Genomic DNA, 72,089 nt, shown 5'->3' on the forward strand with positions numbered 1-72,089 from the left:
AAAAGAGTTGAATTCTTCCATTTCTGACAACGTGTATGAACCTGGAGGACATTATGCTAAGTGAAATAATTCAGACACAGAAGAACAAATACTACATGATGTCACTTAAATGAGAAATCTAATGGAGCCAAACATGTAGAAGTAGAGAGTAGAATGGTGGTTGCCAGAGGATGGAGAGAGAGTGAAATGGGGAGGTATTAGTCGAAGGGTAAGATGAATAAGTCCTAGAGATCTACTACATAGAAGAGCATTTACAGTTAACAATACAGTATTATATACCAAGGATTCTTCTCATGTTAGCTGTTTCTGTCCTTTCCAGTTTAACCTGACAGTGCTGCTGACTAACAAGTAGTCTTAAAAATGCAAGCTTTTATCCAAAGTCTATGTCCTACTTTAAGAATCGATGATAGGTGCAGAAAAATTGAATGACAAAAGATGTTGTGTTCAAACTCACAAATCCCTGTAGTATTTATGAATTGTATGAATTCTACTTAAAAATTAAACACTGGGTTTTAAAAGTCATATTTTTCTATACACATCTTATCAGAATTGTCCCTGGAAATCTTCATCAAATCCATTGGGAATCCGTTGGTTTATGTGTGCATGTGTATATCTGTGTGTGTGTGTGTATTTTTTTCCTACTTTCACAAAGGCGAGAGTTTTGTTTATTGTTCCACCATCACAAAGCACTGAATCCTTTATTGTCTGGTACACAATAACAATTTTGTCTCTCTATTTAAGGTCTTCATTAACAGCTTTGTTGTGCCCATCAAGTGTCTGCCCGCTACCCACTCTCAAAGCCAATGCTGCGTGTTTTAAACTTCTGTTACTTCAGGATTAAACTGATAACATTTTTTTCTTACATGTAAATATTGCATGTAATATGACACATTCAGACTTAGTGGCAGCTTTTCATAGCAATTTATGATTTTTTTTTCACAACAATCTGTACATTGCCTGAACTCCACTGTGTCGTTCTCACTTGGAATCTCTCAAGATGATGGCATGATAATAGAAACAGATATAAGTTATGGACTCTTCTAAGAACTGTCCAACCTGGCTTTGTATTCGTAGCAGTTGCACCTCTCAACTTTAATGGAAAAATAAAGAGAAGGGTGGATTCTTGAGGGGAGTGGGAGAGCCATATAGTAGAAGAGCCTGTGAAATGATAGATACAGTTATAGCTCGGTTGGAAAGTACAGTTTGGCCAGGTGTGGTGGCTCATGCCTGTAATCCCAGCACTTTGGGAGGCCGAGGCAGGTGGATCACGAGGTCGGGAGTTCAAGACCAGCCTGACCAATATGGTAAAACCCTGTCTTTACTAAAAATACAAAAATTAGCCAGGCATGGTGGCATGTGCCTATAATCCCAGCTACTTGGGAGGTTGAGGCAGAAGAATCGTTTGAACCCAGGAGGCGATGGTTGCTGTGAGCCGAGATGGCACCACTGCACTCCAGCCTGGGTGACAGAGCAAGACTCCATTAAAAAAAGAAAAAGTGCAGTTTGTCACTCAACTTCCTCTCTCTTTCATCATAAATAATTCTTTAATTCATACCTCCCCTCTAGGGTTCAATACTATGCCTCCAACCATCTCTACCACTGCTCACCAATGAATATTTTTCTGGGTTCCCAAAGCTTGCATATTATTGATCTACTGTAAATTTTGTGAATTAATTTAGTATATCTAAAAGTTTCAATACACTTTGGCTTGAATAGAGAGAGACTTTTAGGGATGCTTGACATCCAGGACACACCATCAGGCATTGCTTACTTTCCAAGACAATATTCCTTGTTCTACACAAACAGCAATTTTCTCACATAATTTAAAAAAAACAGCTTTTCTGCTGCCTCTTGCTCTATTTTGAAACAATTCTTAATCCAATCCGACACTTTTCCAAAATCAAAGGTAGATTGGACACAGGTTGAAACTGTAAGACACAAAGAGAAAATACGTGCTCAGATATTTTTTTTTTTTTTTTTTTTTTTTTTGGTATTTATCCCGTCTTTTTTTTTTTTTTTTTTTTTTTTATACTTTAAGTTCTAGGGTACATGTGCATAACGTGCAGGTTTGTCACATATGTATACTTGTGCCATGTTGGTGTGCTGCACCCATCAACTTGTCAGCACCCATCAACTCGTCATTTACATCAGGTATAACTCCCAATGCAATCCCTCCCCCCTCCCCCCTCCCCATGATAGGCCCCGGTGTGTGATGTTCCCCTTCCCAAGTCCAAGTGATCTCATTGTTCAGTTCCCACCTATGAGTGAGAACATGCGGTGTTTGGTTTTCTGTTCTTGTGATAGTTTGCTAAGAATGATGGTTTCCAGCTGCATCCATGTCCCTACAAAGGACACAAACTCATCCTTTTTTATGGCTGCATAGTATTCCATGGTGTATAATAAATGGTCCGGGGAAAATTGGCTAGCCATAAGTAGAAAGCTGAAACTGGATCCTTTCCTTACTCCTTATACGAAAATTAATTCAAGATGGATTAGAGACTTAAATGTTAGACCTAATACCATAAAAACCCTAGAAGAAAACTTAGGTAGTACCATTCAGGACATAGGCATGGGCAAAGACTTCATGTCTAAAACACCAAAAGCAATGGCAGCAAAAGCCAAAATTGACAAATGGGATCTCATTAAACTAAAGAGCTTCAGATATTTTTTCTAATTAAATACTCCCAACAACCATTCATTTATCAGTTCACATTCCCATCTACTAGAAATAATTATAACCACGTTGGCATCTGGTGATGAAATATATTTCAACTAGACAGGCTTTACAAGAGGTCCTTAATGAAGTGCCAATATGGATTTGAAAGAACACCTGTTACCACAAAAGCACACTTACACATATAACCTATAGGAAATATAAAGCAACTATGCAATCAAGTTTATGTAACAACCAGATAACAAACATCATTTTAAGCACTTTATTTTTATAGGCTAGGATTAAAATGAATTTTTAAAGTTTCATTGCAGTATAATTCATATAAAAATTTGCACATATTTAATATATACATTTTTATGAATTTGGACATTTGCATATATCTGTGATACCATCATCACAATGAAGGTAGTAAACATGCCCCTCACTTCCAAAAATTCTTCGTGTTCTGTGTGTGTATGTGTGTGTGCGTGTGTCTGTTAGTTTATGTTATGTCCATACAATCCTGCTTTAAGGTAATTGTTTCTGTCTCCATTCAAACATGAGGAAAATTAGGTTCAGGTAATTTAAACATTTTTATTAATCTTTTTATAACATTCAGCTAATAATCGAATCAAAAGTCAAGCCTACAGCTTCCATACTATGGATACATTACAAGTATTGAGTTAAAGTAAAATGAACAAATAGACAAATGGATAAATACATAAACAGATCTCATATCTTCTTTGGATCTAGGGCAGGTGGGGTAGGAGAGCTGAAAATGTTCTCCACTAGTATATTCCATTTTTTGCTTAAAGCGCACTACTTTATATTGTTTGGAGAATTAACTCCTTTAGTGTATTCATCATGTATCTTTCTGCTAAAAGTCTATAGACGGAATCCTAAATTCACAAAGTATACAAAACAATTTTATTATAAATATATTTTAGTCTAGAATGAGAATTTGATCCAATATTTCTCAGTACTTCTGGTAAAGGCAGACAGGATTATATGAATAAGGATATCATCTCCCTGGAAATCTAAGGATATCCTCTACCTTTCAGCAGGAAAACAAAAAACCTGTAACCAAACTCAGCTTCCCACTCAACCAGGTGAGCTGCAAGGTCTCCGCATTTTGGAAAGCTGGTGTTTCCTATTATTATTCTAAACAGCTGGCATTTTATTTTCAAATACCTACCATAAATCTTAGACTGCTTAATATCTGATGCCAATATATTATTTCTCTTACAAAACTAATTTCATAGGGAATGGGGATTATTTCCCTAGAACACAGTCCATGATTCATCCAGCAGTGTCCTAGATCCTGTCATTTTCTTGATGATCCTGTCATTTTCTTCTTCCTTGAAGAAGCAGGAAAATATGGCTTCTCTTGCCAATTTTCTTCAGAAAACATTGTTTTCAGTTTTAGCTGCATTTTAAAAGATTCCCCATATACCTTCACAGTGCTCCAAAAGTTGCCTGTAGACAGTTCCTATTCACAACAGTGGGTTGTCATGACTTTGTCTAAGACCTTCCTCTTGCTTGGGAAGCATAGTCTGTCCATGAATGAAACGTGTGACAAATATTGGGAATGCAATATTTCAGGAGTTATGGAGTTTTGACTGAACAAGGGATAGAGATCAATGGATTAAACACCCCATATTTCTAGCCATTAATTGGAACAACTTGTAGGTGTGCTTTTTACAATTTTTTCAAGGACTGCTAGCATGCAAGAAGACTGATAATTAACAGCAATAACTTGTTTAGTTTTGTACATTTTATTGTTTTTTTTTTTCCCTTCACTGTCTTACTTGCTCCCTCTCCTACATGTTTTCTTTTTCCTTGGATCAGTTCCAAAACATACCACTTACACTAAAGTTCTTGGCTTGATTTGATTTTCTGAGAACTCTTATTAAGATGCCCTTTGCTATAAGCTCCCATTTGTAGATTGAGACTATCATAAGATACCTTTTGATATTAATTCTCTACTCTAAATAACAGTATAAGTGATTGAAAAGACTATCACAAAGAGGGAGACAAACCACTCCAGTAAGAGGAGAGACAAATTTACTAAGATTATTGATGCTCACGTGGTGGTAGTTGTGGTGGTGTATATGCTATCAAGCCCTAGAGGCCCTGGAAAGGGAAGTCTGACACGAAAAGGAGACTAAGGAATATGTAGTTGAATTTCAATGTCTTGACTTTTTTTCACTAATTTGTAAGTCCTTTCAAGCTGTGAGGATACTAGGAGAAAAGACACTGTTAACATGTCCTTCATCACAGTGTTTTATCAATCTAATATATTACACTTCAAAACTTTTCAAAGTATCTCCTAATGATATTTTAGCAAAAATATAAGTGCATCATGAGTTGTAACACTACATAAACAGAGAATGGGCACTTTTCAAGGACATTATGAACTATGCCATTAAATGACAACTCTGAAAAGTTGAATTGTTGCTTATACAACAAAAGAACTATATTTGTGCAGTTAAGTAAAACTAAATAATAGAAGATCGCTATATTGATACATAATCTCCTTCTGCAGGATGATTTGTGTATTTTGATCACTGATCAGAGATGAGCTTGCTTTTCATAACTTGGGTGCTCAAGGATGTCAGATTCACACACACCTGCACATATCTTCTCACATTTACAAGAGTCATAATGATACTAAGTGCTTTAAGACTGAATTAAAATTATGGCAAATAGCATTTCATTGGCTGAAGTAAAATTTATTATTCAAATATCACATATGCCATGATTTCCTTTATGAGGCCTTCTTTCATTCCTTCTAAAATCTAGATTAGTTGCTTCTCACATGTGAAACTAAATCCATTGTTTTTATCTTATGATAGCCTAGATAACATTAAATTATATTTACTTTTTTTTCTTTTGAGACGGAATCTAGCTCTGTTGCCCAGGTTGGTGTGCAGTGGCGCTATCTCGGCTCACTGTAACCTCCGCCTTTCTGGGTTCAAGTGATTCTCCTGCCTCAGGCTTCCGAGTAGCTGGGATTACAGGCATCCGCCACCACGCCCAGCTAATTTTTGTGTTTTTAGTAGAAACAGGGCTTCACCATGTTGGTGAGGCTGGTCTCAAACTCCTGACCTCGTGATCTGCCAGCCTCGGCATCCCAAAGTGCTGGGATTACAGGTATGAGCCACCACATCCAGTCTGCTCAATATTTTTAAGCATCAGTATACTGTGAACCTTTGAAATCATGAAATATATCCTTGTCATTGCTGTACATCCAAAGAGTAAACTGCAGCTTGGACAACGGATATGTTTATATGAAGGAAGAAAAAAAGTAAAGAAAAGGGAAGAAAAAAAAGCCAAAAATAAAAGATTAAGGGAGAAGGAATGGAGGGATGTTAGGAATTGTGTTTTTTTCTTTTCTTTCTTTTTTTTTTTTTTTTTTTGTTTTTTTTTTTTTTTTTTTTTTTGAGACAGAGTCTCGCTCTGTTGCCCAGGCTGGAGTGCAGTGACCGGATCTCAGCTCACTGCAAGCTGCGCCTCCCGGGTTTACGCCATTCTCCTGTCTCAGCCCCCCGAGTAGCTGGGACTACAGGCGCCCGCCACCTCGCCCGGCCAGTTTTCTGTTTGTTTGTTTGTTTTTGTATTTTTTAGTAGAGACGGGGTTTCACCGTGTTAGCCAGGATAGGATGATCTCAATGTCCTGACCTCGTGATCCGCATGTCTCGGCCTCCCAAAGGATTACAGGCTTGAGCCACCGCGCCCGGCCAGGAATTGTATTTTATTTATATATATATATCTCTCTCTCTCCAGATTTATCTCATGTTTTCACTGCTCTTGTTGAAGGAATATATGTTCTTTAGGGGAGATCATTGTAATGTAAATATCTCACCAAAATAGCCACACATAATACAAGGAATTTTCAGCTTAAACTTAAGTTTAAATAGGTAAATGCATGTTTTTCCTCTGACACATCACTTGCTGGATCATTTCTGGGTGTCTGGCTTTATAATGAGAATCTGAGCAACCCACATGTGAATCTCCATGGTCTTCATTCCATAGACAATGGGGTTAAGGGCAGGGGGCACAAGCAGATAGACGGTAGACAAGAGAATGTGGGCATAGACTGATACATGACCAAAACGATGGCTGAAGAAGGAAAAAAAAGCAAGGATATAAAACTCCAGAAAGACAATAATATGAGCTGTACAAGTGTTAAATGCTTTGAGTCGTGCCTCTTTTTGGGGAAGACGAAAAATAGTCTGAAAAATTAGAAAGTAGGAGATGAAGACAAAGATCACGTCAAAACCTAGAATTGCAAAAGCCACAAAGAGCCCAAATGATTTGTTAATATGGACATCTTCTTTAGCCAGCTTGACTACAGCCATGTGTTCACAGTAAGAATGGGCAATAACCACAGAGTGGAAAAGTTGCAGCCGTTTGAGTAGAATGGGTAGAATTCCAACAAGCATTGTTGTGCGGATTGCCACCATCAGCACCACCCGAAATAGAAAGGTGTGAGGATGGATGTGTGCCTCAATGGATCACAGATGGCCACATAGCGATCAAGGCCATCACCAACAGGATGCCAGATTCCATGCCCTGCAAGGCATGAATGAAGAAGAGTTGGGTGAGGCAGGCATCAAAAGCCATGGAATAAGAATCAAACCAGAAGATGGCCAACATCTTAGGAGCAATGGCTACACAGAGACCTAGGTCAGTGGCTGCCAATACTGCCAGAAAGATGTACAAGTGTTTGTGTAGACTACGTTCTATAGAGATAATGATTAGCAAAAAGCTGTTCCCCAGCAGGGCCACCAGGCACACGCCAAAGAAGGCAAACCCAATCCAAAATTGCACATGCTCTAGTCCAGGGATCCCAATCAGGGTCACTGTCTTTGGGTTCAAATATGACATGTTGGTGGATCCCATGAGTCTGGTAAATCTTTTACTCACCACTAATTCTGACACAGATTCAGAGAAAAATTACTAATGGGAAGGAGGAACACTTTCCTCACATTTCCTCTCAGAACACGAAAGACGTGGATGGAAATGTGATCATGTGACTGAATCTTTGGGTATAAATTTAGGTTTATTTCAGAATGGAGCTCTTGGCCTTTCCCAAAGCTAGTGTTTGTATTTGTGAATGAGGAATATGATTCAGTGTTGATCACCTAGAAATTGTAGAAATGGAAGCTATAATTCTAAGAGCATTGATTATGCTAGTCTTCAGTGTCTTCTCAAGTGGTCTCATAAACGGCAACATTAACTTTTTTGTCCATATTCATCTCCAAACTCCAGACACATCTTGGATTAGGTGGAATTCCTCTGTGACACTTGAAGTCATAACACAAATCCTCAATCCATATCCCTGTCTTAGTTGAAAGCTCAGAATCTTCCGATAGTGCTTGCTTTTCCCAGTCTTTTCCATTTTCTTTAGTTTAGGGAGTACAATTCTTCCCATCACATCTTAGGAATTGCCTCCACATGGGGAAGTGAGAGGCTTGTTCTTCCAATAAATATTGCTTGAATTACCTATGTGCAGGCCAATTATTCAGGTTCTTCAAAGTGATAAGTACATGCTATTCTTTTACAAGTAGTGGCTGGGCATATTTGACTCACGGAGTTAAACCTGGCCCGTGAGTTTTCAAAGTTGATGTGTAAGCAGAATGAGATGGAAGGAGATGTAAGAAGTCACAGATCTTAGAGGAGACAGAAAATTGAGAAGATAGATAAGAGGTCAATTGGATTAAAAGAAACCATAAGTTGGGATAGGAAACAGGCCACAAATCCTGGCCTGTTGTATAATCCCTATAACTTAAATTTTTTGATAATATTAATATGTCTCAGATGTAAAAGGATGGAGTTCTGTTGTTTATAATGGGGCCCAATCTATGTGCCTTTTTTACTTTATCAATACCTGTTGTCAGTGAAAATAATTTCTGACACCTTTGAATATATTGTTTACCTTCACGTGCACCCACCTTCTGATCTTCGAACAATGTGCCTGCTCTATTTCTTTGGTAACCCTCTACTTAAAGCTTAAAACAACCTTACATCCTCTCTCTTTTTTTCCTTTTCATTAACTTTTTACAAGCTTAAAATCACACAACAGTTTAATTTTATCTTCCTTATGATTGTGTCATAGCCAAATATATTGACTGAATGAGAAGCATCACTCTGAATCACATTTTTATACATTTTTTTCTTTGAAAGAAAAGTGAGGTGATTGCTTCTGTAAAATAATAGAAAAAAAATTTAATGGTTCATAGTTTATATGAATACATATGTGAACATAACTAGAAAGCCCCCAATGTAATAAAATATAAAATGTCTTAATAGTTAATGAAGAGAAGGAAATCTTGTTATACAATCTTCTGTAGCCACACATATCAGTAGGCTGTGTCCAAGGAAATAAAGAGATATAGATTAAAACAATTAGAAATTTTATAAAAAGAAATTTCCCTTGATGCCCATATAAAATGATGTCAGGTGAAGAGTGGTAGATTGCCTAAAAGTGATTGTGAATAAACATAAATATGTGTGGTTGAAGTGGAACAAGTTGTTAAAGGCAGAGCCTACAGGAGCTACAAAGATAATACATCCTATATAATTATGTTTACATTGCCTGGTGATGTAAGGATAGAGTAAACATTAGCTCCAGGTTCACTGTAATATGTGATAATGCATTCATCAAATTAATTTTATTCTATGTAGTATAGTATGTTAAATGATGCAATATAAATTTAGAAATATAAAATATCATCTAATGCAGGTTCTACTATTTATCTTACTATAAATGGAGGGGGGATAATATTACTTATCCCACTAAATTATTGGGAGAACTAAATAAGATTATCTATGAAATTCTCAGCACAAATTTCATGGAGAACATTTTTTTGAATAAAGAGTTGATAAAAGTAAGAAAGTGCCACTAGAAGATGAATTTCCTAAAGCTTAATGGCTTTTCTTAGTTAGATCTCTTAGACTGTATATTCATGTAAGTGGAACAAATGATCACTGTCACAATAGAAAACTGACGTCCCAATCATGTACAGACCTCGATGGAGTCAATACACTCTACTAATTTAAACTAATTTGGTCATTTCATCTGAGGAATAATCATATCCTCCTTTAAGGTTTTACTAAGTAGATGGGAAAGGTACGTACATGCACACCTTTTTTTAAGTAGATGGGAAAAGTACGTACATGCACACCATTTTTAAAAAAGAGTTTATGTTAAAAATTTCTTCTGTAACAGCAAAGGTATGCATTTTGTGCAATTTAGATTTCTATAATAATCAGATCAGAAAATGTTCATTCCTGGGCTTAGAAGGAAAGAGAAGGAGAAAGAAATAAGAGGATTTCTTAAATGGAAGTGGAGTGAAGTATAAGACAAAAGACAAAAACACAAGGTGTTAATGTCTCTGATACAGAGAAATTTGAATTTCAGGAGATGGAACATGAGCTGTGATCAATGTGGCAGTAGGACCAGACAACAAAGCTACCAAAAACAATAGGATGCTCCTATCTTTGAAGTTCTCTTGACATTTTGAAACTCCTCTGCTCAAACTACACAGAGACACACAGACCCATCCCTCCATGCATACTTTTCAAACCACAAATTATCTTTTTATTAAAAAATTTTAATAAGCCAATCAATGTGTATGTAACTACTTTGTATATAAAATTTGGAAGGGGATGCTGGAAACCTTATTCATACCCTGTTGTTGCTACTAATTAACCGGAGTGTGTCCATTACATTTCCTCCACATGCAATTAATAATATGGTACTAAATTACCTTTGCATCTCTTCCATCTTTAAATGACATGAATCTAGTTCATCTCTCATATTGTTTATAAAACAAACCAAGACACTGCCTGTGGGCAGGGGAGAAGAGAAAGAAGATGGCCATACCAAAGAAAGGTTTGTTGTTGAGAGGTACAGGATAAAGTTAATCTGACTCAATAATCCTCCCACTTCCTCTTAAAATTTGCTACAATGAGAAACTCTTAGCAATAAACAGGTCCCAAAGCAAGGAGAACAAACTCACCCAGATAAATAGACAGCTAGTTGAAACGTGAAGACAATGGATTAAACAGCTCTTTCCTACCAGATTTTGGATTTGGAAAGATATGAATGAATAACTAAGTGTCTTTCATCATCTGCCCTTAACTGTTTATCTTCCTGGATTTTCTTAAAATCTGAGCTGATCCCAGGATGATGATGCTGACCTTGCCCCTAGAGAGGTCATTACCTTTCTGAAACTCAACCTTACCTTGTGTCAGAAAGATATCTATTGCTTAAAAGCACATAGCAAGAAGCTGTTTCCAAGGAATAGGAACCAGGAAATATCAAATCATAGGATCATTTGAAGTGTGGGAAAAATATCTGAGAAATGGAGAATTTGTAAACTGGAAATGCAGAAGACAGTCATTTGGTCAACTTTCTGGCCTATGGCAAGGTTTATAATGTAAGGAAACAAAATAGTACCTTTTATGTTTGCAAATATAATGATACGACAGCTGCAACTCATATAGCTTACAACTACTACTATTACCATTAATACCACTATTATTACCACTAAAATTATTTGAAATCATCATAGCACTTTGCAAGGTTTTTAAAATCACATTTATTAATACGATTTAGTCCAATTTGCGAATGCATCATTCTCTACTTTGTTCCATTTTTGACACCACTTTGCACCCTCTCTTTGGCAATATTTGTGAAACTTTGAAGTGACCATTTATGCAACTCTACCATCAAAGTATTCTGCTCAAGATCTCTAGGTGATGAGTTTCAGAGAATTTCGGGTAATACTTCAAATATAATGTTAGTTTTATAACCCCAAATTTATTGTGATATATTCCTTTGCCATTGAATCGATTAATTGTGTGCAATATTGTTTTGATTTACTTAGCGTTTTCTTCTTTACTCTTAGATGCAGGACCTGGTGTGTCAGCTGAAACATGATGTTACATAATCTGTAATGAATTACACTTAAGGTTGTAACTAAGGATGAACCAATTCCTTAACCTCAACCATCAGGTAATGTTTTCATTTGTTAGTTCTAGGATTAAACTCATAGGACTGTGTAAGAAACTGATGACTGTGTGTCCCAGAACAATATATACCTTACACACTCAATATTCACTATAATTAAGAGATAGCTTTTTCTTCCTTACTTTTTATTGTTTTTTTTCCCCCTTCTAGATCTATGTCTAAGCAATTTCTCCACAAATAGGCTTCAAAATTGATCACATCTGTTTTCCTTTCTACTCATCTTTTAAAATCTATTCTGCAAATATCTGGCCTTCTTCATTTTGTCCCTTTGTGGTACACAGCCATTGTTAAGCATTTTTTTCTTCTTCTCTCTTTATCAATTACTTCACGATTAGGGATCCATCATTTTTCTTCTGTTGTGTAGCTTCAAGTATCCCTCTCTATCTGTCCCTTCCCTAAACAGATAAGTATGTTCAGTCTTGAAAAATGTCATCTATTGAAACCAAAAGAAATCTAGAGAACTATCTCACTCTTTTCACTACAGCAAAGGTTTTGAAAGAGTCTGTCTTTGATTTCCTCTTTTCCTTACTTCCCATTACCAGTCTTTTCATTCTAACATTACATTGTTTCTTTTTTCTCTATTAAATTTACTCTTCTTCACCTTATTAAGTTCACCTGTGTTTATAGTTAACAACCTATGTGGATAATATTTTTTGTCTACAGGGAAGTTAAATATTCAAAACTTGTTATACAATTAGCATCAAAACAGTACGATTTATTCTAGGAGTGCAAGGCTTGTTGAATTGAAATTCCATTAGTGTAATCCAACATATTAAGAAAATTAACCAAGGAAGCACTTACATAATCATATCAATAGATGCAAAAAAATGAAACAAATCAATGGCAGTCTTGATAAAAAATTTAAAAATACACATTTAATCATAAGAAAAATAAGAGTTAAATAGGCACTTCAAAATGTAAAGGGCGTATAGGAACACTTACAGTTAACATCATATTTAATGGCAAAAGACAATGTTTGTTCTCTACGATTAAGAACAGCATAAGGATGTTTATTCTTACCACTCCAATACTATGTCATAATTGAAAACCTAACATATGCAACGAGGATAGAAAAATGAATAAAATCCATTCAGATTGGAATGGGAGATCTAGTCATCTCTATTTGCAGATCATATGATTGCCTACATGGAAAATATCAAGGCATCTACAAACATTCTCCTGAAACTGACTGAGTTCATCAAGTTACTAGGATAAAAGGTCAATGTACAAAATAAATTATATTTTAATATATTATCAATAAAATGCAAATCAGATTTTAAAGTATATTTCCAATAGCTAAAATAGTAACATCTTAGATAATAACCTACAATCTATGTGTAGAATCTGTCTGTTCAAAAATACCACACACTAAAAAAGGACCTAAATACATGGAAATATTTACCAAGCACATGGATTTAAGACACTACACACACACACACACACACACACACACACACACAATGTGTATTATCTATGAATTGACCTATAGATTTAATACAATTTAATGTATCTATATATTCTACCTAAACTATATGTACAGTGTACATTATTTCCTTTTCACTGAATAGCATTTTTAGATAAGCAAAAATTCTTATTTTCTTTACAGTCCAATTTTTTTATCTTTTTCCCAACGTTTATGTTTTTGTATTTGATTCATGATTCATTTGCTTATTCCAAAGTCATAAATAAATCCTCCACATTTTCACTTATAGCTTTATCATTTTACCTTTCACGTGTAGATATAAACTAAATCTAGACTTGACTTTTATTTTCAGGGGTTTGAGATTAGAATCGTGGTTCATTTTGCTTCATATAAATATTTACTCAACATCGTATGTTCAAAAGAAAAAAAACTGTTCTTTACTGCATTGTGTTATAACTTTGCCCTATTTAGATAATTGTTCATACATGATCTATTTTATAGATTATACACTTTGCATTAGTCAGCTATTTTTATCTCTGCTTTAAGTCTATAGTAGGCCAGGCGTGGTGGCACATGCCTGCAATCCCAGAACTTTGGGAGGCCAAAGCAGGATGATCGCTTGGGCCCAGGAGTTCAAGACCAACCTGGGCAACATGGTGAAAATTCATCTCTACAAAAAATACAAAAATTAGCCAAGTGTGGTGGTGTGTACCTGTGGTTCCAGCTATTTGAGTAGGGAGGCTGAGGTGGGAGGATAACCTGTGCCTGAGAAATCAATGCATTGATGAGCTGTGATGTTGCCACTGAATTCCAGCCTGGGTGACAGAGTGAGATCTGTCTCAAAAAAAAGAAAAATCTATAGCATAATAATAATCATAATTTCAAATGTAAGACTGAGGTAACTTACTATATCTAGTAGTAGAAACATTTTGATTAGTCATCTGATGACCCAAAGTTATATTATAGTGTAGGTGTGTAGCTACATATAGTACAAATATTCTATACTGAGAATACAGAATGCCTGCTTAGATAAAAGCTTCATAAAAAATGGAAAATATTGTAATAATGTACTTGCTATTGCTAATTGATACAACTTACCTAGAGCTTTTATGGGCATACTCTGTGCAGCTTCCTGAACTTTGAGAAGTTCAGGGAAGATATTATGTACAGACAGGATATGAAAGAAACATTTGCTTGTATTTTGAAAGTCACTCTTCCTGAATTCTGGGCAATCTTACTCTCTTCTATATGCTTATACTCTTTGTTGTCTGAAACATTTTATTTCACGAAGATATTTGTAAGTGAAATAATAATCTACCACACTTGGAACATTTAGCAGAATAATGAATTGCTCTAGCCATGTTAATGGCTTAGTAGAGGATTAGATGAACAGGTTTGAGGTTAAAAAAAAAAATCTAAGATGACTAAAAGAGTAAAGCACTCACTCACTTTTTATTTTATTATAAAATAAAAGTTTTATTTAATAGATTAAGTGAAAGAAATAACCTAACCACTTACTTGAAGTAACTATCTGGGTGCAGTAGTAATGACAGCTTTATTGTCCGTGAGTCAGGAATATTGCCTTACGATCACAGAATGGTACTGTGCACCATGGAATAAAATAACTTCAGATATACAATGAAACAATTGACCTAGCTGGTGAAATGGGAAAGGTGCTTCAGGCATAATCTCCCTCACTATGACTTAATAATTACTCACATAAGGATAAAAGCCCAGAAAAAAGAAAAAAATCTAATGAAGGAAATTTTACTGATAGACTTATCATCTCTACCTATGGACCACGAAATGATCCTGTCAATAAACTCAGGTATATCTAGCCTGATGTGAATGAAAATGCCACTGGGGTATATGGTGGTCAGAGTTCAAACCAAGACAGGATATTTGAGTGGAGGTGGGAGAGTGTGTCTGCAAGCCTGTAGACCAACAGGCTTTGAGTCTCATTCATACTGGGACATGCCTGAGAGTCCCCTCCATGAGACAGGTAAATCAAACTGCTAAATACCAGCCAACCAGGCTAGGATAACTGCAGGAGAGGAAGCTGAGCAGTCAGTCCTGCAGACCATATATATTTATCAATGGTTCCAGAGTCTGGAGTTGATAAGATTTTTAATTCCACCAAAGCACCAGCTAACGTAGAATCACCTGGGAATTTCTGTGTGCCCACCTGAGTGCTTGAAATTTCTTTAGACCATCTAGACTTCAATCACAGCTGCAATAGTGATAGTATGAGTTCAACCTACATGATGTTCTAGGGGCGACAAGAATAATGTCAGTGGCATAAGCAGAAACAATACAGCATCGTCCATGAACCTGTACAAAATTCCCTTTGGCCCTGACTCCTGCATAACTACACTCTATATTAAAATCTAAACAACATGCTCTGCTATCATGCTATCATCTAGCAGAGAATCACTGGGGATGTAGTCACACAAAATTATTAAAATGAGAGACTTTTACTTGATGTTTTAAAAGTTCAAGCTAGAAGAATAGGAACTATATTTTATTATTTTGTGACTGGAATATGATTGTGCCCTAAGACTTGATAAAACCCCATTTGAATAATGATGTCAGTGCATTTATCGTTTTTATAAAAGTGGTAAAAGTTATGTTGTTTTATGGTTTAATGCACTATTCCTTTTGTAAATGATAGTCATTGTAAACTTGCTTGTGATACCTGACATCAAAAGGTATTCAGGGCCTAGATAAATTAATTGGCTAGATAATAAGGTGATTCATCAAGTTGTGAAGAAGACATTAATAACCTGTTAGATACAAATGCATATGATCAAGAACACTGCTTTTTACTATGTTTTTTAATTTAAGGTGTCAATCAACGTTTACAAGTGGAAGTAACGGAAATAAAAAGTACCCAAACCTTTTCCTGTTTCCAAGGGAAAAATCTGTAAAAGAATAGCTTTATAGATCTAGTTCCCTGAAGACTTATACAGATGGATCCATAGCCCCATAACTGCATTACCAGGCATTATTACTTATTGTAAGAATATAAAATCTGATTGGTAAATTACACCTGGACTACAAATTCTATGAAGGAATTATGTTTACCATGTGGTAATTGTGTCTTTTGGCCTCACTAGTTTGGTATCCACTAATTCACCTGTACCCTCCTTATGGGGCCCTAAGCCTATGCTCTTGAGATCTGCCAAGATACATTTTGGCTCTTGAGGGTTATAGAGCATGCAGAATCCACATGTACTATTTAATTCTCGCTCCTTTACATGTAAGATGTGACCAAGGAGGATTTAAAGCTCTCCTCAGCTTGACTAAACCTTACATAGGCTTTCCCTGATCTCCCTTTCCTTGGAGTATTACCTTAGAAAATGTATAATTGTATATGCTTTCTCAGCCACTTTAAGATGTAAACATTTTCTGGGCCCGGTGGCTCACGCCTATAATCCAAGCACTTCAGGAGGCCAAGGCAGGTGGATTGCCTGAGTTCAGGAGTTCACACCAGCCTGGGCAACATGGTGAAACCTTGTCTCTACTAAAAACAAAAAATTAGCTGGGCATGGTGGCACTTGCCTGTAGTCCCAGCTACTTGGGAGGCTGAGGCAGGAGAATTGCTTGAACCCAGGAGGCAGAGGTTGCAGTAAGCTGAGATCACGCCACTGTACTCCATCCTGGGCGACAGGGCGAGACTCCGTCTCAAAAATAAATAAGTGAATAAATAAATAAATAAATAAATATTTTGAAAACCTCTTAGATTTTATAATCCAGGACTGTCTTTCCCAAGGACCTGGAGGCCATCTCTTTGAAATCGAATCATCAAGGAAGATAATACCCCTATCTTTCAGGCTGTGTGCCAAGTAACGTAGGAGCCTGCATTTGGTGAGCACCTTGCTCTACGTTGTAAAACTACTAAAACTACTTCCTGGCTAGGCCTGGTTGTCTTACGCCTGTAATCCAGCACTTTGGGAGGCTGAGGCAGGTGGATTGCCTGAGCTCAGGAGTTTGAGACCACGCTGGGCAACATGGTGAAACCCTGTCTCTACTACAATACAAATAATTAGCTGGCTGTGGTGGCACACGCCTGTAGTCCCAGCTACTCAGGAGGCTGAGGCAGGAGAATTCCTTGAGTCCCAGAGGTGGAGGTTTCAGTGAGCAGTGATCATGCCACTGCACTCCAGCTTAGGGTACAGAATGAGACTCTGTCAAAAAAAAAAAATAAAAAATAAAAAAGAGAAAGAAAGAAAAGAAAAGAAAAGAAAACTACTTCTTGTAATGAAGATGGGAGAAAGCTTACTTTTTTGTGGGTTAAGGCAATTAGTAAACACAGATGGCCTAAAATTCTCCAATACCAGCTCTTAAGAACTCTTCCACCCTTTTTTAAGTGGAGCTGTGTATTCAGATTTGGTCTGTATTTTCTCTCCTATTGCTAGTAATAATATTGAAATAAAATATAAACTGTTTGCTCATCTTGCCCTGTGTCGTTTTTTTAAAATGACAGATGTCTCTTAAGGAAACAAAGAGAATAGTTTTCTTTGTGATCTGTGTAGGGTGCAGGCCGCTGCAAGTACTACCCTCACTGAAGATAAATGCCTGGCATGACCCTGTTGACATGTTATATTTCAGATGCGTGTACAAATAACTCTATTATTTGCCATACAGACTGCACTGGTTAATGATTGATTGTCTCCCAATTCTAAATTCACTCCTTTTGCCTTCTCTGCAAAAATGGACCTCAGCTCTTTAAGTTTTGTTGTTGTTTTTATAATCATGTGATACAATGCTAAATTTTCTCAATAGGTGGAAATGGTGAAACATTGCAGGAGGAGAAGGCCTTGCTTCCTGGATCTTACATGATCATTGCCCAGACTAGCAGTTTGGGTGCCTTCAGTTTCCAGCAGGTTCCTGCCGCTCTTGCAACTTCTTCAGTGTCCTACGTCTGCAGCTCACAAAGCACATAAGGCCCAGTGACCAGCAGCTTTCTTGGAAACCTACGTATGGCTTTTCCTGGTAGCCTAGAGGTCAGATTCCTGGAAAATTCCACTAGAAAAGCATCACAGCCATTTTTTCTGTTTCTCAATGACCATATCTATATTTTTTCTAATGAGGTGTGGATTTCAGACCAAGGAAGGAGAGTTTCATTCTTGGGTACTCTATTTCAACCCTATGGGTACTGACTACTTCTTATATCCAATATCCTATATCCTTTAGGGTTCTCTTCACTTCTTAGTGACCAGTCTTTCATTATTTCAATCCCCTGTTAAAGTTAATAATTGTTTAAATTAAAAGTTACTTGTCCAAAGTGTGGTTTCTCTTTTTTTTATTGGATTCAGGATACACAGATCAATTATATTGTGGGACAAGATGGTAGTCTTTATGTATGTGGATCTGTAATGGATGCTTTGAAATATTTACATAGTAATGCTAAAATGTATTAACAGATGAATTCAGTTTAGTTACTGCTACTTGGTTTTTGAAATGAATAAAACACTATGAACTTGCAAATTCCTAGTGTTTGAACTATCACTCCACTCTACATTTTATACAGTAATTATGACTGCCACTATATGATGTTACCTCTCTAAATTGACATTTGGGATATTTACGTTTTTTAGATGAAATGTTCAGTATACTTTGTGCATATTGTCTGTAGCTTTAGCCTATACTTCCCATGGTACTTGTGATGTCTAACTTTATGTGCCAGTTGACCATGCTAAGAAATGCTCAGTTAGCTGGTAAAACTTTATCTTAGTGTGTCTGTGAGTGTGTCTCTGGAAGAGATTAGCATTTGAATCAAGAACCTAAGTAAAGAAGATCACCTTCACCAATGTGAGTAGACATTATCTCATCTGTTGAGGACCTTAATGGAACAAAAAGTTGGAGAAATGCTAAATTCAGTCTTTGCTTGAGGTGAGAGATACATTTCTTCTTACCCTTAGACACTGACACTCCTGATTTTTGGGCTTTTGGACTCAGGCTTGGACTTATCATTGGCCCTCTGATTCTCAGGCTTTCAGACTCAGTCTGAATTATACATCACTAGCATTCCTGGTTTCCCACCTTGCAGACACCAGATCATGAGACCTCTCAGCCTCCATAATTGAGTGAACCAATTTCTATAAAAAAATCTCTCTATGTATATGTGTGTGTGTGTATTATACATAGTATATATACTCCCTATGTGTTTCTCTGTGTGTATATATATGTATAATAGATACTTTACATATATGTAAAATTGAAAGATATTATAAACAAATGGATCACTTTTCAGAATTAGGTCACTTTTCAGAATTTAAATGCATGTTGTGCTTAGAAACACACCAATAATTTTAATCATATAGCACAGAAAAATTCAGCATTAGATGATTTATGATGCCCAATAATAACTTTCTATAGCTGTTTTGGAATAGATGGTTCTACAGGAAATTTGAAAACCGTTAATATAGTTATAGGCATGTAGCTTTTGGTATTTATTCATCAAGTTTTTATTTGTTATGCCACTGGATAATCCTTGATAAGCAGCCATAAAGAGAAATTCATAATGGCATAAAGACTAGAACTATGAAATGAGGTGTGTAAAATGAGGTATGAAATGAGGCTTACTAGGAGTAAAGAAGTCTGGATTGATTGATCATGGGAAGACAAAGAATTATACTATAGTTCATGTGTACAGCTAAGCATTAATAAAAATATCATATTATGAATATACAGAGTGCCTTCTCAGTGAAATATGGTTAGAAAAAAATCATCACAACAACATTTCATAACATAATAGTTTGCATTCACTTCAGAGTTGATAAAATTAAGTTGGGAAATTTAGTGTGCTCCCTGCTGCCTAGCAACTTCTAGTTCAAATGCTCACAGAAAGTAGAACTTAAAATTGGAAAGGAAAGTAAAATGTCTGTTAAGGAGAAGCTCTTAGAATTCTGATCCACTTCAATCTTTTGCCTTCCTAACAAATGAAACACAAAAACATACAATTCAGAGAGGTCTTTGGAATCATAAGAAATATCCTGTGACACTATATGATAAGTCTTTATATCTAATGTCTACATCCCCCAATTTTGTTCTTCTTTACATTTGCCATGACTATAAAGGTGAGGCACTGAGATTCCAGACAAAATATGGAGTTGGTATGGTATTAAACATTTTATTTAAAATATGTGTAAAATTGTGACAATCTAGAGGAAAAGAACACAACTATCTGAACACATTGGAAATGAATCAGTGTAGGCAGTAATAAATGAGGGGCTCTGATTATTGAGAGAACGGAGGAAGAGAAGAGTAACTGCGTTTCTCCAGCTCCTCCCAAAGGGTGATTCTAATTATGAACATGGGGAAATAAAGTCACACAGGTAACAGTCTTCTGAATGGCAGTTCAACTAGATTATCCTGAGGTTCTACAACACATGTCAAGACAATACAAACAAGCAATCATGAAAAAGTAGTATTGCCACTATATAGTAGGTACAAACGGTGATGTTTCAAGATTTTTGACTTAGTTCTGGTGTAAATGGAAGCTATGACACACAGTGTTGATCTTTTGCATCTTCCATGACCTATTCACCAGTCTGCCTGCACACCATTAGATGTTCCTTATCTACTTCTAGAGGCCAGACAACCCCTAGAAATTCTTCTGAAAGAAGTCTTATTTCTGATGCCCTGTGTGCATCAGTAAATAATCTTATGAGAGTATTCAGTACTAGCCACACTTCTCCTGCTCCCAGAAAATGAGTTATTTATCCCTGGGTCATTTTCATTTGTTCTCAAATGGGGTTTGTTAGAGGAGAGCTTTAATTCAAATCATTCCTTCATCAAAATCTTGAATAATCCACCATTTTTCAGAGCACCAAGTGTGGCCTTTAGAGAAGAATTGAAAAGGACTGTTCATTTCCAGAGACAGTTAACGAAAGTTCTGTTCCTAAGTAAATTAAGGACCAGTTACATTTTCTGTTTTGGGTAGATTTGTAGAATCTAGATTTGATGTGGAAGAGGAAATGTAGAATATAGAGGCTGCAAATTCAATGCAAATAATATGAATGGAAAGACATGATAGATTAAATTAGAAGCCAAATACTAATTTGGTAGAGAGCTAATATCAGTCTTAAATTGAACACTTTTTATGTCGACCTAGATGTAGTTATAAAAATAAATTGATATCCAGCATGATAATGTGAACCTCCAGCCGTGAGCACACTCCAAACTCTCTCCATCTCTAGGAAAGTAAAGCATTCTCTACATGGTCATAAACATTTGATAGATCACTCTTGGGATCCACAATTCAGAAGAAAAATTTGTGCCACACGCTTTCAGATTATCTTGTTTTTTACACCATAGACAATAGGGTTGAGTGCAGGTGGCACAAGGAGGTAAATGGTAGACAACAGAAAGTGGGTAGAGGGGGCCACATGTCCAAAATGGTGGCTGAAGAAGGAGAAAAAGGCAAGAATATAAAATTCAAGGAAAACAAAAATATGAGCTGTGCATGTGTTAAATGCTTTGAACTGTGCCTCCTTTTGGTGTAGATGAAAAACAACTTGGAAAATCAGAACATAGGACACAAGGATAAAAATCATGTCAAATCCCAGAATGGTAAAGCCCACAAAAAGACCACATGCTTTATTGACTTGGATGTCTTCTGTAGCCAGCTTGACGACAGCCATGTGTTCACGGTAAGAGTGGGCAATAAGAATGGAATGGAAAATATGCAGTCTTTTGATAAGAATGGGTAACAGACCAACCAGCACTGTAGCTCGGATTGCCACTGCCACTATCATGTGAACCAAGATGGAAGGTGTGAGGATGGATGTGTGTCTCAAAGGATCACAGATGGCAAGATAGCGGTCAAAGGCCATGGCCAACAGAATACCAGACTCCATGCACTGCATGGCATAGATGAAAAACAGCTGAGCTAGGAGGCATCAAAGGCCATTGAGCAAGACTTGAACCAAAAGATGGCCAACATCTTGGGAGCAATGGCTGCACACAGTCTTATGTCAGTTACTGCCAGCACAGCCAGGAAGATGTACATGGGCTGATGCAAATTACATTCCGTAGGGACGATAATCAGTAAAATGATGTTTCCCAACACAGCCACTGGGTACACGGAAAAAAAGGAAAGCCAATCCAAAACTGCACATTCTCTAGTCCAGGAATGCCAGTCAAAGTTACAGTTCTGGGGTTCAAATATGACATGCTGATGGACGCCATTGAGGTTGGTATTCTGTCTTTTCACCACTGATTCTGATACCTGTAGAAGAGTATTTGAATGGAAAGTGAAAATTTCTCAGCCTCCCTCTCATGCAACCACAGTGTGCATTGAGCAAATAAGTCAGTGCTGTGAATGGCAGTTCAGTTAGATTATCCTGAGGTTCTACAACACATGACAAGATAGCACAAGCAAGCAATCACGAAAAAGTTGTACTACAACTATGTGGTAGGTTAAAATGGTGATGTTTCAGGATTTCGGACTTAGCTCTTGTGGAAATGGAAGCTATGACACAGAGCATTGATCTTTTGCATCTTCCACTACAATAGTCTGCCTGCACACCACTATTAGGTGTTCCTTCTTTATCTACTTCTAGAGGCCAGACAATTTCACCAGACTTAGAAATTCTCCTGAAAGAAATCTCATTTCTGATGTCCTGTGTACACTAGTACATAATCTTATGAGAGTGTTCAGTATTAGCCACACTTCTCCCGGTCTCGGAAAATGAGTTATTTATTTCTGTGTCATTTTCATCTGTTCTCAAATGGGGTTTGTTAAAGGAGAGCTTTAGTTTAAATCATTCCTTCATCAAAATCTTGAATAATCCACCATTTTTCAGAGCACCAAGTGTGGCCTTTAGAGAAGAATTGAAGGGGATTGTTCATTTCCAGAGACAGTTAAGGAAAGTTTATTTTTCCTAAGTAAATTAAGGATGAGTTACGTTTTATGCTTTGGGCAGATTTGTAGAGTGGAAGGAGAAATGTAGAATATAGAGGATTTTTTTTAATTAGTTTGTTTTTCACCAAGGCCAAGAATTTTTTTTAAAGAAGAATACAAAGATATCAAATTCAATGAAAAATGAACAAGTTGAAAAGGACAGTATGTATTCAAAAGCAGAACCTGGCTAGTTGGATTAACATGACTGAGAGTGTGTATGTGTGCCTCTGTGTGTGTGCGTGTGTGTGTGTGTTCATTTTCCCAGAGGTTAAAGATCCATGGATCACTAGACTCCTTGGGCTCTGGGTAAGACTTCATACCCTACTTTGTATAACTGGCTCCCTACTTTCTCTTTTAAATAACTTTATGTAATATTATGAGTAATGAGCTGTGGTTTGAATTCTGAAGATCTGTTGAATATAATGCCCGCGTCTTAATACCTCCCTAGTTCTACAGTCTTTCCAGATTTTGACTCATGATCCTTTTGGGGGGGATTCCATTAAATACAATCTTTTCCCCCTTTAGTCTTAGTTTTATTTATCACTCTCTAATTTTTGAACCATTTCTCAGTTTGCTTCAAACTGTCCATACCTAAACACAGAGCCCAGTTCCTCACATAAAGAGATTTTCTCCGTCTAGTAACATCCATACATCCTTAAAAAAGGAAGCCTTTTATGAATAATGGTAAAAATTTCTGTTTCTTTTTCTCTCTGGATAGCAATTTCTTTAAAAATGTCAGATGAGCAGCTACTTTATTTTCACAGAAAGTACATGTTTGGGAGTACAAAAATAATTTGTGGTGTATTAATTCTTATATAACAGAATGGAAAAAACACTAAAATATCTTTGCTTGAGATCCTGCAGAAATACTAATGAGTGGACTGTGGGTAGAACAGCTACAAATAAGGACTAAAGCAATAAACATTGTGGGCCAGGCGCGGTGTCTCACGCCTGTAATCCCAGCACTTTCGGAGGCCGAGGCGGGCAGACCATCCAAGGTCAGGAGTTCGAGAGCAGCCCGCCCAACATGGCGAAACCCCATCTCTACTAAAAGTACAAAATTTAGTAGGGCATGGTGGCAGGCACCTGTAATCCCTGCTACTCGGGAGTCTGAGGCAGGAGCATCACTTGAACCTGGCAGCTGGAGGTTGCAGTGAGCTGAGATCATGCCACTGCATTCCAGCCTGGATGACTACAGTAAAACTCTGTCAAAACAAATCACGTAAACATTGTGAAAAAAAAAAATCCCTTTGATGCTGACATGAGATATTTGGAAGTATGTGGTAGAAGGAATGGTGAAGTATGTGGATAATGTTTCTGTTACTTATGAATGAGTTGCCAGAAATGATAGATACTGAAAGAAAAAGATCTCATAAGCTAAAACTGTTAGAATTTCTTTAATCATTCCATAAGTTTCCATTAACCTAAAAGCAAAAATAAATATTATACTTATCCCCACCCACTTTATCATAATGTCTTTCTTTATCAGATTACCTCTTAGTATTCAACAAGTGATTAAAATCAAGGGCTTGAAAATCAGAAAGATGGCCTGGCTACCAATCCTGGATCCCTCATGTATCATGTGTAGCATCTTGCCTGAGTAGCTTACACACAATTTATTCATCTGTAAATTAAGAACACTAACCCTCACTTCGTTGTTAAATGAGATACTGTATAGAAGAGATTAGTGTCTGGAACAATTTAAATATTCAATATATGGTAGCTTATAATTGCTTAGCCTGCTCTCAAACTCCTGGGCTCAAGCAATCTGCCTGCCTTGGCCTTTTAAAGTGCTGGGATTACAGATGTGAGCCATTATGCCCAGTTTTATTTTATTTTATTTTTTTCTGTAGAGCCTGATATTTTGGCAAGGCAGAAACAGAAAGTAAAATATTCGGAAGAGATAAAAACAAAAAGAAGTAAAGTCTTCTTGATGATAGAAACAAAGAAAGCTAGAAGACAAGAAAAGATCTAGAGTCAAAGAGCTTTCCTCCATCACCTTGGGTATAATATTAGCCATTCTTCCAAACAGTCATCAAAACATCTGATTTGAAGTAAAAAGGTGACATTCTAAAAATGTTTGCAGATTTTTTTTTTGGTGCGGTTAAAAAAAAGGTAATATGATTAAGAAAAAAGTAAATATTTACAGCACTCCTCCTTTATAGGCTTCTGAGTATGTAGTAATTTAATGGGGGAAATATATACACATAAATTACCTCAAACCCACTTTCTATAAGAGACAACAGGGTATGAGCTTGATTAAGAGCTTGATGACTCTTAACTTTTTAAAATAATCTAAATGTTTTCATATAATGGGTGTCTTATTTTTACCCACTGAGTAGAAGCCAAAGAAAAGAGTAGACGATCTCTGACAGAGACAAGAAGGAAAAATGGAGGCTGGGAAGTCCTTTGCCCTGACAGAGAGAAGTTTGAGGTGCTGGGCAAATAAATAAGATATGAAATACTTAGAAACTATATGATTCTCTTCTCCATCCTCTACTTTCTACATTGCTCAAACGTCTGTCTCACTTCCACTCAATGGTAGATTGCTATTAATTATTCTTTTTAATTTTCCTAAATTAGGAAATATTAGAATTAATTGGTATTCAATTGACTAGACTCTAAAACACTTGGTTACAAACTTGCTTATGTAATTAATTATTTGGAGAACAGAAACACATGAAGATATTACCTAATTACTTATGAATATATTTTAAGTCTAAATTATATTAATCTATCCCTTCATTTTTTATGAAAAATTATAAATACAGAAGAAACATGGACAAAAGACTCATTGAGTTAAGTAAGATTTAAAGCCACTATTCTATCAATTTGTCCTAGATGAACTGCCATCACAGCCATATCCGCTCTCAGGGGATCCCACTTTGCACAGGGAGAAACTTACCTGCGTAGAGTTGAAGACTGGTCTATTATGTGATTAAGTTGGTTTTATCACTTGTTTCTACCAAAATTTTCAGCACATATAGATATTAATGGAAGAGTCACTGGGTTTTCCTGAAGGTCTGGACTTACCATAGAGCATCATTATCCTTCTGGTGTCCCTAGAGTATCATTATCCTTCTGAGTCCCAGGCTTCCTTACCAGGAGCAAGTTGGTCTCAGACCTGGAAGGCAAGGTCATAAAGTTTTCTGATTTTTAGAAGAAAAGAGTCTCTCAGGAAACAGAACCAGGAAATATCTGGTTTTGCTCACATTCAGAGTAAGTTGATTATGGGCTCATTAGGAATGCAATCAAGTGAATATAAGAGATGGAGATTTCCTAAGAAGTAGAAATGAAGATTAATTATCTTTTCTGTTCTATCATCTGGCAAGTCCTTTAACTGCAGTGGAAGAGTAGGAGCTATTCTGCTTATAAATAGAATAGTAATACTATTACTACTACAATTACGTGATACACTTTACTCCATTGCCTTGCCCAATATTTAATAGTAAATTTAAATACCCCCTTTTCAGGGACAAGATTTCCAAGTTTTCTCTGTTGATTGAGACATCAGATATTTCATTTTTTTCTCCTTTCTTGATAGAAATTGAGACTAACTTCAGTAACAATGTGTATCCAGTTTCATTGATCTACTCAAAGTCTTCAGATAACAAGTTTTATAGAATATATCCATAATGTGTTTTCCCTCCAAAATATCTGGGGATATTGTAGGGAAAAACAACTGTAGGTTGTTTTTCTAACTTCAGAGTTTTTAGCCTTTCACCTATTTGGCATGTAAGGTCAATAATCCACTGATTGTAATTATGAAGCTGACAAACTGCCTTCCTCTAGAAGACTCCTAGGTAACAGTATTTTAGATTATAACGAACAAAGTATAGATTTTTTTTTGTCTGTTAGAATGTGGTTTAACTGCCTGGCACTCACTTTCCAGTCTCATGTGAGAACATTGCTGATTCAGTGTTCCAGCATTCTTACATGGTCAGTAGCTATCCAGCTTCAAAATCACTTGTCCAACCTCATTATGCATACAAAATTCATTGAGTTGTAGAGGAAAGAATAAAATATTTTTTAGACTATCAGTTGTCATTTTTTTCTTACTCTCAGTTTCCTTAGAAGTTTTTTTCCTTCCTCTTCTACCTCTTTTTAAATTTTCCTGTTGACTTGCTTGTCTGCTTGTTTATAATTCCAATTTTTATCTTAGATTCAGGGGTTACATTTGCAGTTTTGCATAATACATGATGCTGAGGTTTGGAAAACAAATGCTTTCACCTCACATATAGTGAACATAGTACCCCAAACTTAGTTTTTCATCCCTTGCCTCCCTCTCTCCCTCCCTTTCTATTTATCCCCGGTATCTATTGTTCCCACCTTTACGTCCATGAGTATTCAATTTTTAGCTCCCACTGGGGATGACCTCCAGCATTTCTTCTTCTTTTTTTTTTCCTTTCCTTTTCTACCACTTCTTTTTCTCTTTCTCCTCTCTCTTATCCTTTTACTTTTTGTCGATTTCACTGAGTCCCAAAGGGTCAAGTCTCATTAATCTTCTACACTTAAATGGACACTGGTACATTTCACTAACTCCCCCACATTTTTCCTATAGGCATATATAAATGTTAAATTATCATTAAAATAACATAATCTCTCTTTTGCATAAAAATATTCCTGAGACTTTCCCATTCGATAACAGGTTATATTTATGTTTTTGCTCACATACCGTATTAATGTGGTTTTATGGTTTTTGCTCTCTACTGCAAGTTTCCATACAAGGAAACACATATCCACTTTATGGCCCAGCAATTGTACTATTTGGTGTTTACTCAAGAGAAACAAACATGCAAGTTCACAATAAGATTTGTATACTATTTTTATACCAGTTTCTGCACAATAGCACTACAATGAAAACAATCCAAATGTCCATCAAAAGAATAATGGGTCATAAGCATTCAGTTTCATGAAATTTGACATGTGTATACTATTGCATAACCATCATACAAATTAAGTTATTAAAAACTTCCAGTACCCAGAAAGATCCCTCATGCCCCATTCTAGCCATTCTGCTACTAACTTCCTCACTCTAGGTATCTTGATACTTTACTGATTTTTATCAAAGATTAATTTGTCTTTTCTTAATTTTATTTAATTTTCATTTTAAAACAGAAGTTGGAGTGGATTACACAAAAACTGTAATAATGTATTTCAAACAGAGGGATTGCATTAAGAAAGGAAGGAGTCCTGACCTGTAGCGTACAGATCTATGTATACCCACTTAAGTAAAATTATGTATAGGAATCTGTGTGTGTTTGTGTGTGTGTGTTAAACATTATTTATTATACAAGAGACACCTTTGACAGATTGTTGACCATTAACAGAGGGTCAATGAAGTCATATTTGCAATTGTACAATAGAAAAGTCAGTCTGAAAACTGATGTAAGAATTTGAAGATGAAACCGTAGTGAGAAAATACATTTAAAAGTGGTTGAAATCATTTAAGCAAGAGATGAGACACATATTTACTTCGATCGAAGGCTGCATTTTGTCTTCTATTTATATGCTTCACATATAGTTCACTTAAAGATCTTAAAAATTATGTCTACAAGTGAAGGTATGCATTGCTTTGACCATAGCCATTATCTGCATCTGAGGTGATGTTATTTTAAACAGAAAATTCCTCTACATGGTTCTGGGAGCTATAAGCCAGGATGAAGTCATGATACACAACAGTGCATTTCAGGTGCAAACAGAAGCTTTATAATGTCACATTTATTCTCTGTTGTCAGACCTGCACTCAGAAAATATCTTTCATTGAAGAGTCCTTTCTAACATCCTCTCTAACATAGGGGTCATCTGAAATGGGTCAGGCATGTAAGTAGAATCACACGATATTTGTACATTTTATGACTGGCTTATTTCACTAAGCATAATGTTCAAGTTTCATCCAGGTTGTAGCATGTGTAAGAATGTCATCATTTTTAAGGTTGAATAAGTATTCCATTGTATGTATATACCACATTTTATTTATCCATGCATTTGTTTATGGGTATTGTGTTGTTTCCACCTTTTGGAGATTATGACTTGTAGGGTCCAGCTCCACGGGGTTGATGGGTTTTTCTCCCCATGTGTGGAGACAAGAGATTGTAGAAATAAAGACACAAGACAAAGAGATAAGAGAAAGGACAGTTGGACCCAGGGGACCACTACCACCAAGACGTGGAGACTGGTAGTGGCCCCGAATGCCAGGCTGCGCTGATATTTATTGGATACAAGACAAAGGGGCAGAGTAAGGAGTGTGAGCCACCTCCAGTGATAGATAAGGCCATGTGGGTCACATATCCACTGGACAAGGGGCCCTTCCCTGTCTGGCAGCCGAGGCAGAAGGAGAGAGAGAGAGAGAGAGAGGGAGAGACAGAGACAGCTTATGCCATTATTTCTGCATATCAGAGACTTTTAGTACTTTCACTAATTTTGCTACTGTTATCTAAAAGGAAGAGCCAGGTGTACAGGGTGGAACATGAAGGCGGACTAGGAGCGTGACCACTGAAGCACAGCATCACAGGGGGCCTGACTGATGTCAGGCCCTCCACAAGAGGTGGAGGAGTAGAGCCTTCTCTAAACTCCCCTGGGGAAAAGGAGACTCCATTTCCAGGTCTGCTAAGTAGTGGGTGTTTTTCCTTGACACTGACGCTACTGCAAGACCACGGTAGGCCTGGCAACGGGCGTCTTCCCAGACTCTGGTATTACCTCTAGACCAAGGAGCCCTCTGGTGGCCCTGCCTGGGCATAACAGAAGGCTCGCAATCTCACTACGTCCCCTCAGCTCCTATCTCCATATGGACTGGTTTTCCCTAGGTTATGATTATAGAGCAAGGATTATTATAATATTGGAATAAAGAGTAATTGTTACAAACTAATGATTAATGATATTCATATATAATCATGTCTATGATCTAGATCTAGTATAACTCTTGTTGTTTTATATATTTTATTATACTGGAACAGTTTGTGCCCTCTGTCTCTTGCCTCAGCACCTAGGTGGCTTGCCGCCTACAATGAATGATGCTGCTATGAACATGGCTGAACAAAACAACATTTTGGCTATTGGGAGTCCCTTTAGTATCCGTGTGAATTTTAGAGTAGTTTTTTCTGTTTCTGAAAAAATTATCATTGAAAACTTAACAAAGATTGAATTGGGTCTGTAGATTGCTTTGGATAGTATCAACATCTTAACAATATTAAGTTTTTCAATCCTTCAACATGGGACGTCTTTCTATTTATGGTGTTTAATTTCTGGTTAATGTTTGCTTCGTGTATTTAGGAGCTCACAGCTCTGGTACATATATTTCTAAATCTTTATCTTCTTGATTAATTGGACTTTTAGTATTACAATGTTTTTGTCTCTTGTAACAGTTTTTGCCTGTAATTCTATTTTGTCTAATATTGGTATAACAGCACTACTCTCTTTTGGTGATTCACCTGTCTTAGCCTCCTGAGTAGCTGGGACTGCAGGTGCATGCCACCATGCTCATCTAATTTTTGTATTTTTAGTAGAGATGGGGTTTCACCATGCTGGCCAGGTTGGTCACGAACTTCTGCCCTAAGGTGATCTGCCCCTCTCAGCCTCCCAAAGTGCTGGGATTACAGGAGTGAGCCACCACGCCCAGTTGTTTCTTGACTTTTTAATAATTGCCGTCTGACTGGCATGAGATGGTATCTCACTGTGGTTTTGATTTGCATTTCTCTAATAATCAGTGGTGTTGAGCTTTTTTTTCATATGTTTCTTGGCCACTTGAATGTCTTCTTTTGAGAAGCGTCTGTTCATCTCTTTTGCCTACTTCATAATTTTGTTATTGTAAATTTGTTTAATTTCCTTGTAGACTATGGATATTAGACCTTTGTCAGATGGATAGATCGCAAAACCTTTCTCCCATTCTGTAGGTTGTCTGTTCACTCTGCTGATAGCTTTTTTTGCTGTGCAGAAGCTCTTTAGTATAATTAGAACTAATTAAATTTAATTTAACTAAACTAATTTAACTAAACTAATTTAATTTTTGCTTTTGCTGCAATTGCTTTTGATGTTTTCATCACGAAATCTTTGCCTATGCCTATGTCCTGAATGGATAGCCTAGATTTTCTTTTAGGGTTTTTATAGTTTGGGGTTTTACATTTAAGTCTTTAATTCATCTTGACTTAATTTTTGTATAAGGTGTAAGGAAAGGGTCCAGTTCCAATTTTCTGCATATGGCTAGCCAGTTTCCCCAGCAACATTTATTAAATAGGCAACCCTTTCCCCATTGCTTGTTTTTGTCAGATTTGTTGAAAATCAGATGGTTTAAGATGTGAGGTCTTATTTCTGTGTTGTCTATTCTGTTCCATTGGTCTATGTGTCTTTTTTTTTTTTTTTTTTTTTTTTTTTGTACCAGTACCATGCTGTTTTGATTACTGTAGCCTTGCAGTTTAGTTTGAAGTTGGTGAGTGTGATACCTTCATCTTTGTCCTTTTTTATTAGGATTGTCTTGCTATATGGGCTCTTTTTTTGTTTCATATGAATTTTAAAATAGTTTTTGTTCTAATTATGTGAAGAATGTCAATGGTAGTTTAATGGAAATAGCATTGAATGTATAAATTACTTTGGGCAATTATGGCCATTTTCACAACATTGATTCTCCCTATCGATGAACTTGGAATGTTTTTGCATTCGTTTGTGTCCTCTCTGATTTCCTTGAGCAGTTGTTTGTAGTTCTCCTCGAAGAGGTACTTCTCTTCCCTTGTTAGTGGTATTCATAGGTATTTTATTCTCTTTGTATCAGTTGTAAGTGGGAGTTCATTCATGATTTGGTATTTGGTATTAGCTTGTTGTTAGTATATAGTAATGCTAGTGAGTTTTGCACATTGATTTTGTATCCTGAAAATTTACTGGAGTGGAATATCAGCTTAAGAAGCTTTTGGGCTGAGATAATGGGGTTGTCTAGAAATAGGATCATGTCATCTGCAAAGAAAGATAATTTGACGTCTCATCTTCCTATATGAATACAATTTATTTCTTTATCTTACCTGATTGCCCTGGCCAGAACTTCCAATACCATGTTGAATAGGAGTGGTAAGTAAGAGCATCCTTGTCTTGTGGTGGTTTTCAAGGGGAATGCTTCCAGCTTTTGCCCATTCAATAGGATATTGGCTGTGGGTTTGCCAACATATAACATCTTAACCAATTTCCCATTTTTCCTGAGAATACTGTGCTGGCAGCAAGCTGCATATTTTTTTCCTAAACGGGAAATGCAATTGTAACAATATGTTTTAAACTGATACCAATCTAACTTCAACTCACTTACTAAAGCTCTACTCCTTTAGTGCTTCACCTCCTATACAAACATACCATTTTTTTTTCTGCTATGTTTTTGTTATCACATTTTATATATTGTGTATCCATTAATATGGATTCATAATTATTTGTATGCTTTTTTTATTTCTGTAAAAGAATACAAAGTAATGGACAAAAATAATGATGATACTAATTTTTTATTTGTCCATGTGTTTTATCCTTACTGAAAAACTTTATATTTTTATATGGGTTTCTATCAGTCTCTAGCCTCTTTCATTTCTATATAAAATACTCACTTTTATATTTCCCATACTCCAGGTATAGTGATAATAAATTACCTCAGATTTGTTTATCTGGGGATATCTTAACTTCTCTTTTATTTTTAAGGGAGAGTTTCTCACGTGTATGGTTTCTGGCTTAAATTGGTATTGAAGTTAGATTAGTGAATTAAAGGGAAAAAATGTGTTCTGGGTCATTTTACTTTCATTCAGGACTGGTCCTGGTAGGTGGTTGACATAATATTTCAAACTACTGAGCTATGGCTACATCTGCAGGCATAAACCTGCGAGACTGCAAAGATAATTTATTCCTGAAATTATGTCTATTTTCAATCATTATCACCACAAAAAAAAAAAAAAAAAAAAATTCCCTCTTCTGCCAATGATTCCATAGGGACCTGTTGTATCAAATGTTATTCTCACTTATCCCTTGAGATGACCATGCTGAAGCTGCTACATATGGAGACTATGTGTTTAGGTTGCTTCTTGACTCTGAATAAGTTTATATATGAACTAGTTAAGGTTTTTTTGAAATGAGAGAGGAATGGAAAGAAAGAGAATAGCTTGAATATCTATAGAAAAATTTAAAAGACATGATACTCCCTCAAAAAATAACTTCTATATTAATTTTTGGACTGAGGGAATACATATTTCTTTATTCTCCATGGATAAAATGAAGAAACTGCTAGATTCTAGGAAATATACATCTTTTTTAAAGGATTTAATAGAAATGAGGGTTCTTTCTCAAATTGAGCATATTTCTTATTTTGCGGATCTATTGAAATAACAAAAACATGGCTGTCTGTGACTACTGGACTCAAATACAGGTTGGCATTTTTAGGGAGACAATATCAGAGGGATTATGTCATGAGTACTTGGGCTAAAAATTGTTTTGTAAACCAGTGTGTATATCTGTGAGTGTGTGTGCTTTCCAACTCTACTCTTGCAATGTCTGTATTGCATTTATATATCCAGTGTATACTTACTGAGCACTTAGTAAGTGACAGTCACTGCTCTAGAGACTACATTATAAAATTTATCATCAGTTAAGTGTTTACTCATTGATGTGTGAGGACTCTTGTTTGCCCATATAATCTTACCCACGTAAATATCTTTGTATGCTTTGAATCTCAACTATATTAGATTTTAATTTGTTATTTCATAATTGCTTTTTCATGAAACTTTATGCTTTTGTTCTTATTAATTATGTGTGTTTGTATAGATACATAGATAGATCTCTAGTATATCTATATAATTGCATGTAATTATACATCTATCCTTATTTTTACTTTTGTTTAAATCCAATATGCCATTGTTTTATATTCTCCACATCCCAGTCTGAGTACCATTTATTCAAGAAGGCTTTATGTGACTCACTAAACTTGATTTGGTCTCTTGCAAGTATTTCCACATAACTCATTTTTTCTCCTATTTGGGATCATTTATTGATTCTGGAAAGTATATTTTGAGGTAATGGTGTTGAAATTCGTATGAGTGCATATTATACTTACAAGAATTTGTTTGCTACATAGTGAAAGCAGGTTCTTCTTGAGGCTAATGGCAATACTACCCAAGGTCGCTGCCTTGACAGGTGATGGGAAAGACCAAAAATAATAGAGTTTGTCTAAAACTGAAATATTTGTGGTGACTTACAGTCTGTCTCTACTGTAACCCTCATACTCCCTGACTTGTGCTTAACCATTTTATCCCAGGGTTTCTCTGCAACGGAGACTGGACTATCTACTGGAACTATGAGAAGATATATAAGAAAGCCTCTTTAGTAAGTAACTGATAACTCTGATATCATTAGGTCAATTTACCAATCCAGTAAACAAATTACTTTGCATGTGTTATAATCTGAGCTTCTAAATCAACACATTAAAGTACACAAGAAGGATCCACCTCCATAGTGAAATGTTCTAAGTCAGAATAAAGGAGGATGGGAAGTTGGGAAGGTAGTGAGTGTGGTTAATGTTAAGAAATACCTTTTCTTGAAATCTATCTATCTATCTATCTATCTATCTATCTATCATCTATCTATCTAGTTCAAAATGATATATTCTATGCCCTACTTAAAGGTTGCATGAGAGAAATGATTAAGTGATCAGAAATTTAAAAAAAAAACCATGATATTTTATTTGTCAAATTAACTACTAACTCAGGGTGGCAAATTAAAGAGCAAATATGTAGATTATATTAATCCTATTTTAGAACGCACACTAAGAACTGCAATATCATATTCATGTGGGGAAGGCAGAGACTATTTATCTCAATTCTCTAAGTCAATTAAATTATGGATTACGAAATCTTCTACCTAAAGCAAAGGTACTTTATAACTCACTAAAATCTTACAAGGCTTCTGCTTGATCTCTTGTGTTTATGGAAAATTCACTTACATGAGAGAAATACTGAAGGAGAGCTCAAAGAAGCAGCATTTCAAAAACCCGATTTCATTCAAAATAATCTCTGGTTATAACTGATATGAAAGCATCCCATAGAGATTGACTTATAAATTCAAACCCACGTACCATTGAAGGGCACCTCTTATGCCTTAGGAGTAACAGTTTGCATCTTTCACATTTGGATATCTGAAGTACACTCTATGAGCTCCAATTTATGGGTGGTACTAAATACAGGTCTTCAATATTTACTAAGCATGTATCATATTTGACACCGGATTCAACGTTTTTGGTAAAACAGTAAATATGTTAGATTTAGAGCTTTCTGGTAACTAAGATTAGGGGAACATAGAGGAAAATCTAAGAAAATGCTATGAAATAAATGATATGGAGAGCTTACAATAAAATATAGATGGAAAACATGACAAGCTATGGGATTGTTACCTATAACATCTGTAATTTGGCAACCAGTTAATTGATACAAAAATAGGTATTTTTCAGAAAGTCCTGGTAAAAGGAAATAAAGCAGAGAATTTTTTATATTTTCATATAACTGTTAATGCAACTGACATTTTTCTACAATAGGCAGAGGAAACCGTGAAGATATGAAGATGCTGATAAAAGGGATAAATAATCCTTTTCTCCCATGATTTTCTTTCTTGCTTCCTAAGTTTTAGAAGCCTTGGCCTCCTTGTCCTTCCTGTTTGTTCCTTCTTCATAACACTTTTTCTTAATATTTTTGTTACCAGAATACATAATATCCCAGACTCTGAATAGTTAAAGCTCCATCATAAAGTTCCAACTTAAGTGTGACAACTGTCACTACCCAATCTAATAACCATACACACTAGTCACTATGTATCATCTTATGGTATCTTCCTTCTCCTTGTAGAGTGTTACCTCCTTGATATATCCATGTATTTATCCCCAGTTTCTAGAACATTGTTTCTTATGGAAAAACTGCTCAGGAAATATTCGTGGGATGAAGTACAAGTATGACTCTATAGATGGAATCTTTTAGTGGAAATGAATAGACAACGTGACTTATAGGTCCCTATGATAATATGACATTTTATAAGAGTTATCTTTCAGTATTACAACAATTTGTACAGCAATAAAATGTACAACAATTTGGTACATTGTAAGTAATCATTTTATTATTCTGGTCCTAGTGAATTTAAACACTTCAGATTATGAATTTGGATAGCTTACAACAACAGATAATTAAAGATTCTTCTGAACAAAATCACCCCATTTATCAGCATATGATTGTGATCATATTATCATAGCAACCTTATTTTCAGAAGAACACATAAAGAAAGCAAAGGAAAATAAAAATATGCCTCCTCTCAACACTTCTCGTCCATCTCCTGTCACCTTCTTGCTGACGGGCATCCCAGGACTAGAGCATCTTCATGCCTGGATTGGGATTCCCTTCTGCTCCATGTACATGGTGGCCTTGGTGGGGAATGTGACCATCCTGGCTGTGGTGAAGGCAGAGAGAAGCCTCCATCAGCCTATGTTCCTGTTTCTTTGCATGCTCTCAGTTACTGACCTTGTCCTCTCCACATCCACACTGCCCCGCATGCTCTGTCTGTTCTGGCTCAGAGTTCATGACATTGCCTTTGATGCTTGCCTGGCCCAAATGTTCTTCATCCACAGCTTTACTGCCATGGAATCTGGCTTCTTCCTCGCCATGGCCATTGACCGCTATGTGGCCATCTGTGACCCACTGCGCCACGCCACCATTCTCACACACAGTCGCATAACTATAATGGGTATCATTGTCGTGTGTCGGGGAGTAGCTTTCTTTTCTCCACATCCCATCCTGCTGAAACAGCTGCCCTACTGCAGAACTCGAATCATTGCCCACACCTACTGTGAGTTTATGGCTGTGGTGAAGCTGGCGTGTATGGACATAAGTGCTACCAAAAGCTATAGCCTCAGTATGGCTTCTATCATTGGTTCATGTGATGTCATTCTCATTGCTGTATCCTATGTCTTCATCCTGCGCTCTGTATTCCGCCTGCCATCTCGAGAAGCTAGCTTGAAGGCTTTGGGCACGTGTGGCTCCCATGTCTGTGTCATCCTTGTTTTCTATTCCACAGCTGGGTTTTCAATTTTCACTCATCGTTTTGGGAAAAACGTGCCAGCACATGTTCATATTTTCATTGCAAATATGTACCTTTTGATTCCCCCTTTTCTCAATCCCATTGTGTACGGAGTAAGGACCAAGAAAATACGGGAGCATGTTCTTAAGGTGCTAAGGGTCAAAGCTGCTTGATTTTATTTGGATCACCAAGAGAGATGGTTGAAGAATAAATCTAAATGCAAGAGATGATGTAGGGAAAATAACTAACAGTTGTTACTCTCATAAAAGGAATAGTATTCATTATCTGAAAGTTCTGTTATTCACCAGATTACTGTAAGTTCCAAAAATTGTAATTAAACAAGTTGTTTCAGATTTTTTATTTAGTAAATACTGAAGAGATTAACCTTCCCCTATGTATCTGTTGGATCCTTCTTTGTATTTTTTTAATATTCTCCTTCCCACCTCACCTCCCCAGTCTTCAGTCTCATAGTTTCACTGATGAACAACATTCCTTGATTAGAAGGCTTAGGTTTTGTTTCCTTTAATTAAACATATATCTTCCTGATAAATGTCTAAACTGAACACATATTATATTTTGTAGAATTTAGATTCCATACTTTTTCTGAGTAGTTTAATAGTTTATTGGTTAATGGTCCAGGCTTTGGAGTTAGACTGCCTGGGTCTTAGTCCAGTATTCTTCCCTGGTTAGCTTTATTTCCATTTATTTCATTTTTGCCGCAGTTTCCTAATATATCAAAATAAGTGATCATAGAACCTGCTTTATATGGTTGTGTGAGAATTACATGAGATGTGTAACTTGAAATGGCACAGAGAAAACACTCAATTTTAAAAAAAAAGGTTATTTTATTCTTCCTTCAATGATTATGATTTCCGAAGTTCACCACTCTTGACTTGCTTCAAGAACTTTAGGAAATACCCATTATATCTTATGTAATATATTTGCAACTGTGTAAAATGTGTATCTTTTGATGTTTATATAATGAATATGTTTGATTCCATTTTGTTTTAGCAAATATGGCAATACTTCAATATTATTTTTCCTTTTTCTGTGGAATATTTTGCTTAATTTCATGCCATAAATTGTTTACATTATTAAAGCTTTGTAGAAAATTAGATAATACTATGGAAATGCAATAGAAGAGTGATAAGAATGCAGTGACCACTTTCATCTCTTTCGTTGACACAATTATTCATTCATTTATAATGTGTGTTCAATAAATTTAAATTGGATTAGATGGATTTAGACTAATTTTCATAACACTCTCATTTATTCTTTCATCATTATTTAGTATTTTTTTCTTAACTTTTCCTTAGAAAACATTTGCATAAAGATGTCATAATTAAGTTATTTAGAATCCTTTGATACCTGTGAAACACTGAAACAAAATCACTCATCTTGTTTGAGTGCACAGCCATTTCAGATTTCTCTGATCATTTAGGGCTTCCAGCTTTCTTGTTTCATCATGTGAACTAAACAGATGGGGTCAAATTAGAATTCTACAGACTAAATTGTAAATAAAACAGACTATATTATGTTTGGTATATACTTATGTACTGTTGCATATACTTTCCTTTCTTCCTCAAATACTTTTTACTGCCCATATATCATTGTCATACACTTCCCACCATTAGTTATATTTTATAATGCAGCACAGTGTCAACTGAAGAAAGCCTTCCCTGATATTTCTTTTTTAAATATATATTTATATGCTAATAATAAAGAAAAAAATATCTACATAATCACCACTCATGTTTCTAGCATTAAGACTAAAGGTACCTAAAGGACATTTCACTGTTAAGTGTGTAAAATTGTAGTAAAATACATATAATAGTTATCATTATAACCATTTGAAGTATACAGTTCAGTGACATTAAGTACTTTCACATTGTTGTGCAACCATCACCACCATAACCACCATGCATCTCCTGAACATTTTTGGATCTTTCCCAACTGAAACTCTATATTCATTAAACATTAAGTCCTCATTCTTCCCTCCTATCATCCCCTGGCATCTACCATTTCACATACTGTCTTTAAATGTGACCATTCTAGGTACCTCATATAAGTGGAACCATACAACATGTATCCTTTTATGACTGGCTTATTTCACTTAGAAAGTCTTTAAGGTTCATCTACATTGTAGCGTGTGTTAGAATTTCCTTCTTTTTAAGTTTCAATCATATTAAAATGCATGCATATATATATTTATATATAGTCTCACACACATATATACGTGTGTGTATATATATAGACTATGTCTATGTCTATATATAGACACACACAGCCAAAAGGTAGAAACAACCCAAATGTCCATCAAATGAATGGATAAACAAAATGTGTGTGTGTGTGTGTGTGTGTGTGTGTGTGTGTGGATAAATACTATTTTTAGTAGAGATAGGGTTTGGTCATGTTGGCCAGGCTGGTCTCAAAGTCCTGACATCAGGTGATCCACCCGCCTTGGCCTCCCAAAATGCTAGGATTACAGACATGAGCCACCACACCCAGCCTTAGCAATATTTTATAGTCAGTTTACAAGTATTTCACTACTTTGCTTCAATTTATTCTTTTATTTTTTTGGATATGTTTGTAAATGACATTATTCTCTGTCTTTACTTTTTCAGATTGTTCATGATAAGCACACAGAAATGCAACTGACTTTTGCTTGTTGATTTTGTTTTTCTTCTATGTGTACATAGAATCTTTGTGAATTTCTACTACTAAGGTAATGTCATTTGTGAACAGATATAATTTTAGTTCTTCTTTTCCAACTTGGATGCCTTTTGTTTCTTTTTCTTGTGTAATTGCTTTGGCTAGGACTTCTAGTACTATGCTTAATATGAGTGGTGAAAGCAGGTGTTTTTGCCTTGTTCTTGATCTTAAAGAATACGCTTTTTAATATTTTGTGATTGACTATGGTGTTTGCCATGAGTATTTCATATATGGCCTTTATTATCTTGAGGTTATTGGTGGTTTTTAATTGTTTCTTTCATAATCATTAAAATCAGATAACTATGAGGGCAATGCTATGCCAATGTTCAATGTTTTAAATAAACCGATTACTGAAACCTCAACCAATTACTGAAACCTCTAACTCTATAGTATATTAGTCAGAGTCTAATGAGATAACCAAAAGCACTTGAATATTTAGTATTTGGCATCCTTATTGCAAATAATTATTTACACAAATTACAGAATTGCTGAAAAGTCAAATATTTGACCGTGAAGACTCCCAGAAATTAGAAAGAAATGATTCTAATGTGACTCTAGGCCAGTGAAATAGAAAGGCAGCAGTAGTGTAATCATACATTATTCAGAGGTGTGAGTCTCTCAGTGGAAACTGAAAACATAGCAGTCCCCTCTGGCAGGATTTGGAACCATGGGCTAAATGCAGTTGAAGAATATAAAACATTAGGAAAAATACCCTGACATCTCTTTCATCTTCTCTAATATTTGTTTTTCAGTGTCCCTATTGAACAAACTCTGCAGAAGATAGATGATCTGTTATCCTGGAAAATATAGCCTCCAAAATCTATCCTTCCTGAAATATTAGAGAAGAAAAAAATTGAGGAACATATCTGTAGGAAAGCAAATACAGTATTTACATAACATCTTACCCAAAATAAAAATAATGATGCACCTATACATGATAATGCATATTGTGTCCTTGATCAAGCAAGTAAAGTTCAGGGGGATTTGGGAACAGGAAGCCAGCTAGGAAATTTCCTGTAGCTTTGTTTTTTGGAGCTAAATACAGTTTAGGTAAGTTACTTCAGGATATCTGGAGACATATGAGGATATTAATGTGATCGCCCTCGTTAATTAACAGGCCAGTCTCTCCATGATGTCCTCTAGTCCCTTCATGTCTCATCACATATGTTCTAAAGAAGCATTTAGTTTACAACATCTGCATGTACTTAAGTCTAAGAAGTACAAGAAATAAAGTATCTCAAGAGGCCTGGAGTCTAGAGACCATCTCTTATTGGTTTCTATGATCACAGTTCAGGTGGTAAAGAACAACCAGATTGAATCCCTTTAAGAAACCATATTTTGCCTGGAAAGACTGGGAAAGATTGGTGAAACTGTTTAAAATGTTTAGAACTAAACAGCATTCTCATGAGAGGATATATATATATGTGTGTGTGTGTGTATATATGTGTGTGTGTGTGTGTGTGTGTGTGTGTGTGTGTGTATATATATATATATATATAGAGAGAGAGAGAGAGAGAGAGAATACGTTCCTTGCAGGCCTCTTGTCCCCCAGGATAAGAAGTGTTAGGATACCTATTGTCCTTATAGCCATCATTCAGCTGAGTCTCTGGCTGTGAAGCGAGACCATCTACTTACAGAGGTAAGATAAACAGGTTATAGGCAGTAAAGAGATGGCTAGTTTGGGGGAGAAGTCAGTGCTTCCATGAAAAAGGAATGTTGAAGCCTAGGATGGAAGTTGCAAACTAAATCCTAAGGAGTGAATTCTCAGCCCTCGTGGCTGTCTGAAAGGTACTTTTTGACTTTACAGAAAGTGACATAGAAGAAGACTAACTCAATATTCAAGCTGAGATTTATCTCGCCATTGGATTTAGTCCTGATATACCTTGGTCAAAACTTTATTTTTCTTAACATGCTTATTTTACTCATACAAAAAGGATTCCTCAAATTCCATAGGTTCTTTATATTAATATATTGATATTTCAAGCAAATTAGCAATTTATTTTATTGTATACATTTAGAGTGTACAACATGATGTTTTGATATACTTATATTGATAAACATATACACAACAAATGATCACTATAGTCAACCAAATTAATATCCATTATCTCCTATTGTTGATTTAATTTAATTTATTTTATGGAGAGACTGGTATGATCTTGGCTCACTACAGCCTCCATCTCCTGGGTTCAGGCGATTCTCCTGCCTCAGACCCCAAGTAGCGGGGATTACAGATGTGCACCAGCATCTCTGGCTAATTTTTGTGTTTTTAGTAGAGACAGGGTTTAACCATGTTGGCCAGGTTGGTCTTGAACTCCTGACTTCAGATTATTCACTTGCCTCACTCTCCCAAAATGCTGGGATTACAGGCATGAAACACCATGCCTGGCCAATTTTATTTTTTTAATGTATTTAAAATCTACTCTGTTGGCCAATTACCAATATGTAATACAACATTATTAACTAAAAATAATGATTTACCAATTTAAAATTTGGTATTGTTAGAACTTTTCCAAAGTAATTGTTTATATTTTCCAAGCCAATCATTCTGAAAACTGGTATCTGTGAACCAATGATTTTTTTACAAAAGTTCACTTTGGAAACAAAAATCAAGTCACATGCATTGTGTGATTTTGAGGAATACATTGTGTACATTCTCAATCTGATTGATTATTTATAAAAGAACACAAGTATATAGTAGCATGAATACTATGGTTCCAAGATTTAGACATCTTCTAAATTGGATTATCCTTTGTAAAATGATAATTTCTTACTATTGAGTTTGTATGATTTTATGAAGAATAAGGTATTTTCTTTATTAACTCAATGATTTGCCTTCCAATATAGCACCTGCTTTGTTTACACCTCTTCCTTCTGAAATATCAACTAATTACCTTAGCTGCTTTTCAGTATTTCCTAAATCTCCTGTTCCTCCTTTCTCTAAGCACTATCACTGATAATAGACAAGAAAGGTTAAATATACAAATGGCAAGGTAGTTGTTCTTTTCCTTTTTTGACTGTCTCAGATGGTAGAAAATTATATCTCTATATTTGTCAATATATCAATTGCTATCTCTGTAATACTACTACAATGTATCTAGCCAGCTGAACAATACTTTCTGAAAAAAATCACAAATATATATGTAATATATACTCACATAGAATACTTTTCTGTCAATAATTCTTACCCAAAAAAGCACACTCACATGCATCTGATTCATTGAAAGGTGGTACTACTGAGAATATTATTCCATAGCCAATTCTATGTTGTTGAATGTACACATCTTTCCCGGTCCATAATAATAATAATAATGTTGGTATTTATGTATCTATAATATTTGTGATTTTTAATTTTGACAGAAACATGGACTATCCATTGCTTACATAATGCTAGCTTTCAACAGGAGCGATCTTCTACCTATCATCTTCCTACTGCTTGGCATTCCAGGGTTGGAAGCTGCCCACAAATGGTTCTCTGTCCCTTTCTGCCTGGTCTACATATTGTCACTGATGGGAAATATTGCTCTTTTGTTAATTGTCAAGACAGACCCAAAACTGCATGAACCTATGTACCTCTTTCTATGTATGCTCTCTGTGGCTGATTTGATGCTTACTTCTACTACTCTTCCTAAAATACTGAGCCTCTTCTGGTTCAATGACAGAGAGATCTACTTTGAAGCTTGCCTCACTCAAATGTATCTTATCCATTCTCTGTCTACCATGGAATCTGGATTTATCTTGGCCATGGCTTTTGACCGGTACGTGGTCATTTGTCACCCAATGAGACATTCTACTATCTTAACACCTACAATGATTGGAAACTTAGGTCTGGTTATTGTCTTCAAAGGAGCTGTACTACTCAGTCCACATCCCTTCTTCCTGAGGTGGCTTTCCTACTGCAGAACGAATGTCATCTCACATACCGACTATGAGTTTATGGCCCTGATAAAGCTAGTTTGTACTGAAACCAAGATTCGTAGAGCTTACAGCCTAGTCATAGCATTCCTGACAGGAGGACTGGACTTCGTATTGATCATCTCTTCTTATACTCTTATTCTTCTAACTGTCTTCAACCTCCCATCCAAAGCTGCCCACCACAAGACCTTAAGTACCTGTGTCTCCCATGTGTGGGTCATCTTGGTGTTTTACACACCAGCCTTTTTCTCTTTTCTTACCCATAGGTTTGGCCACCACATTGCTCCACATATCCACATTTTTGTAGCCAATATATACCTTCTTATTCCACCCATGATGAATCCTATTATTTATGGTGTTAAAACTAAAACAATCAGGGAGAGGTTCTTTAAGTTCTTAACAATAAAAAGTTTTTGATTTTGCAAGGATATTTGATTCTCCTGGGTCATCAACAAAGATAAGGGTTTACAGAAAACATTTAAAATAAATCAGCATTCCCTTAAACTTTAACTTTTCAGTGAAAGTTCTGCTTCATATAGACTGTTAAATCATGTTAAGCATATTGACTTCAGTGAGCAGTAATGAGTATGGAAGATGCACAGAAGGTTGAAATATTTTAGACCAGAATTCTAAATCTTTATTTATGTTTCTAAACCTGATTTTCTGTGTAGATTTTACAGCTTGTTAAGATATAACTAAATTTATATTTAAATAATTTTGAGTTTGATAATGTCTAATTCATCTTATTTTCTTTTATGAATAATTTTTCTGTTATATCTAAGAAATGTATTGCATAAATTTGGGTAATGAAGATTTTCTCCAAAAATTTCTTCTAAAACTTTTATGTTAGATAAGGTGTAAGGTTTTGGTTCAGGTTTATCTATGGTATAAGAATAACTGGAAATTCATGATTGTGAATTTGTGTCTTAAGTGAGATGATGCACCTTAATAATTCTGAACATAATTGAATCTAATTTCCCTGTTTCATAGCTAAATGTTTTAATGTCTACTCTATTTTCCTGAATCATATACACATTTTTGAAAACCAACATAACAGCGATGAAGGAAATAAAAATATTTTAGTCCAAAATATATTTATTTAACATATTCTAAAGTGGCCCTGCAAAGCTGTCTTTTGTGGGGAACGTTTGTATCTGTAGATCTATGGAGAATCTGCATTAGTGCGCCTGGCCCTTCCCTTTTTGGTTAACGGAGAGTCTGATAACTTTAAAGTTCTGGAAAGAAACATTTGTCTTCTCATCTCCCTGGGGGCTTCTACCTGTGAGGTTTCATCTACATAACAACCTGTGCTAGATAAGCCTCCTCCTCCCCCTGTCCTGTAACCTGTCTTGCTATTAAAATAAGTTACTAAGGTAACCTGTTTTGCGCCATATCTGCATGCTCATTCTTGGTGCAGCCTCAAGGGGGTGTTTAAGCTTCTGTACCTCATTGGGAGGCTTGGATGTTCATTCTGAAGGCTCCTTTATATGTTAAATAAATTTGTATGCTTTTTCTCCTACTAACTAATCTGCTTTGTTAGTGAGTTTCAGTCTTTGTATCGATAATCAACTTTTGTGTTTTCACTCTTTATTCTATGTTATAGCTCCCACGACAGAAAGCTAGACTCAATACCTTGAGCACATGGGGCTCTTATGCTTGAATCATCTTACTGTAATACATATTTGACCTTTTCTCCTTTATCACTTACAGATTTGGTTATAAAATTGTTCCACATATCCACATCATTATAGACAACATTACTTTGTTATCCTTCTTATGTTGTACCCTACCACCTATGATGTAAAAACCAAAAATATTGAAGAGAGGATGCTAAACATCTATACTTTATAAATGTTTGAGCCTGTATGCTTGTTTGCTTGTTTGTTTTTTAATTAACCAGCCTATTCAGCAAGGCAGGTAATAATCATGGAACTATGGCTTTGTTTATATTCAAATAAATCAACATTACCTAAGAAGACAGAAACTTTCCAGGTAAACATGGAGTTCATATTAACTCTAAAAAACAAAAATAACAAACACATAGTTAATATGTGGGATAGAGTTGGTCCTCGCAAATGGAAGACATACAGTATTTTGTGAGAGGTAGTGCTTTTTTCATTACAAGGTGATTTCTTCATTTGTGTTTGCCCAGCACCTACATTTGGGTTCAAAACACATCGACCACATAGTAATTCCTTTTATAAAACAGATGTTCGATTAAGAAGGATGGAGACAACTGCAAGTCTCATTCTTAATCGATTTTACACTTCTACTTTACTTACAGACACAAAAATACTTGATCACAAAACAGAAATGAGAAATCACAATGAGAATCGTGCCCTCAAGTTTTTGAGTGAATCAGCATAAAGTTGTTCCGTGGATGTTTTAGCCATTTTTATGAGGCAATGAAATTCAGTGGAAAAAGCTCAGTCAAATCACTGTTGTATTCTGCCTGTGGTTCCCACCTGCAAGTTGGGGAGAGCCCCGTATACCCTTATCTTACCATGTAATTTAAAAATCTGAAATGTATAGGCTAATGTGCACTTATAAATTTAGATGATATTCATGTTTTTCTTTTGCATGTGCTGAGGGTTAGGAGTTCAACTTTATGCACCCATAAAATTGAAGTTTTGTGGTCATGTTCTCTTCACTGTCAGCATTTGGTTAATCTCTCATTCACTGAATATCTGACAAGTGTCTATTCCTTCAATAAATACTCATCGAAATGGTCTGCTTTGTGCTCCAAAAGGTTAAATTAGAAATTTATATGCAACTTAATTATAAAATTTAGAAAAGTGCATAAAACTGGACATGGAGCAAACTGTCAGCACAAATGCTAAAAGACAAATTTGGAAAAAGTAGTGTAAATGATTGGCAGAAAGGAGACAGGAGGATGGGAAAGCTATAGGGAGTCTAAGACTTTCATTGAATTGTTTTGTATTGTTTCCACTGTATTTGCTACAATAAGGGAAAACTAGCGCAGGTAACCATTTCAAATAATTTATATTTTTATTCAAATTAATAAAAATATTCAATATAAAATTAAAAAAAAAAAACAGATGTTCACTCATTCCGTTATTTCTTGGTAGACACAGACATGTTGGCCGGGAGTGACTGATATGCAAATGTCAATACAAGTTTATAGAGAGGCAACATTTTTTTCTCTTGCTTGTAAACAGTTACTATTCTAGTAACTAAAAATAGAAAAGTAATTAAGGACAAAGTGTGTATCTGAAAATCTTAGATATTCTTCCATTTGAAAGAAACTGGGACCAAGATTGAGGTTTAGCTTATTATATAGACTTTATTTTTGTTTATTTTAAAGAAAATGAAGATTGTGGTACAACTGTTGGAGTTTTATATAATTCACTATGTGCCATAGCAGGAATTTAGATGTTTTGCCTTGAGAATGATATATATTTGAAACATTTTAATTAGAAAAAAACTTAAAAAGGAGAAAGAACAGAAAAAGAAAAGTGTAATTGTCACCTGAAAATCTAAGCACAGCTTTTCTGCTAAATAAGAGTGTTCTTCTTCTCTGTAACTATTAACATAATTTTAATAAACAATGCAGAACATGTTATGTTGCTTAATATGATATGGATCATCTTAATCCCTCCACAATGACTATTTTATTGTGATTGTGCCATAGAAATATTTGTTTTAAAAATTTGAACACCGAAAAGGTCAAATGAAGAAGGAAAAAAAAATAACTTGTAAATCTACTAAAACTGTCTTTGCAAAATATGACAGGGAAAGAGATCTGGCCTAACCAACTCCTTGCTTCTAATCTCCAAGCTGTCCTTGTTCATTTCTGGGTGTAGGCCAAACTAACTTTAGAGGAAATTTAGTTTATAGTTTAACTTGGAAACAAAGATGATAACAGCCCTTTCCTGGAACATATCCCCTTCTTGCCCTGGGAACAGTTTGCCTTTGTAGAACTAACAAATTTGTCACAAAATTAGAAATTTTGGTTTAGGATTCATGCAGCGAGAGTACACAAGATTCTAAACCTCCTTAATTACTCCTAGAGATAACATCACTATTGTAAAACCTAAGATTGGTGATTGAGATATTTTTCAAACCATACAGTCGAATCGGCTGGCACCATTCAGATTGACAAACTGGGTCATCTGGTCTTCTGGGCTCCACCCAGGGATCAACTCAGCATCAGAAGACAGTGTTGACTCCCAATGATTTAATTTCTGTCCCAACCAACAGGCACTCCCCACTACCTGGGCCTTTACCCACCAAATTATCCATACTCTAGCTGGCTCTGCATGAATTAACCTTTGTCTATTTCGGTTCCTTTGTCTTGATAAATCAGCTCTATCTGAGCAGCAGGCAAAATGAACCCATTGGGCAGTTACACCACTGTACTGACAGAAAATAAATGCAATAAGCATTTTGTGAGTCTTACTTTCATGAAACTATGAATTATTTTATATATGAATTACATAACTCAATAAATGTGAACAGTCTATATTGTTTTTTAAATTACATTAGGCATTTAAATAGTTTTTAGTATCCTCCATTCCTTATATATTCTTAAATGCCTCTCTCAAGTTAGCCTCTATGACCAGCTTGTCTATCCTTTCATACCTTTCACCATTCTATTACTTTGTACTTGAAAGAAAATATTAGAAAAAGAGAGTATAGGAGGTTTTACAATTTGCTTAAATTAAGCATATATTTTAAAAAGGATTACATATTCTGCACTTACTCAAACTTTATAACTATGAATAACTTATGGATAACTTTTGTATCAGTATATAATCCTTTTTGATTGCCACAAAATATTCCATGGTACGGGTGTACTGGAACTTATTTCACTCATTCTGTACTTCTAAGAATTGAATTTATTTTAAAATATTTATTGTGTTTTTTTAAAATTTTAACAAATTTTTACTATAGTTTTAGATTGACAGCAAAACTGAACAGAAAGTAAAGAAATGTCCCGTACTCCCTGACCTCACATAAACAGTCCTCCCACTACCAACATCCCATATCAGGGTGGTATATTTGTTACAATCAATGTTCCTACATTGGCACATGGTTACCATCAAAGTCCGTAGTTTATATGATGGTTCAGTCTTGATGTTGTGCATTCTATGGATTTTGACAAATGTACAATGGTATGTGTCCACCGTTATACTATCATATAATATATTTTCATTGACCTAAACATTTTCGGTGCTCCTTCTTTCTGTTTATACCTACTTCCTCTATAGCCTTTGGAAACCACTTTTTATTGTCTCTATAGTTTTGCCTATTTCAGAATGTCATATACTTGGTGTCATTGTTTCTATCATTTAGCAAGATGCATTTAAGTTTCCTCCACATCTTTTCATAGTTTGGTAACTTCTTTTTTTTAGTGATCAATAATATTCTATTGTATGGATGAACCAAAGTTTATCATTTACCTATGGAAAGATATTTGGTTGCTTCTAAGTTTGCAAATTATGAATAAAGTTGCTGTAAACATTTGTATGCAAGATATTGTATAGGCATAAGTGTTTAATTCAGTGGAGCACAGCAAGTTCAATTGCAGGATTGCATAATACAAGAACATTGAGTTTTGTAAGATACTGACAAACTTTTCCAGAGTGGCAGTACTAATTTGCATTCTCACCAGCAAGGAATGAGAGTTCCTGTGCTCCACATGCTCACTAGCATTTGGAGTGGTCAATGTTTTGGAGTTTTGCCATTCTAAAAGATAAGTCCTAGTATCTTGTAATTTTAATTTGTAATCCCCTAGTCAGTTATAGTGTTGAACATCTTTTGTTATGATAATTTGACATCTGCCTATTTTCTCCGGTAAGCTGCTTGCTCTGATGTTTTGCCCATTTTTAAATTAGATTTTTCTTTTCTTTTCTTTTCTTTTTTGTTTGTTTCACTCTGGGCACCCAAGTTGGAGTTCAGTGGTGCAGTCTTGGCTTACTATATAACCTTTGCCTTTTGGGTTCAAGTGATTCTTCTGCCTCAACCTCCTGAGTAGTTAGGATTACAAGTGTGTGCCACCATGCTTGGCTGTTTTTGTAATTTTAGTAGAGACAGGGTTTCACCATGTTGCCCAGGCTGGTCTCAAATTCCTGGGGTCAAAGGATCCTACTGCCTCAGCCTCCCAAAGTGCTGGGATTACAGGTGTCAGCCACCACACCCAGCTGGTTGTTCATTTTCTTATTGTTGAGTTTTAAGAGTTATTTGTATATGTTGGGTAACAGTCCTTTATTAGATGTATCTTTTGCAAATATTTTCTACCAGTTTTTGGGTAGTCATCTTATTCTCTTGACAATGTCTTTTGAGAATAAAAGGTTTATTTTTAATAAAATCTGATATATCAATTATTTATTTCATGGATCATGCTTTTGATGTTGTATTTAAAGTAATCACCAAATCAAAGTCATCTAAATTTTGTCCTACATTATATTTTAAGCATTTTGTAGTTTTGCATTTTATACTCAGGTCTGTGATGCAATTTGAAGTTAACTTTTGTGAAGGTTGTATGTTTGTGTCTAGAATAAATTTTTTCAGGGATTTGATTTCTATTTTAGTTCACACCATTAAATGTTACTATATTAACCACTATATTGCATTATTTTTTGCTTTTATTTATGTGGACAAATTCTGAATTGTAAGGTCATTCTCTTCAAAAGTTCATGTATATTGATTTTTTAAAGGTACTACCAAAGCAGAGTGCTCTTTTAAAATGTTAAATAAGAATGTTTTCCAAAAACAATAAGACAAGTGTATCCCAATGTTACCTACTATCTTCTTTAGAGTTTTTCTCCATTACATATAAGATATAACATCTTTTTTTATTTACAATTTCTTGAAAAGTAATAACATGAAATATTATTTTTGTTTTGTGTAGTCCATTTAGAATTCCTCATTTTTGAGTTACTTTTAGATACTTTTACCAAATTTCCTGTTTAAGAGTTTGACTTGTTTTCTCCTCAGTGACTCACAATGCTTTGTGCATTGTAGTGTTTACTCTTCTAGCTACCAATTCCTCTGCAAGATGTTTGCCCTTCTCCAACCTCACTTTTAAAATTTTAAAGCCAGCTTGTTTATTAAAGATATACCTAAGTTATATGAACTTGAAATTTCTTAGACTTAATTTATGAGTGCCCTTTTATTTGTAAGCCAATTTGATAGGCACAGCATGTAATAAGAAATGTACATACAAATAAACACATCTAGACATGTATACACACACACAAATGAAGATACAATAGCTTTTACCTTAGAACCCTACCTATGAGATAGCAATATAAACTCACTAGTTTACACGACTGGACATTGTTTGCCCCGTCGGTAGTCCAGTGAAGGCTGTAAACCAAAATTTTGAGTAAAGCAGTTCTCATGGCAGTGTGATTTTTAAAGGCCAAACCTCCCCAGACTCCCAAGAACACTGGGACCAAACAGCATCACAAAAGCATATCACATACTAACCAGGCTTAACCCTGCTTAGAACAGCAGCACAAAAGCCTGGATACGTGAAACTCCATCCCACTGTCCCATTCAACAGCTAACTCCAGAATTCCAAAAAATAGTGAGGCCAAACAGTATTGCAAGAGAATGTTAGTTTACCAAATTCTAATTTCCCATAACTATACCAAACACACACAAACAATCTCCAGAACACAACCCAACTGCGGCAGCAACAAACCGGCCCCAAGTTTCCAAACTGAAATAGTTGAGGTGCTTCCTCTCTTCACTGGTTGAGCTTGATCACCCTGCAAATGGAGTTTCCTCAGTCGTTTCCCAAATTGAGAGGAGCTGATCCTGCTCTCTGGTACCCAGAAAAAAACACTCACTTGCCCGGACACTACACAGAATTACAAACAAGCTCCACCAAGCGCCCCCGAGGGTGTCTATACTGCAACAGTCAGGGTGCTTTCCTCTCTCACTGGGGCTTGTTCGGCCTACAGATGGAAATTCTTTTAAAAACTTCCCAAATTGAGAGGAGCCCCTACTGTCAGGGCCCACAAAATGATACTCGTCTATCTGGATATACATGTCAAATTTCAAAGGCAGTTCTTTTAAGGTAATCAGGAACACAGTTGGCACCCACTGTGGCGGGGCCAGAGAGAGTCAAACTCACCTCCAGCCAAAACTGGGCAGGCAGCTGCTTAGGAGGGCTTCTGTACTCTTCCTCTGCATTAGTCTTATTTATCATAAATAATCTTTTACTTTTGTGATTTATTTTCATATAGAAGACTAAGCCTCTGAGAATGATGTACACTCAGCATAGACGTGCTTGTAAATCATCTGCCGATCTGTCTTACAATGCACATTCATAATTCAGTAGTGCTGCAGCAAGGCGTGCCTTTCCACTTCACCCCAAAACTGATGTATTTTCAGGCACAAAAACATACCACAAAATCATGGAATCAAGATAGCATGTAAATAAATAAGACTGGACAAATTGATTTATGTAAGAAATTTATGGGGGCAGAGTAAGATGGCCGAATAGGAACAGCTCGTCTCCAACTCCCAGCGCGAGCGACACAGAAGACCGGTGATTTCTGCATTTTCAACTGAGGTACTGGGTTCATCTCACTGGGGAATGCCGGACGATTGGTGCTGGTCAGCTGCTGCAGCCTGACCAGCGAGAGCTGAAGCAGGGCGAGGCATTGCCTCACCTGGGAAGCACAAGGGGGAAGGGAATCCCTTTTCCTAGCCAGGGGAACTGAGAAACACAACACCGGGAAAATCGGGTAACTCCCACCCCAATACTGCGCTTTAAGCAAACAGGCACACCAGGAGATCATATCCCACACCTGGCCGGGAGGGTCCCACACCCACAGAGCCTCCCTCATTGCTAGCACAGCAGTCTGTGATCTACCGGCAAGGCAGCAGCAAGGCTGGGGGAGGGGCGCCCTCCATTGCTGAGGCTTAAGAAGGTAAACAAAGCTGCTGGGAAGCTCGAACTGGGTGGAGCTCACAGCAGCTCAAGGAAACCTGCCTGTCTCTGTAGACTCCACCTCTGGGGACAGGGCACAGTAAACAATAACAATCGCAACAGAAACCTCTGCAGACGCAAACGACTCTGTCTGACAGCTTTGAAGAGAGCAGTGGATCTCCCAACACGGAGGTTGAGATCTGAGAAGGGACAGACTCCCTGCTCAAGTGGGTCCCTGACCCCTGAGTAGCCTAACTGGGAGACATCCCCCACTAGGGGCAGTCTGACACCCCACACCTCACAGGGTGGAGTACACCCCTGAGAGGAAGCTTCCAAAGCAAGAATCAGACAGGTACACTCGCTGTTCAGAAATATTCTATCTTCTGCAGCCTTTGCTGCTGATACCCAGGCAAACAGGGTCTGGAGTGGACCTCAAGCAATCTCCAACAGACCTCCAGCTGAGGGTCCTGACTGTTAGAAGGAAAACTATCAAACAGGAAGGACACCTACACCAAAACCCCATCAGTACATCACCATCATCAAAGACCAGAGGCAGATAAACCCACAAAGATGGGGAAAAAGCAGGGCAGAAAAGCTGGAAATTCAAAAAATAAGAGCGCATCTCCCCCGGCAAAGGAGCGCAGCTCATCGCCAGCAATGGATCAAAGCTGGACGGAGAATGACTTTGACGAGATGAGAGAAGAAGGCTTCAGTCCATCAAATTTCTCAGAGCTAAAGGAGGAATTACGTACCCAGTGCAAAGAAACTAAAAATCTTGAAAAAAAAGTGGAAGAATTGATGGCTAGAGTAATTAATGCAGAGAAGGTCATAAACGAAATGAAAGAGATGAAAACCATGACACGAGAAATACGTGACAAATGCACAAGCTTCAGTAACCGACTCGATCAACTGGAAGAAAGAGTATCAGCGATTGAGGATCAAATGAATGAAATGAAGCGAGAAGAGAAACCAAAAGAAAAAAGAAGAAAAAGAAATGAACAAAGCCTGCAAGAAGTATGGGATTTTGTAAAAAGACCAAATCTACATCTGATTGGGATGTCTGAAAGTGAGGGGGGAAGTGGAACCAAGTTGGAAAACACTCTTCAGGATATCATCCAGGAGAACTTCCTCAACCTAGTAGGGCAGGCCAACAATCAAATCCAGGAAATACAGAGAACACCACAAAGATACTCCTCGAGAAGAGCAACTCCAAGACACATAATTGCCAGATTCACCAAAGTTGAAATGAAGGAAAAAATCTTAAGGGCAGCCAGAGAGAAAGGTCAGGTTACCCACAAAGGGAAGCCCATCAGACTAACAGCAGATCTCTCAGCAGAAACTCTGCAAGCCAGAAGAGAGTGGGGGCCAATATTCAACATTCATAAAGAAAAGAATTTTCAACCCAGAATTTCATATCCAGCCAAACTAAGTTTCATAAGTGAAGGAGAAATAAAATCCTTTACAGATAAGCAAATGCTTAGAGATTTTGTCACCACTAGGCCTGCCTTACAAGAGACCCTGAAGGAAGCACTCAACATGGAAAGGAACAACCAGTACCAGCCATTGCAAAAACATGCCAAAATGTAAAGACCATCGAGGCTAGGAAGAAACTGCAACAACTAACGAGCAAAATAACCAGTTAATATCATAATGGCAGGATCAAGTTCACACATAACAATCTTAACCTTAAATGTAAATGGACTAAATGCTCCAATTAAAAGACACAGACTGGCAAACTGGATAAAGAGTCAAGACCCATCAGTCTGCTGTATTCAGGAGACCCATCTCACATGCAGAGACATACATAGGCTCAAAATAAAGGGATGGAGGAAGATTTACCAAGCAAATGGAGAACAAAAAAAAGCGGGGGTTGCAATACTAGTCTCTGATAAAACAGACTTTAAACCATCAAAGACCAAAAGAGACAAAGAAGGCCATTACATAATGGTAAAGGGATCAATTCAACAGGAAGAGCTAACTATCCTAAATATATATGCACCCAATACAGGAGCACCCAGATTCATAAAGCAAGTCCTTGGAGACTTACAAAGAGACTTAGACTCCCATACAATAATAATGGGAGACTTCAACACTCCACTGTCAACATTAGACAGATCAACGAGACAGAAAGTTAACAAGGATATCCAGGAATTGAACTCATCTCTGCAGCAAGCAGACCTAATAGACATCTATAGAACTCTCCACCCCAAATCAACAGAATATACATTCTTCTCAGCACCACATCGTACTTACTCCAAAATTGACCACGTAATTGGAAGTAAAGCACTCCTCAGCAAATGTACAAGAACAGAAATTATAACAAACTGTCTCTCAGACCACAGTGCAATCAAACTAGAACTCAGGACTAAGAAACTCAATCAAAACCGCTCAACTACATGGAAACTGAACAACCTGCTCCTGCATGACTACTGGGTACATAACGAAATGAAGGCAGAAATAAAGATGTTCTTTGAAACCAATGAGAACAAAGATACAACATACCAGAATCTCTGGGACACATTTAAAGCAGTGTGTAGAGGGAAATTTATAGCACTACATGCCCACAAGAGAAAGCAGGAAAGATCTAAAATTGACACTCTAACATCGCAATTAAAACAACTAGAGAAGCAAGAGCAAACACATTCAAAAGCTAACAGAAGGCAAGAAATAACTAAGATCAGAACAGAACTGAAGGAGATAGAGACACAAAAAACCCTCCAAAAAAATCAATGAATCCAGGAGTTGGTTTTTTGAAAAGATCAACAAAATTGACAGACCACTAGCAAGACTAATAAAGAAGAAAAGAGAGAAGAATCAAATCGACACAATAAAAAATGATAAAGGGGATATCACCACCGACCCCACAGAAATACAAACTACCATCAGAGAATACTATAAACACCTCTATGCAAATAAACTGGAAAATCTAGAAGAAATGGATAATTTCCTGGACACTTACACTCTTCCAAGACTAAACCAGGAAGAAGTTGAATCCCTGAATAGACCAATAGCAGGCTCTGAAATTAAGGCAATAATTAATAGCCTACCAACCAAAAAAAGTCCAGGACCAGATGGATTCACAGCTGAATTCTACCAGAGGTACAAGGAGGAGTTGGTACCATTCCTTCTGAAACTATTCCAATCAATAGAAAAAGAGGGAATCCTCCCTAACTCATTTTATGAGGCCAACATCATCCTGATACCAAAGCCTGGCAGAGACACAACAGAAAAAGAGAATTTTAGACCAATATCCCTGATGAACATCGATGCAAAAATCCTCAATAAAATACTGGCAAACTGGATTCAGCAACACATCAAAAAGCTTATCCACCATGATCAAGTGGGCTTCATCCCTGGGATGCAAGGCTGGTTCAACATTCGCAAATCAATAAACATAATCCAGCATATAAACAGAACCAAAGACAAGAACCACATGATTATCTCAATAGATGCAGAAAAGGCTTTTGACAAAATTCAACAGCCCTTCATGCTAAAAACGCTCAATAAATTCGGTATTGATGGAACGTACCTCAAAATAATAACAGCTATTTATGACAAACCCACAGCCAATATCATACTGAATGGGCAAAAACTGGAAAAATTCCCTTTGAAAACTGGCACAAGACAGGGATGCCCTCTCTCACCACTCCTATTCAACATAGTGTTGGAAGTTCTGGCTAGGGCAATCAGGCAAGAGAAAGAAATCAAGGGTATTCAGTTAGGAAAAGAAGAAGTCAAATTGTCCCTGTTTGCAGATGACATGATTGTATATTTAGAAAATCCCATTGTCTCAGCCTAAAATCTCCTTAAGCTGATAAGCAACTTCAGCAAAGTCTCAGAATACAAAATTAATGTGCAAAAATCACAAGCATTCTCATACACCAGTAACAGACAAACAGAGAGCCAAATCAGGAATGAACTTCCATTCACAATTGCTTCAAAGAGAATAAAATACCTAGGAATCCAACTTACAAGGGATGTAAAGGACCTCTTCAAGGAGAACTACAAACCACTGCTCAGTGAAATAAAAGAGGACACAAACAAATGGAAGAACATACCATGCTCATGGATAGGAAGAATCAATAACGTGAAAATGGCCATACTGCCCAAGGTAATTTATAGATACAATGCCATCCCCAGCAAGCTACCAATGAGTTTCTTCACAGAATTGGAAAAAACTGCTTTAAAGTTCATATGGAACCAAAAAAGAGCCCGCATCGCCAAGACAATCCTAAGTCAAAAGAACAAAGCTGGAGGCATCACGCTACCTGACTTCAAACTATACTACAAGGCTACAGTAACCAAAACAGCATGGTACTGGTACCAAAACAGAGATATAGACCAATGGAACACAACAGAGTCCTCAGAAATAATACCACACATCTACAGCCATCTGATCTTTGATAAACCTGAGAAAAACAAGAAATGGGGAAATGATTCCCTATTTAATAAATGGTGCTGGGAAAATTGGCTAGCCATAAGTAGAAAGCTGAAACTGGATCCTTTCCTTACTCCTTATACGAAAATTAATTCAAGATGGATTAGAGACTTAAATGTTAGACCTAATACCATAAAAATCCTAGAGGAAAACCTAGGTAGTACCATTCAGGACATAGGCATGGGCAAAGACTTCATGTCTAAAACACCAAAAGCAACAGCAGCAAAAGCCAAAATTGACAAATGGGATCTAATTAAACTGAAGAGCTTCTGCACAGCAAAAGAAACTACCATCAGAGTGAACAGGCAACCTACAGAATGGGAGAAAATTTTTGCAATCTACTCATCTAACAAAGGGCTAATATCCAGAACCTACAAAGAACTCAAACAAATTTACAAGAAAAAAAGAAACAACCCCATCCAAAAGTGGGCAAAGGATATGAACAGACATTTCTCAAACGAAGACATTCATACAGTCAACAGACACATGAAAAAATGCTCATGATCACTGGCCATCAGAGAAATGCAAATCAAAACCACAATGAGATACCATCTCACACCAGTTAGAATGGCGATCATTAAAAAGTCAGGAAACAACAGGTGCTGGAGAGGATGTGGAGAAATAGGAACACTTTTACACTCTTGGTGGGATTGTAAACTAGTTCAACCATTATGGAAAACAGTATGGCGATTCCTCAAGGATCTAGAACTAGATGTACCATATGACCCAGCCATCCCATTACTGGGTATGTACCCAAAGGATTTTAAATTATGCTGCTATAAAGACACATGCACACGTATGTTTATTGCAGCACTATTCACAATAGCAAAGACTTGGAATCAACCCAAATGTCCATCAGTGACAGACTGGATTATGAAAATGTGGCACATATACACCATGGAATACTATGCAGCCATCAAAAAGGATGAGTTTGTGTCCTTTGTAGGGACATGGATGCAGCTGGAAACCATCATTCTTAGCAAACTATCACAAGAACAGAAAACCAAACACTGCACGTTCTCACTCATAGGTGGGAACTGAACAATGAGATCACTTGGACTCAGGAAGGGGAACATCACACACCGGGGCCTATCATGGGGAAGGGGGAGGGGGGAGGGATTGCATTGGGAGTTATACCTGATGTAAATGATGAGTTGATGGGTGCAGCACACCAACATGGCACAAGTATACATATGTAACAAACCTGTACATTATGCACATGTACCCTACAACTTGAAGTATAATAATAATAAATGAATTTAAAAAAAAAAAGAAAGAAATTTATTTTTATTTTTATTTTTGAGACAGATCTGGTTCTCTTGGGAGGCTGGAGAGCAGTGGTTCAATCACAGCTCACTGCAACCTTGAATTCCTGCTGTTTAATGATTCTCCTGTCTCAGTCTCCTGAGTAACTAAGACTATGGGTATGTGCCACCATACCTAGGTATTGTTTATATTTTTTGTAGAAATGAGGTCTCACTATGTTCTCAGGCTGTTCTAGAACTCCTGGCCTCAAGTAATCCTCCCTTCTCAGTCTCCCAAAGTGCTAGGGTAATAGGAATGAGCCATTGCACCTAGCCTGAAACAAAGCATCAAACCCTTAAAAAGTCCCAATACACATAATAATTTTGTATGTGACAAAGGTGATATTTCAATGTATTGTAGTAAAGCTAGTTTTTCAAATTTATGTTACCAATAAATTTGGTTCTGTATCTAAAAGAATACTTCAAAGCACATATGAGAAATACGCTCTTGCTAGACTGGACTGTAAACTTAAATGTAAAAAAATAATAATTATTTTATTCCTCATAACACTCTATATTCTGGAATGTGGAATTTAATTCTCACATTATTTATCCCATTCTCTATACAGTGTTTGCATGTTTTATTTATATATGTGTGTGTGTATGTGTATACATATAGATATATATATGAATATATCCATCTACTAATCAAGCTAGACAGAATTGGAATGTTGCTAACACAAGGAAATGATAAATGTTTAAGGTAATGAATATCTCAGTTTTCTTGATTTAATCATTACACATTGCATGCTTTTATCAAATACCACATGTCCTCCATCAACATGTCCAACTCTTATGTATTAATACAAACTAAAAATTAAAAAAAATAAGTAGGAAACAATAATCCTCAAAGGAAACATAGAGACACTTGGCTATTAATAAGTTACAGTAAAAATTACAATAAAAGATAAAATAATCATAATTAAAAAAATAGAAATGTCTCTAGAATTGTCAGCATACATTTTTATCTGGGTTTTATATGCATCTTGAAGTGTCAGGATTTGGCAAAAAAGGTTATAAAACTATAAACCGGCCCAAACAAAATGATCTTTGTGTGAATTTTTTTGATGAGGAAGACTAATTTAATTTGCTGGTTTAATGAAAACAGCTGAATCTTCTGAGTTATTGGAAAAAATACCTATGTATTTAACTTTGAGGCTCTGACTTAGGTGAGCACTTAATTTGCACTGGCTATTAAATGGTTAACAAGAAAATAACTAAGTTTAAATGATGGTGCCTAATATCTTAGTTTTGAAAAGTAATCTAGAAAACTTAAAAATAAAATAATTGTGTACATGTAAATGAGATAAAAGTTTTAGGTAGTTTTTTGTTTAACTTAAAATCTTAAAATTATTTTTGATGTGCATGGTATATCTAGGTCATTTCCAATTAAGAAAGGGTTATGATATGGGGAAATATGTTTCTAAAATTGTGAAATTGTACTCATCTATAAAATGGTAATATCTAATAGTTCAAGATTTCTTGCCTCCTATGGTTTCACAAAAATTTAAGGTTATTAAGAAAAAGAATTTTAGTTAATGTATAATGCTGTACATAAATGTGCCAAAAGATGTGTTATTAGTGAGAAAAAATAATTTTTCAAATTCAAAAGTTGTCTAAAAGTTAATTCAAATTATGGACTTCTAAAAGGTTATTTATGAAATAAGGTAATAGGGAATCAGTGAGTAGGGGGGAGAGAAGTGGAGAAAGTATGATTATGAAGTTGAAGTTGTATTTTTGGTACGGAAGGTATAAAGGAAAGATAATAAGTTGATATGAGAAAGGAGCTGGTATGGTATTTTTTTTAACCTAGAATAAAATTAGTGCCTATTTAAAGAAAAAGAAGAAAATCTGGGATTGAATGCAAAGCGTAGGCATGTTGTGGATGGTCTGTGTAAGTCATATGCAGTTTTTTTCCTCCGTATGTCTATCTTCGTGTACATACAGAAAAAAATAGAAAGTTGAAAAAGGTTAGATAATAAAATATTCTTTGAAATATGATAGAGAAGTGGAGAAATTTGGCTAATTAACACCTTCATGGGTAAAATAAAAAATATTGTAAAGAATATATTGGCAGTTTGGTATTTTATTTTAAATGTGTTAAGAATACAGCCAGATTTAGTGTGGAGTCAAATTTCACATAAAAGTTTGCATTGCTTTGTTTCACACTTTATTTGCTCTTCTGCATAGATAGTCCTAGCACTGAAGTACTTACAGGTCACGTGCCTACAGAAAATTTTTTAATTGCACAAGATATATAGTAATGTTGGTGAACTGAAAGATACTTCATTGTGTATCAGAAATAAAATGTTCATCATGTGCTTTTTTAAGGGTCTGGATGACACTTTAGTCTCCAAGTTTAATTGAGTAGGAGAAAAAGTTGGATATTGGTTTTCTGATTATTTGTTTTTGCTTCTAATTTTCATTTGTTTTCTGTTTTTTCTCCTTTGAGTTTTGCTTATGTATGCATATATATATGAAAACCTCTATGTTTTTTAGTTTGGAAGGCTTTTATTTGGTTCTGTGAATAGTGAGTTTGTTTCCTGTGCATTTCTAACAAGTCATCATTTATTCTATTTATCTGGAATTCCTAGGCCACATTTGTTAAGGCTGCAGGAATTGAAGGAGAACACCATCCATGTAGAATTTGGTTGGTTTTGCTTGATCTGGAGCACGATGAGAGCTGTAAGTTTCCAGGCACATAATTACATAAAAGACTTTTTAAATAAGTTCTGAGCATAAACAGTACACTATTTAATATTTGAAAACGTAGATGAGAGTAAAAATGTTTAAATGGTCTTTATTTACAAGGTAATTCCATGCAGTCAATAATTTGAGTTGGTTTCAGATCTTTTCCTTTAATGAGGAAAAACTATGATATGGGTACAAAGTTTTAATGTTCAGGAAACATTAGCCTTGTCCTTAAGGAAATTATATTGATCGGGATTGCTCTCAAACTACTTTAGTTGTGTTTACCATTATTAACATTAAGTGATATTCACTTGGATTAAGTAGTAATAATTTTCTCAAAAAATGTGAGACTTTCTAGTGATTTTTGATCACAAGCCATATGTCACTGAGGGGCCTGCATGTGTGTTCTTGAAAACAAAATATGCACAAGAGTTGCACTGGTTTGAAGATTTTGGTGGTGAAAGTTACCTAATCCGTTGTCAATTCTGTATCTAGAAACAAATCTTGGTACTGTGTGATAATGTTTTTTTAAATAGCATTAAAAAAGTATTCTGTGCTTGTTCTTACTTTATCCTTGTTTTGTTGTATAATATTTAAGTGAAAGATTATTTATCCTCATATTTAAATCCCAAAACTGATATTTGCATTTACCATTTTTTAGTGATGGACAGAAAAGTTAGTTGTCTTACTTTGATAAGTGTAGCATAGGGCCTATCACTTTTTTTTATGCTTTAGGACACAGTTCTGTTTATATTTATATAAATATAACCCAAAGGGAGCTAAACGCTACCTCAGATTTGGCAATGCTTTCTGCATCATTTTAACATATCTAATAAGTCTAGAAAGCTTAATATATCTCTCTTTAACTTCAGGATAGCAAATAGACGTATGCAGTGAGTAACCAACCTACTTAAATACAGTGGTTTCAAGTGCTGCAGGCAGTAGCTCCTAGATGCTAAACTGTAGTGTCTAAACTTGTAATATGTTAGTGAGAACGCTAGGATTTTCTGTAACATAAATACCCTATTAACTAATGCTTGTGTTAAATTACAAGGCTTTAACTCTTGGGTCTGAAGAAGGAACCAACCCTGCTAAATTTTGAACATTGACCCCAGTTGAAGCCTCATCTTCATTCTCATGAAGAGGTGACAATCAAAATGAAGTACTTTCATAAGACACAAGGTGAGAAATTGAAACTATCCAACCCTTCTAGGTCCAAGGACTGTCGTGGAAGAGGCAGGCAAGTGAGATTGTAAGGGCCAATTTTCAGTCATAAGATTAGTTCAGAGTTTTTCTGTAAGTTAAATCTTAATATCAAAAGCACACTAATGCAAGGCCAGTAATCCAGGTCCCTGTGTTGGAATAACAGGGTTTTCTTGAGCCTTGAGTTGTTCTTTAATAGAAAATTGGAAATGCTTATTAAAAGTTTGTGGAAATCTTACCTTATGGTAAAACTGATTAAAATTAGATAGATTTATTTCTAAGGTGTTATTAGCCTTAGCTTTAATAATACACTATACAGAGGTAAACTTTGGTGTTCTATTTCGAATAAGACATTTGTGTAATATTAATGAGATAAAAGATTTTTGTTTACTCCCTGAGGAGACTGCAGGGATAAAATGGAGTTGGGGGTAGACAGATTTAGTTGGGCTCATGCTGTCTTTGTTAGGTCTTATTATTTGGGAAACTGAGTCTCCTTTCTATCAAAAGGTAAACACTTTTGTTTTATAACTTTTGCTTAATGCACGATTATCTCATAGTGATGTATGATCCCATTTTGTGATATCAAGTGTCTTAAAACATTGATATTTGGCAAGTTTTCCAAGAGAAAAATTTCAAGTTATAATTCAATCTTTTTGACCTCAAACTAACCTTTTTGGAGATTAGGCTTCCTGAAGTCAAAGAGAGACATATTAAGCTTTCTAGACTTATTAGATATGTTAAAATGATGCAGAAAGGATTGCCAAATCTGAGGTAGCGTTTAGCTTCCTTTGGGTTATATTTATATAAATGTGGTGTTAATATGTGTTCCAGGATTGTATGAGATTCCTAAAATTCTGATGTCTTCATACATGTTGTCAGTAATAGATATGATTATTGTTGTATGCCACAGAAATAACCAAATTTCCTGGTCAATTATGTCTTTAACTATGGTTATCTTAATATGTTTGTCATCCACATTTTTTTTTGCTTTGATCCTTCTCAAGAAGTGACTTATAATCAGCTAAAGGCCAGAACTTGCTTCTATCGGGGAGTTCATGAAAATGCCTCTTGAATGCAGGTTTCTGGTAAGTGGAAATGTTGCTATTGGATTAGAAAGAAAACTTTCAGGGCAGTAATTGAAAGGCTGATGTTTTCAAAAGATTGCTAACCCAATATGAAACTATGAAGCAGAGCAAGAGTTGATTGCATGGACTGAACTAATGGAGGACTGAAATTATTTTCCTGTTTCTTTGTTTTTGTTGTTTGAGATATTGCTGATTCTTTCTGTTTAGAGTTTCTGAATCTGGAATTTTTTTTTTCTTTTGGAGCTATTTATAGCCTTTAAGTATACTGTAAGTATATTGAGTATACTTTCATAAACAGAATTTGAGGCATATTTCTATCTCTGCCTAATTTCCCCAGAATTTGTAAACTATTGTTAATATCCTTAAATCATGGAAATGTATTTTGTTTGCATACAGTTGAAAACAATGTGTTTTCTCTTATAATGGGACACAGTTGGAACAACTGGTTATTTTCTCAGGGCTTTGACTGAAATGGCCTTGTGAGAGGTTCCAGCAAAGCCAATTTAGGAGCGCCTATGTGGACAATGATTCTTGCTGCACTTTGTGTGGGTAATCAGGCCAACTACAAGGGACTGAAGCTTATTTTGCAGGTAGGTTGGTCCTGCTGTCTTTGGTGAAAGTGGGGGATGGGAGAGAGAAATATTAAAAAAAAAAACTCCATATGAGATTAACTCTATATTAGATTCCTGTATATAATTAATTACCTAATTATAAAACACTTTTTGTATGTGAAACACAAATCCATTTTCAGATATTTACAAATATTTTCTTGGAGTCTGAGATTTGCATTTCCATTCTCTCAATGGTAGTTTAAAAGAGCAGAAGCTATTAATTTTTGTGAAATCTGGTTCATTAATTTAAAAAATATGTCTGGTATTTGATCTTCTACATAGCATTTCCTAAAAGTTTTATAATTTTAGGTCATGCATTTAGGCTTCTGATGTATCTTAATTTCATTTTTATAGGATGTAAGGTATAAAGTATATATTTTTTAATATGGTTACCTAATGGTTTCAAAACTATTTGTTCTATAACGAGTTGCCATAGTAGCTTGCTGAAAATCACATATGACAATTGCTTATCTCTTTATTTATGTGTGCCCGCAATAATTTCTCTCTGTATTTTTACATTTTTATGGAGGTTTTATATATATATGTGTGTATATATATATGTATACATATATATACACATAATTGTATTTCTAAATATTTTATATTTTCAGCTGTCTTAAATGGTATTTCTGTTTTATTTATAGTAGTATGCCAATAGTATAAAAGAAATACAAGTGTTTGTGTAGTGAACTTGTATCCTGTGAACTTCTGAAACTCATGTCTTATTAGTTCTAGTGACTTTTAGTAGATAACATAAGATTTTCTACATAGAAACATCATGCTATCTATAAAGTTTGTCTCTTTTCAATACCAGAGATTTTTATTGCCTTTCACTTGCCTTAATGCATTTTTTAAAACTGTCAGTAGAATTTTGAATAGATGTGACAACCTTGCATTTTTTCCTGACATTAGAGATAAACATTTAGTCATTAATCATTCAGTGTGATGAAAGCTGTCAGTTTTGATAAATGTCTCTTATCCAGTTGAGGAAGTTCCCCTCTTTTTTTAGTCTTCTGAAATGTTATCAGTGATTGATAATGGATTGTGTCAAATGCTTTTTATGCATTTATTAAGAAGATCATATATTTTTATTTTGCTTGATAATATGTTCACATACACTGGCTGGATTTCAAATGCATAAATTGCCTCTGTAGTTATAAGATAAACACTACCTGGTTATGATACATCATCATGTTATGCAGTCATTGAATCAATTTGCATACATTTCGTTAATAATTTTTACAACTTAGTTTATGAAGAAATTTTGATATTTTATTTCATTTTTATATAATTTCCTTCTCTGGTTTTGTTATCATTGTAGAGTTGGCAACAGAGAATGAGTCTGACTCTTTCAGAGACAGAATTGAAAGATAAATAACAAGCAGATGGCAACAACCCACTGCAGTAAACTAAGGAGTATTACCTAGATCAATCAATATTGACAGAAAAATAGGTAATTGAAGGACAGAATTATAAGGTGTTGATTTATAGGTGAAAGATTCAAGAATTGTATTCCACCAAAATTTTCCTTTTTTATCAAATTTCTACATAATTTCACTGGTGACATGAAGAACATCTTTGTCCCTACAAATTCAAGAATCTCATTTCATTATTTTACTTTGGCCCACAATCTTGTCTTACTCTCGATAAGAAAAAAACTATTGAAAGTCAATATGGAAATTAGGTAAAGGAACCACTGAGCATAAGTTTCAGAGGCCCTAATCATGGCTGAAGTCAGGTCCGAGTGGCCCTTTACCCAGTGTCAATTTTGGATTCCCTGAGTGACATACAAGCTGAAGGATAGCCTGAAATACTTTATGAACTTTAGAATACATTTCAGTCACTCCTTACAAACATTCTCACAACTCAGTCCCGAATTTGTTTTGCCCTAACTCCATAAATGACTGGATTTAAACAAGGAGGAACTACCACATACAGATTAGCCACAAGGATGTGAATGTACTGAGGAACATTTCTACCAAACCGGCGAATCATAAAGGAGAAAAATGCTGGTGTATAAAAGGCTAAGATGACACAGACGTGTGAACCACATGTGCTAAGTGCTGTGAGCCTGGCATCCCTGGAAGGAAGGCAGAAAACAACTTTTAGGATCTGAACATATGAGAGGGCAATGAGGATTAAGTCAAAGATCAGGGTAGCAATGGTAAATAAACCATAGATCATATTGACCCTTATGCTGGCACAGGCAGGACGAGCGATTCCCATATGTTCACAGTTCGTATGAGGGATAACGTAGTGTCCACAAAAGGGCAATCGTTCAAGAAAAGGACAGAAGGGAATAGCAAGAAGCACTGGCTTTCCCACTACAAAAGAGGCCATGATGGCTACCACTTTGTTGGTGAGGATAGTGGTATATCTCAGTGGGTAACAGATGGCAACAAAGCGGTCAATTGCCATGGCCAGGAGTACACCAGATTCCATACCAGTGTGGGTGTGAATAAAGAACATTTGGATGAGGCAGCCTTCAAAGCTTATTTCCCTAAGGTTGAGCCAGAAGATGGCAAGCATCTTGGGGATGATGGAAGTTAAAAGACCCAGGTCAAAAAAAGAGAGAAGAGCAAGAAAGTAGAACATGGATTGATGAAGACTCTGTTCAGTCTTGATCACACACAGGATTGTGAAATTCCCCACAAGTGTGATTAGATAAACAACAAAGAAAGGGAAGGCAATCCAAATATGGAAAGCTTCCAGACCTGGGACACCCAGGAGAAGGAAGGCAGTGAGATGAGAGGCAGTGCCGTTCACAAAGGACATCCTGCTGAGGACTCTCAGAAGATACTTTACTGTCTTCTTCAGTATTTCTGGGGAGACATAAGGGAATAGATAGTGGTTAAATATGACTATTTATAATTATAATTTATAATACTATTTATATACTATTTATATACTATAAATTATAATTTATAATACTGTTTATAACAACATGCTAATTAAACTCTTGAAAACATAATAGAAGGGAATTAGGGTGAAATGTAACTATCAGCGATGTTGAAATTACTGACTATCCCATTTAGTATTTCATGGAGTTTGTGGAAGTCAGAAGCAGTTTTCTTCTAGTGGTCATATGATGTAGTGATTCATGATCATCCGTAGCTTATTTTTCTGTAAAATGCTTATTTATTTAAATTAGTTTCAATCAAAGACATGTACAGTAACAAGAACTTTTATGATATCTCTAAATCACCTTAGGTACTGGGTTGAGCAGATATTTAACACTTCCCCAAATGTTAAAAAAAAAAAAATGAAAGATTGCAATGAGAAGAAATTATAATGGTCAAGAAGATATCCACTCAAAAGGCCCATCCGCCTTTCATAGTCTCTGCTCAGTCGGTATGACATCTCTCTGTAGTTTCTTTACTAAGACTGTGTTTATACATAGTTTTTAATGAGATTATTTTGATTTGGTTGATGACTTGATTATCAGTATTTTTCTACTTTTACAGTTGAAAAGTCGTGATCAATGCATAAACAAATAATGCAATAATATGTGATCCCTTTTAATACAGGTAGAAGTACTTAATTTATGTTTAGAGGTAGAAGTATTTAACACAGGTAGGAGTATTTAATTTAGCATCCATGTGTGATATTTAGAGGGAAAAAAACCTTAAATAAACTAGGAAAAAATAAGTTTTTCAATTTGATGAAAATAATCTGAAAAACCTATAGTTGATATAATACTGAATGGTGAAACACAAAGTTTTTCATAGAATTGGAAATTAGACAAGAATATCAACTAGCATCAATTATATTTAATAGTTTACTGGAGATTCTAACAAGGTCAATGTGTTAAGAAAAAAAAGATATCAAGATTGGAATGGAAGGTAAACTTTGCTATTCATTATTAACATGAATTTTTAGGTAATAATGAAATCATTTAGAACCAAGCATTTAGCTGATCAATTATGCAAATATAAGAATCAATTCTTTTTATTTACTATCAGCAAACAATTATAATTTTGAATTAAAGTTTTTTAAAACTTCACAAAATCACTTACAACAGTATCAAAACATGAAATACTTAGCAATAAGCCCTAATATTATAAAACAGGACAGAGGAACTGAAAAGATCCCAAAATTACATATTCATGGTTTGGAAGACTGAAATATGTTGTCAATTTTCTAAAAATTGGTCAATAAATCTAAAACAAGTTCAATATATAACAATAAATTTAGGCTAATTCTAAAACAATTATGGGAATATGCTAAATTCCCCATAAAAAGTGAAACAAAAAGGGGGTCTTGTATTTAAAGACTTTAAACTTATTAAAAAACTAGAGTAATCAAGGTTATGTGGTATTTTCATAATGATGGAAAAATAAATAGAATAGTATAGAAACAGCAGAAATGGAAACACTTTATATGTTCAACTTAATATTTATAAAGAAACCTATATAGTATTTCAGTGAAGATAGATTCAATTCCAGCAATGGTACTAGTGAAACTGAATATACTTCTACTAAAAAAAAAAAAAAAAAAAAAAAAAAAAAAAAAAAACCTTCATTCCAACATCACAATACGTGCAAAATAGTAATTACATTTTTGAGTTATATCTACATTTTTAAATACTTCAAATTAAAATTTTGTTTTGTTCTGTTTTTTGAGACAGCTCTGTTGCCCAGGCTGGAGTCCAGTGGCACAATCACACATGACTTCAGCCTAACGCCTCCAAGCTCAAGTGATTCTCCCACCTCCCTTTCCCCAATAGCTGGGATTACAGGGTCCTGCCACCACACCTGGCTAATTTTTGTACTTTTTTGTAGAGATGAGATTTTGCCATGTTGCCCAGGCTGGTCCAGAATTCCTGAATTCAGCAATCCACATGCCTTGGCCTCCCAAATTGCTCAGATTACAGGTGTAAGCCACTGTGCACAGTCCAAATTCCAGCATTTAAAGAGTAAACAAAGGAGAGTATCTATACAACACAGTGGAAAGTAATGGATTCCTAGTCGGGATATAAAAACAAGAACCATAAAAATATCTTGCTATATGTTACCAATTTGAAAGATGTGTAATTAATAAAATGAATATACAATTCACAGACTGGGAGGAAATATTCATCATCTCTATTTTTGAAAAACAATTTTTCCCAAGAATATGTAAGTATGCTTACAACTAAAATGTAAAAAAAAGAACAATCTATGCAAAAAGAAGAAAAGAAACCTAAAATAATACTTGGTAAAGAAAAATACACAAATGACATTAAAATTATCAAAATCATGGTGTTTCATTAATTGTGCCTAACATGTATAATGACATAATATCACACATTCGAAAGACTTGCTGAAATTAAAAAGCATAACAACATCAAATCCAAATTTTGACAAGGATGTAGAACGATGGATTCTGCTATATTGAATCCATTGAAAAGATCAAAACATTGGAAATAAATCATCATTTTTTATAAATGTGTTAATGCACATACCAATCATTACATGTAATAATTGAACTCCACGAAGCTTATTCCTAAACAAATGAAAGCATATGTTCACATGAGACATGTACAAGAATATTCATAGCAACTTTATCCATAATTGTCCCAAAGTGGAAATAACACAAAGATCCATCAATAAATGAATAGAAAAATTAATCTTAGAATGTTTACATAATGAAATGTTATTTGCTGATTCAGGCAAATTGATTACTTATACATGCAACAGCATAGATATTATGCTGAGCCAATAATTGCTTAGTTACCAAAATGATTTATATGAAATCCTAAGAACATACATACACACACACACACACAGAGTATGTGCTGAAAATATCAGGTCAATTGTTGATAGGTGTTGAAAGGGGTCAGGAATTGACTGAGAAGGAACACAAGAGGATGCTGTAACATTATGGAAAGATTCTGTATATTTACAGTGCTATAGGATACATAAGTAAAGATTCTTCTGTATACTCCAAGCTCAAATTCAGAATCTTTATTTGTGCATTTAAACATATGTACATTTTACCTTAAACATAAAATTCAAACTTGGAGAAAGCAATTCAGTCTTTATGTTTGTTGAAATTAGGGGATGATAGTATTATGCTTCTATATTTAGTTTGCGTATGTTTCAGATGCTCCATAATAAAATGGTATGAAATATAAATCTAGTCAAAATATGTGTCATCTTTTGTATTTAGTAAACTAAAATCCTATCACTTACTTTCATAAAATGTTTATTATTGGAGATAGAATATTCTATTTGAATAGAACATTAATTTATTTCAAACAAATAATAAAGAAAGCCAAAAATCTTAACATTTGACTGCTATATTTCACTGCTACACTCAGAGAGCTTAAAATAAAATAGAGAACATGGTCTTGTTATTTTCTTATTTAAGATCATCAGCTTTTAAGTAAAATGCTAACCATGATGTATTTTTATGATAGTTTGTAGTGAGTTTATTGATCATTGAAATTATTTCAAATAATGATGAATTCAGTGAGGGGTACACAGACACACACCATGCTAGGATTGTATCCTAGGATGTACCATATTACTTCACCCAAGATTTTTCAAATTTATCATTTACTTTTAACTATCATAGTATTTTTATGTCTTACTAAAATATTTCAAACATATTCTTCTGCACTTTCAACTGAATTTCATATTACTTTATTATTAAAATTTAAACCAATTTCTGGAAGCCAGAGGCCTAATTAATTGGGACTGTACCAGTTGAGATGGCCTTAACAATGTATGTTTTTCTCCAATTCAGGCATGCATACACCTATTTTTCTGCTTTATTTGCTTTATTTGACTGAACCTGTATGCTAGCAAAAGGTCCATTATAGAAAATATATTTTGAGCACTGTGCTAAATACTTTATATAAATATTCTTATTGAAGTTTTATACCAGCTATGAGTAGATGCAATTATCATACTAATTTTATAGGGAAACAAAGTTAAGGTTAAGAGAGTCTAATAGTGTAAGGTAATTCATAAACATAAATTGTACAGTTAAAATTAGAATATCTGCCTCACCATTACAAATTTCTTTTGGGCAGTAATGCTCTCACGAAGGTAGGTATGGAAGTAAGTAACAATTACAAGTTAAGAAAGAAAAGTGTTCTGTTCAAAATTGCACAGCTCTTTAAAGTCACTAGGTGGAGGACAATAAGAAAAATACATTTTCATAATTTATGTAATGTTCAACAGTCAGAATTTAAAAATATATGTTTGTGTGTATGCACTACAAGAATAAAATGGAAAGAGTAGACAGTATAGCTCATAAATCTCCTGGGCTAGAATTGCTGGAAATTTGGGGATGCACCCAAGGCCAGAAAAAAGGTGATATTGGATGATGTAGAAAAAACCTTGAGAATTCAAGTGAATCTTGGCAATTACAGCAATGAAAATGTGGGGAAAAGAAAGAGATCAGCCTGTTACTGTGCCTATATAGAAAGAAGTAGACATAAGAGACTCCATTTTGTTCTGTATTTGAGATGCTGTTAATCTGTGACCCTACCCCCAACCTTGTCCTTGCAAGAGACATGTGCTGTGGTAACTCAAGGTTTAATGGATTTTGGGTGTGCAGGGTGTGTCTTTGTTCCTAGAAAAGCTAGGTATTGTCCAAGGTTTATCCCCATGTGATAGGATGAAACAATGCCGCTAAAAGGTTTATCTCAAGCACAGGATTTTCCTTTAAACTTATTCATGTCACAGAGATCCTTGTTCTTATGTCTTACTGCTGATTTCCTCCCTAAAAACGATCCTATTGTCCTGCCACTCCCTTATCTTTAAGATGGTAAAGATAATTATCTATAAATACTAAGGGAACTCAGAGACCGGTGCCGGCGTGGGTCCTCTGTAAGCTGAGCGTCGGTCCCCTGGGCCCCCGCTTTTCTTTCTCTATACTTTGTCTCTGTGTCTTATTTCTTTTCTCAAGTCTCTCGTTCCACCTAATGAGAAACACCCACAGGTGTGGAGGGGCAGGCCACCCCTTCAGAAAATATGTTGACTTTTTAGGAAGCACACAAAAGAAAGGCAAGTACATTTCAGGGAGGTATTTTTGGCTAGAAAAAGCTCTTAGAATTAAAATGTGGGAAGTACAATTTGACATAATCTAAGACCATTTCTAAACTTCATTCTCTTTCTTTTTCTTTCTTTCTTTCTTTTTTT

General features: G+C 35.6%; 2 protein-coding genes and 2 pseudogenes across 2 annotated transcripts; 1 reads left to right on the plus strand and 3 right to left on the minus strand.

The window, feature by feature from the left end:
- Positions 1-6,612: 6,612 nt before the first annotated feature.
- LOC126936480 (olfactory receptor 52A1-like) lies at positions 6,613-7,558 on the minus strand (annotated as a pseudogene).
- Positions 7,559-21,336: 13,778 nt separating this feature from the next.
- On the minus strand, positions 21,337-22,241 carry LOC126935199 (olfactory receptor 52A5-like; annotated as a pseudogene).
- Positions 22,242-36,318: 14,077 nt separating this feature from the next.
- LOC126935157 (olfactory receptor 52D1-like) lies at positions 36,319-37,263 on the plus strand. Its single transcript, XM_050756356.1, has one exon. It carries the CDS (start codon positions 36,319-36,321, stop codon positions 37,261-37,263), a length of 945 nt encoding a protein of 314 aa, XP_050612313.1.
- A 28,560-nt stretch (positions 37,264-65,823) lies between these two features.
- On the minus strand, positions 65,824-66,732 carry LOC126935197 (olfactory receptor 52E4-like). The gene has a single exon (XM_050756398.1). The coding sequence runs from the start codon at positions 66,730-66,732 to the stop codon at positions 65,824-65,826; it is 909 nt and encodes a 302-aa protein (XP_050612355.1).
- Positions 66,733-72,089: the final 5,357 nt, after the last annotated feature.

Source organism: Macaca thibetana, chromosome 14, assembly GCF_024542745.1.
Source record: "Macaca thibetana thibetana isolate TM-01 chromosome 14, ASM2454274v1, whole genome shotgun sequence".
NCBI lineage: Eukaryota > Metazoa > Chordata > Mammalia > Primates > Cercopithecidae > Macaca > Macaca thibetana.

What these genes read in the sequence shown, in the direction of transcription:
- LOC126935197 (XM_050756398.1), bottom strand. Translation starts at nt 66,732, where the DNA reads ATGTCCTTTGTGAACGGCACTGCCTCTCATCTCACTGCCTTCCTTCTC.
- LOC126935157 (XM_050756356.1), top strand. Translation starts at nt 36,319, where the DNA reads ATGCCTCCTCTCAACACTTCTCGTCCATCTCCTGTCACCTTCTTGCTG.